At 48.4% G+C, this 71,494-nt stretch overlaps 1 protein-coding gene across 1 annotated transcript; it reads left to right on the plus strand.

Annotated features, from left to right (window-relative positions):
* The first annotated feature begins 16,641 nt into the window (after window positions 1-16,641).
* On the plus strand, window positions 16,642-53,136 carry SLC27A5 (solute carrier family 27 member 5). The gene is made up of 10 exons (XM_044989338.1): window positions 16,642-17,166; window positions 25,665-25,874; window positions 28,502-28,660; window positions 32,099-32,223; window positions 34,816-35,010; window positions 40,581-40,671; window positions 47,328-47,526; window positions 48,808-48,905; window positions 50,846-50,976; window positions 51,788-53,136. Exons 1-10 carry the CDS (start codon window positions 16,689-16,691, stop codon window positions 51,962-51,964), a joined length of 1,863 nt encoding a protein of 620 aa, XP_044845273.1. The 5' UTR covers window positions 16,642-16,688; the 3' UTR covers window positions 51,965-53,136.
* The last annotated feature ends 18,358 nt before the right edge of the window (window positions 53,137-71,494 follow it).

Raw genomic sequence — 71,494 nt, forward strand, 5'->3', positions numbered from 1 at the left:
ACAACATTCTCTCCTCTCCTGCAGAGACCTCACACCCCTCCTCAGAAGTGGAGCCAGCACAGTGGGATCCTGGTTCAGGCCTGGAGCTCCCAGAGGCTACGGTAACAAACTTAATATATTATATACAGCGCCTAGCACTATGAGGTGCTGGTCCATGCCTGGGGCTCCTAAGTGCTATCATATAATTAATACTAAATAATAGAGCTGCTCAAAAAATGTCTCATGACGCAGTTTTCGATTGGAAAATGCAGTTTAGTTGAAATGGAAACTGGGATTGTGTCGATTCGGGTGAAATTTTGTGTTGTTTCCTTTTTCCTTTCAAAAAGACTTTTTATTTCCCAGTCTATGCAGTTATAAAGCACATTAGCTTTGATGCTGTAGGATTATACTTACATATTAAGCTCTAAGTTACATATAAAATAAAACATTCCGAACCGGAACATCACAATTCAGTGTTACTAAACCAGAACGGTCTGACTCACCTAAAACAAATTTTGCTTTGAAAATTTTCATGTTGCTGGAAATTTCAAAATTCTCCCAAAATGTGGAACAAAAGCACATTTTGAAATCGCAGAATTTCCTGCGAAAGAGACATTTTCCTTCCTGTAGGGCTCTGCGAAACAGCAAACCAATTAAAAGTCCTTTGCACCACTAGCATGAAGCAGCTGCCATCTAGTGTCCATACAAGGCTATTGCAGGTGACACGTTGCATCTCACTGTTTGCAGTCAATGCAAACTATACTATGGCATGGGCAGCATGGAAAACCAGCTCTTGTTGCCCTTGAGGAAATGCACCCCTGATAGACTGTGGGGTGCCACCCTGCCCTGGGGCTAAGTGCAGTCAAAGCAGTAAATCAAGGCATGATTAACCAGTCACCCCTGGGAGAAATAGAGGGACGCTCTTATTACAGATTTCAGAGTAGCAGCCGTGTTAGTCTGTATCCGCAAAAAAACCAGGAGTACTTGTGGCACTTTAGAGACTAACAAATTTATTTCAGCATGAGCTTTCGTGAGCTACAGCTCACTTCTCCTCACACCTTCTATGGGTCATCTTAATGATCACTTCAAAAGTTTTTTTCTCCTGCGGATGATAGCTCATCTCAATTGATTAGACTCTTCCTGTTGGTATGCATACTTCCACCTTTTCATGTTCTCTGTATGTATAAATATCCCCTGTCTGTGTGTTCCATTCTATGCATCCAAAGAAGTGAGCTGTAGCTCACAAAAGCTCATGCTGAAATAAATTTGTTAGTCTCTAAAGTGCCACAAGTACTCCTGGTTTTTTTTGCTCTTATTACAGCTTGCTTTCCATCCAGAGCGCCAACTGTGAATCTCCTTCCATGCACGCCCCATGTGCTCTGCTGGAGGCTGTTCTTGAATGCCTGCTCAGCACAGGGTCTCCTGGCCTACTCTGCAGAACAATGGCTGTCTGAGAGACTCATAGGTCCTTGGCAGCTATTTAGCACTGCCAATTTTGGTTGGATGTATTTCTGGAGGTTTCATTACATGACATTATCTTCAATTCAAGATTAATTTTTAATTCTTGGAGACTCCAGGACAATCCTGGAGGGTTGGCAACCCCACAACTGCTCCATCCTAGGCGCCCTCGCGGCTTGAGACAGTCCCTTTCACATCCCCGGCCTCGCTACCGTCCATCCCTGGATTTAACAACTCTGTTCTTGCCAGCCTGGAGCGGCCTGATTTTCAGAGGGCGGGTGCTCAGGGCTTTGTGCGGATCAAGCCGGGTCTAGATGAGGGTTTGGGGGGAGGTGAGGGGTTATGCCAAGGAGTTAACATGGCACCTTTTCATCTTAGTTCATCTGATGACGCCCAAAGCACCTTAGGTGAGCACCCAAAATCACTTCTGAAAATCGTGGCTCACAGTGGGCTCATTCCTGAAGGGTGCGGAGATGGGCGGGGAGGTTGGCGGTGCGGACAGAAATAGGGAGGGAAGGCAGGGTTGTGACAAGGTGAGGATTTTGTGTTAAATGTTTATGATGCCTAGGCATGCCTTAGTGTTCCTCCAGACATTGCATTGCTACCCAGTGGGGGCAAAAGGGTTCACACTGCTCCTGGAACAGCATGTGAGACACAGGTGTGTGCACGTCACCTCGCTGTTTGGGTAGCATGAATAGTTTGTTAACGAACTGGTTGAAACTGGCCCTGATCAACACGGGCCTCGGACGGAGAACAGGAACACTCTGGACAATTGACTCTCAGTAGCAGGAAGCTCTGGCAGGTGGGGTTGTGAACTCAGCATGGTCCTGCCTAGGAGGTCCCCGGTAGTGGAGAGAGGTAGCAGTAACTCCCAGTCCTACCCTACTCTCCCCGAACCCCGCAGCGCAGCTCCCCCTCCTCAATCCTGCCCCACTCACCCCCCACCCAGGGGGGTGCGGACCAGGTGTGTGGGGGGCTGATCAAAAAAGTTTGGGGACCACTGCACTAAGGAGTCACAGAGAGAGAGGTTGGGTGGAGGTTAGCTCTGGCTTGACCAGAATGGACAGTGCTGTTAATCGGTATTTCTCTGTGCTAACCTCAGAACTGCCCGAGGCTGGGTTCCAGCGACGAACCCTGCTCTGGTTTGAAAACACGGCCGGGTGTCACTGCAAATACCTGCTGAGGCACAGGGGCCCCTGAAGGCGCGTCCAAGTCTCTGCCCAGGAGTCCATCTCAGTCGGACTGGCTGGTGTGAAGCAGGAAGGCTGGATCCTGGCGCTCAGGCTAGGAGGCAGTAAGGCCGAACGGCCCACCCTCAGGCTGAGTGAGACGCAGCGGGGGGCTGGCACGCTGGAGGGCTGAGCCGCTCTAAAAGCTGGGGCAAAGCACCGATCCTGTACATTTGTGACAGAGCTCTAGGCTAAGAGAAGGGGACATGTCCCCAGTGGAGCTGTGTGAACAACTGATCTGGCAGTTCGCCGGCCATTCTGGGAGAAAAACGTCATGTTGGGCTGACCAACAAAATGTTCAGCAACACAAAAAGCCAAGACTGGACGACAGGGGATGGATCACTGGATAATTTCCATGTTCTGTTCATTCCCTCTGAAGCACCCGGCATTGGCTGCTGTCGGAAGACAGGATACTGGGCTAGATGGACCCTTCGTCTGACCCAGGATGGCCATTGTGTTAATTGGAGCTCGCCCACAATTGAACAAAATGACTCCTTTTACTTTCGATTATAATACTAATTAACATGAAACTGCCCTTTCCCCAAATTATACTTCCGCCATCTTCTTATTGGCTCTTTATATTACATGTTATTTAGATTAACATCTGCACCAACGTCCTTCCCATGTTACCAATATAGATATTAACAAAACACTCACAATCATAGGTGCCAACTCCGTAGGTGCTCCGGAGCTCAAGCACCCATGGGAGAAAAAAAGTAGTGGGTGCTCAGCACCCAGGAGCCAGAACTTGAGTGTGGAATGTGATGAGTTCTGTGCTGCTAACAACTTCTGCCCTTGGGGTGGGGAGTTTGTTTATAAACAGAGGCAGGGTGATTAAGATAACAAAAGGCTTGTCACTAAATTAATTTAAAGATCGTTAGATGATCCTGAAAGCATTGCCAGGCATTCCAGTTAAAAGATAGGAAACAAAGAATAGGCATAAATGGTCCATTTTCAGAATGGAGAGGGGTAAACAGTGGTGTCCCCCAGGGGTCTGTTCTGGGACCAGTCCTATTCAACATATTCATAAATGATCTGGAAAAGGGGGTAAACAGTGAGGTGGCAAAATTTGCAGATGATACAAAATTACTCAAGATAGTTAAGTCTAAAGCAGACTGCAGAGAGTTACAAAGGGATCTCACCAAACTGGGTGACTGGGCAACAAAATGGCCGATGAAATTCAATGTTAAATGCAAAGCACTGCACATCGGAAAAAATAATCCCAACTATATATGCAAAATGATGGTTCCTAAATTAGCTGTCAGCCATCAGGAAAGAAATCTTGGAGTCATCTGCAGTATCCTGGAAGCACTGTGTGTTCCGGTTCCGGCAGAGCGGCTCCAGGCAGCGCGGTAAGGGGGCAGAGAGCAGGGAGGGGGTGTTGGAAGAGGGCAGGGGAGTTCAGGGGGTTGTAGGGAGGTGGATAGGGGTGGGGCGGTCAGAGGGCAGGGAACAGGGGGATTGAATGGGGGCAAGGGTCCCGGGGGGCAGTCAGGAAGGAGCAGGGGTTGGATGGGGCGGTGGGGGGCAGGCAGGGGCAGGGGTTCCAGGGGCAGTCAGGGGACAGAGAGAAGGGGTGGTTGAATGGGGCAGGGGTCCCGGGTGGCCATCAGGAATGAGGGGGGGGGGGTTTGGATGGGGCAGCAGGGGGCAGTCAGGGGACAGGGAAGGGGGATGGATGGGGCAGGTGACTCGGGGGGGGTGCATCAAGGAACGTGGGGGGTTGAATGGGGCAGGAGTCCCTGGGGGGCGGCCATGACCCCCTCGTGGGGTAAGGAGGAGGGAACCTGTTGTTAATATTTTGGCAGCTCATCACTGGATATGGGTGGTTGGACTCGGACCCAGGGAATGCAGTGTAGGCGCTCAATCACTAGGTTAACACACCCCGGTCTGCTAACTCGAGTTCTACTAGCCCTGGGCTCACACTCCTGCCCAGCATGCTGGCTTTTGTGGATCCTATTCTCAGGTGCCCGTCTCTCCCTTTCATTATATAGGGACAGTAGGTGCTGGCTGAAAGCTAGACATTGCAATGCCTGTGTTTGCATTCTGATTGGGGATGGGAACATTGTTCAAAATGTCAGAAGTTTTCACAGGCCAGGAAAATCAGTTCCTACCCTGACCTAGTACTGAATACCCTTGAAAAGCCGGCTACTTCATTTAGGCACCTTAATGGGAGCTGAACGCTTCGGAAAACCTGGTGTTTTGCGCTTCTGATTCTGACATGCTTCAAAGATGAAGACGCCAGGGCTTGTAAAGGAAATACAAACACCATCCCCTTCCAAAATTTTCATTTTGATATTCATCTCAGTCGATACCACGCGGCCCACAGGTGCTGACTTTTGGTTTTGCCGGTAGGTGCCTCATCTCCTCCCCACCCCCTCCCCCAATGCACCCCCCATACCTCTTCCTGCCCCCTTAGGGTGACCAGATGTCCTGATTTTATAGGGAAAGTCCTGATTTTTGGGTCTTTTTCTTATATAGGCTCCTATTACCCCCCACCCCCATCCCAATTTTTCACACTTGCTGTCTGGTCACCCTATGCCCCCTCCCTCAAGAGCCCCTGCCCTGAGTGCCTCCCACCTGCTCCTCTCTGCCCCCTCCCCTGAGGCCGCCCCCCCACTGCTCGCTCCTTTCTGCCCCCTCCTGCCTTAAGAGCAAGTGATGAGGGGAGGGGGCGGTGAGGACTGAGTGGCGGGGCTGCCAAACAGCTGTTGGGCGGGGCCGTGGAACAGCTGATCGGTGGGGCCTCCTAACAGCTGATCTGCAGCCAGCCCTGGGCCAGCCATGGAACTACTGTTGCCGGTAGGTGCTGAGCACCCCCTATTTTTTTCCCCTGAGCGCTTGAGCCCCGGAGCACTGACAGAGTCAGCGCCTATGACACTGCCACTAAGTTTTCAGCTTTCGTTCTGCTTCCGCGAAAGTTGTTGGCTGGAGGTTTGGAGTGGGTGCGTTTGGGGTCGTAGTGTACTGGAATTAAGGCAGGATCTCTCTAAGTAGTTTGAGCACCCTTCGGGGCCATTCCTCTCTTCTGGGGGGGCAGAAGCCACCCGACCCAACCAATCAGCAGAGGCTATATGTAGCCAGGCCTTGTATCTCTCTAATAAGATTCCAGGATGCTTGTTGTGTCTAATTGTGCTGCGGTCGCATGTCAGATTGCAGTGTAGACATTCCCTTAAAATGACAGCACTTTAAACAAAGAGATTTATCGTTGCGGAACACTGTTATGCTGGAGGATGTTCATGGCTGCCATCAAGCGGGTCTTTGATTTACAGGCAACCACAAACCTGGTTAAAGCCCAAGCTGTGCACCCTTCTTTCAGGCTAAAATGAAGAAGCAATTAAAGCCCCTGTGTGTAGTGATAGCTAGAACAATGGGAGGCTACCGCCCAAGGCACTAGACCACGGAGGTGAGACACTTGGTCTGAGGGGTTTCCCTGATTGCAAAAGCAGGAGCATGGGGACTAATTGGTTGTGTTTGTGTGTGAGAGAGGCAGAAAGCCAGCAGACAGCCAGCAGAAGCAGTCGTGAACATGGCCCTGAAAAGAAGCCTGGACAGAGATCTTCTGGCATACAGGACTGGCTGGGGAGGCAGATGTGGATTTCTGAGCAAGGAAGCTGCCTGTTCTTTGTTCCTACCGTATTTGGGAAAACAAGGCCCTTGCGTCTACCATCTATAAACAAACAAGGAATACCTGACCTGTTGTGACATTCTGGGGACTGCTCAGACCAGTAAGGGGGTCTGTCATTGCCTGCGCTGTAAGCTTTGGGACCCTTGTGCCATGGGGCTCTGCTGTGGATCTCCGACACTGGCAGCCAGCCCACAAGCCAAGGTCTCACCCTGGCTCTCACCAGCCCTGGTAATCTTTGCAGGGGGACAACAACATCCCCTCTACTGCTGAGTTCCCCAAATCTGTCCTCCTTGAGGTCTTACTTACCAGACACTTGGACTGTTCCCCTCCTGTTCGTCACTCCTGAAGGTGTGAAACCAGCCCCCCAGCCGCCTGCTTACTTTGGTGCACCCATAGAGAACTCCCAGATTCAGAGACAGGAAAGCAACGACATACAGGTGACATAGAACATAAACCGAAAGCCGCAGCCTCAGGCGTGACATTTTCCTATTAGATGAAATCCCGTTTCTCGTGACAGATACCTAGTGCCTGAAACGAGCTTCTCAGCTTACCCCGAAAAGATCCAGCATTCACGGGCGTCCTCCCATCTCAAGACTGTCTCCCAAGTTCTGGATCCAAACCCTCCATCCCAAGGCTGTTTTTAAAATGCTTAGGGGCTTAGGGTTTGTTTTATTATCTCAGCCCACGGTGATGCCTGGCTAATCAAAATGGGGAAACTCTCTCCTGACTGAAAAAGTCCAGTGGATGGCAACAAAAATGATTAGGGGGCTGGAGCACGTGACTTATGAAGAGAGGCTGAGGGAACTGGGGTTGTTTAGTCTGCAGAAGAGAAGAACGAGGCAGGATTTGATAGCTGCTTTCAACTACCTGAAAGGGGGTTCCAAAGAGGATGGATCTAGACTGTTCTCAGTGGTACCTGATGACAGAACAAGGAGTAATGATCTCAAGTTGCAGAGGGGGAGGTTTAGGTTGGATATTAGGAAAAACTTTTTCACTAGGAGGGTGGTGAAGCTCTGGAATGGGTTACCTAGGGAGGTGGTGGAATCTCCTTCCTTAGAGGTTTTTAAGGTCAGGCTTGACAAAGCCCTGGCTGGGATGATTTAGTTGGGTTTGGTCCTGCTTTGAGCAGGGGTTGGACTAGATACCTCCTGAGGTCCCTTCCAACCCTGAGATTCTATGATTCTATGACTTGGTGCACTTTGCAATTTCAGGTTGTCTTCCTTGGTTTTCCATTTGGTCTCATGGTCCAACATTGTCTTACCGTGGGGCTGGTGACGGAAAGAAACTTGAAACCATTTTTGCGTAAATGACAGGTTTGAGAAGTACCTGTGTCTGCTTGCCTCAGTGAGCAGTAAAGCTCACAGGTTCTGAGCCCAGTTTTCTATACACACGAAGACATACATTCATAACCCCAGCATAGCTCATAGGGGCCATCAAATACAGAACACGACAAGCTTTCACAAAGGACCTCACCCTGTTGTGTATTTGGTTGTTGTGGTAATAGCACCTTGTTGCTATGGCAACTGAGTTAGATTATTAGGGGATAGCCCAGCCAGTTTTGGCTGGTTTGGTTAGTTCAGTGGGTGTAAATAAATGGTTGCTTTTTAAGGCTTACAGCTCTCTGGTCTTCAGTGATTCCTTGTTAAACCTGTTGCCCCCAAGGATACAACAAGGTGGCAATGAGGGTGGGATCCCTGTGCTGCCCCAGCAACAGAAGGAAGTAGAAGTGAAGGTAAAGAAAAAAAAAAACAACTACCAAATTCTTTTAGCTGCTGCTTGTTGGCACTGACTGTGAAATTGAAACTAAAGCCATGGCTACACGTACAGGGCACTGGAACCTTTTGAGGAGAATATAGTGCAGCAGGCGGCATGTGTATACTGAGCGTTTTCAGCTTTTTGTTATTGCAAATGACATTATAGAAGAGAAGAAGGTGCCAATATTCTTAAGTGTTGTAGGGGCTAAGACCTACTCCCTGCTACGCAGTTTACTACACCCTGTTAAGCCTGAGACCAAATCTTACAGTGACATTGTGGAAATCCTGGGGTCCCATTTTTCTCCCAAACCACTGGTAATTGCTGAAAGATATCAGTTCCACAAAAGAGACCAGAAAGAAGATGAAACAGTTGTACAATTTGTAGCAACTTTGAGAAAACTTGCAGAACACTGTGAATTTAAGGAGATGTTAAATGATGCCCTGTGTGACAGGTTAGTGTGTGACCTGTACGGTGAAGCTATACGGAAGCACCTACTGACAGGCTCAGCTTACATTACAGAATGCTGTTGATATTGCTGTCTCCATGGAACTGGCATCTCTTGGTGCATTCCCTAGGGTGCATAAAGTGTCACAAGAACTTATCCACAAAACAGTGCAGAGTCAGGAATGTTACCGCTGTGGTAAGTCAGGTCACCAGGCATCAGAATGCTGGTGTAAGGACCTGGTGTATCGACACTGTGGCAAAAAGGGACACATTGCGTGTGCCTGTAATCAAAAGAAAAAGAGGCCTGTGGTCTGGCTGGCCAAAAGGGGAATCCTGTATACCCTAGAGCAGACCCGGGATGACCAAGGTGACACCTCATCGCAAGAAGAAGTGCTACTGCATGTTTTGTCTTTGTCAGTGGTTCACATGAATACTGAGTAACCCCGTTGTTGGATGGCAAACCTATACGCATGGAACTGGACACCGGTGCAGCCGTCTCACTGGTCTCTGAGACTGTGTATTAAGAAAAGCTACAGCATCTTCCGCTTAAGGCAACAAAAACTGTTCTGAAGACATATACGGGAGAACCTGTGCCCATGTTGGGCACTACTGATGTTAAGGTGGAGCTCAATGGACAGGCTGCTAAATTGCCACTGTTTGTGGTGAAAGGTAATTACCCAGCCTTGATGGGTAGGTCTTGGCTTGGGAAGATTCAGCTGAACTGGGCAGAAGTGCACCGGATGACTAAAGAAGAAACCAGTCTGACCCCTATATTAAGGAAACATGCTGCTGTTTTTGGAAAGGATCTGGGAAGTATGAAGGGAATCACTGTGACATTGAACATTAAACCTGACAGGCCACCAATATATCTGAAAGCCCGAACTGTGCCATATGCCATCAGGCCAAAAGTTGAAGCAGACCTGGAGTGTCTGATCACCAATGGAGTCCTAATACCAGTTACCATTAGCCCATGGGCCACTCCTATCGTTCCAATAGTGAAGAAAGATGGCTCCCTCCGGATCTGTGGTGATTTTAAAGTCACTGTCAACCCGGTGTTGTGTGCAGAGCAATACCCGCTTCCCCGCATCGATGACCTCTTCGCAGGCCTGGCTGGGGGACAAAAGTTCAGTAAGATTGATCTGAGTTAAGCATATTTACAGATGCACGTCAATGAAAAGTTCCAAGAGCTGTTGACTATTGTGACTCATAAGGGGCTTTATTGATACTGTCGCCTACCCTTCGGAATAACGTCCGTTCCCGCCCTGTTCCAGAGAGCTATGGACCAGATCTTGTGTGGCTTGCCAGGAGTTCAGTGCTATCTGGATGACATCCTGGTAACTGGAAGGAATGAAGAGGATCATTTAAAGAATTTAGAGGCTACCCTACAAAGACTGGAAGAGTATGGCCTATAAGTCTGCAAAGACAAGTGTGAATTCTTCCAGACCTCTCTTGAATATTTGGGACACATCATTGATGCTGTGGGTCTTCATAAGGCCCCTGCAAAAGTTAAGGCTATTGTGCAGGCTCCCCATCCTCGAAATGTTAGCCAGCTGCGCGCCTTTCTAGGACTATTGAACTATTATGGAAAGTTCATCTCACAGTTATCCACACTGCTAAAACCACTTCATGAACTTCTTGGGCAGAACAAGACCTGGAAGTGGACTGAAGCCTGTAATGTTGCATTTAACAAAGCTAAGGATGCATTGCTAAATTCTGAAGTTTTAACGCACTTTGATGTATCCTTGCCCCTACAGTTGGCCTGCGATGCCTACCCTTATGGAGTGGGAGCAGTCGTGTCACACATTATGCCTTTGGGAGAAAAGAGACCTATTGCTTTTGCTTCACGCACTCTAAGCAAAGCAGAAACTAACTATGCCCAAATCAAACGTGAGGCATTGGGAATTGTTTTTGGAATTCGGAAGTTTCATCCGTACCTGTTTGGGCGGAAGTTTACTCTTTTCACAGACCATCGACCTCTGACGTCAATTTTGGATCCTACACAGGCATTCCCCCATTAGCTGCCAGTCGTATGCAACATTGGACATTGTTACTTTCCGCACACACATATGAAATCAAATATCAGAAATCCACTCTGCACAGCACACAACTGGCAAGGGTTCCTTTGCCAATCAAACATCAAGATAGTGCCCAAAAGGAAATCTTCTACTTTGAACAGGTGGAGAATACACCCATCACTGCTACTCAGATAAAGAAGACAACTCGCGTTTACCCAGTATTGTCCCAAGTTATGGACCTGGTGATGCATGGAAAATCTCGACGAACCTCTCCAGTCTCAACTGACCTTGTTACCTACATGTCCAGGAGGATGGAGTTATCAATCCAATCTTGTTGTTTGTTGTGGGGGAGACGTGTCATTATTCCACCACCACTGAGATCACAGATGTTAGAACAGCTCCATTCCAGTCACTGTGGAGTAGTGCGCATGAAGGAAATTGCACGAAGCTATTTTTGGTGGCCTGGATTGGACAGTGCTATTGAAGAGAAGGCAAGAGCTTGTATGTCATGTCAGGGTGTCAGGAATGCACCCCAGTGGGCACCCCTACACCCATAGGAAAGGCCGGAAAACCCGTGGCAACGTATTTATGTTGACTTCACTGGCCCCCTTGAAGGAAGCATGTTCTTGGTGGTGGTAGATTCCCATTCTAAATGGCCAGAAGTCTCTATAATGCAGTCCACTACTGCAGAGAGGACTATCCAAAAACTACGAGGACTCTTTAGTCATTTTGGTCTGCCAGAAAAAACTTGTAAGCGACAACGGACCGCAGTTCGTCTCTGAGGAGTTTCAAAATTTTATGAAGGCAAATGGGATACACCATATTTCTTCAGCACCATATCATCCATCCACCAGTGGATTAGCTGAAAGATTTGTGCAGACAATGAAACAAGCTTTGAAATCGGCAAGGGGACAACACTCCATTCAAAAGTGTCTGGACACCTTCTTACTTTCCTACAGAAACACTCCTCATGCTACGACCAAGGCATCCCTGGCCTTTCTAATGATGGGACAACAGCTGCACACTTGCTTTGATCTGCTGAAACCTTCTGAACCCTGACAAATTGTGCAACGTCAGCAGCAATATCAAGTCATCAGATGGGCACCCAGAGCAAAAGACTGAACCTTTAGCTTGGGACAGCCAGTTTTGGCTCAGAATTATACTTCTGGAGCTAAATGGGTCCCTGCCACGATCATTTTTGAACCAGGACGTGTTTTCTATTCCATCCAGACTGCAGAGAATCTTACCTGGCAGCGACATGTAGATCAGCTGTTGCCAGGTCACGCCAATCCTCAGGACACATCTTCATTTGAGTTGTCTGACTTCACCACTTCTGGCAAGACACCGAATCAAGAATTACCTGTTCCTGATTGTTCTCCTCTATTACTGCCGGTGGCTGAGATACCCCCTTGCCCGGGACTAGCTGATACTCCTTACTCATGCACGCTACGAACCCTGAGCCCATTGTCAGGCCCTCGCCCAAGACACTTTCGGGTGCCACAACACCAGAAGTTCGCTGTAATCCACTTAGAGACAGAAGATATCCTCAATGGCTGGATCTTTAGCTAGGACGAACCCACGGTTATGGGGCAAAATAATCCCCGGGGTTTAGGCGGGAATGGAGGCAGTCTACCTTCCTTCTCTAGTTTAGTGTTTGTTTTATTTAGGGGATGTTCTTATTAAGGGGGGAGGAATATGTTGTGTATTTGGTTGTCGTGGTAATAGCACCTTGTTGTTGCTATGGCAACTGAGTTAGATTATTAGGGGATAGCCCAGCCAGTTTTGGCTGGTTTGGTTAGTTCAGTGTGTGGCAGTAAATGGTTGCTTTTTAAGGCTTACAGCTCTCTGGTTTCCAGTGAGTTCTTCCTAAACCTGCTGCTCCCAAGGATAGAACACACCCCATATAGTTTTATAGTACAACACAGCAGGCAACCATTGAAACTGCTCTTTGGTGGGGCTAAACCTGCTCTCCTCCCCTTGGCACATCTACACCTTGATTGTCACTTTCTCCTCTGAATGGCAAGACCCTGGCAAGGCCCAAATATTGGCTCTCTGCTCGGGCCTGCAGGGTGGCAATATAGTAACAGAGCTTGGCTGTGTTATTACTCCCTGAGCTCGGAAGTGATCCGTAATCTAACTATTATAATTACTACCAAAAACATGGTAGCACCCAGGGGAGACGTCGTACAAGCATATAGTCACACGCTGGGCCATGTGCCAAATAGCTCAGCATAAAACCTGAGCTAGGATCTGGCTGACTATGAGTGAGGGAGCCTAGTGGCCAGAGAACTGCACCAGAAGATCCAGTTTCTATTCCCAGGTCTGCCCTGTGAGTGATGTTGGTCACTCACCCCTCCCCCCCTGTGCTGCAGCTTTCCTATCTGTAAAATGGGAATAATGACACCGACCTCTGGTGTGAAGCACTTTGAGATCTACGGATGAAAATCTCCAGATAAGAGCTTGGCATTCCAGGTGCCCCGGCATGACCTCAATGCCCCTATGCAAAGCAAAAAAAAAACCAAACAAAAAACAATGAGGAGTCCAGTGCACCTTAAAGACTAACAGATTTATTTGGGCATAAGCTTTTGTGAAGCAAGATGTTAACATGACCCTGAGAACCCCTCAAAGCTGACTTGGGTCCTGGTTGTAGATCAGCAGCTTCTCACAGGCCTGACAAACTCACTGCATCTAACATCCCACTTTCACGGTCTTTATCCATGAAATGTGTCGTGTGAGGTGTCAGATGAAAGCCAGTGACACCCGGGTCATTCACATCCTTGTGCAAGGCATGTACTGACCCTCTACAAGGAGTTATGTGCATTCACTGAAAAATATATTGTAACAACACAGAGGTGACAAGCTGGTTTTCCGCCAGACAAAGCTTTTCTATTCATCTAGCCCTGTCCCCAGCGTAAATGAAGCACTGTGGGTCAATACAATAGAAGCCCCATCTGCATACGGAACCAACAGGAAGACATGAAATCAACAGAGAAGAGCCCTCCCATCTGTGCCAGCCTCGATGGCATGAAGACATGAATATTCTGCTGTGGGAGAACACAACTGGCTCTGTGTAGAGACACACCATGGGTGGCTTTGACAATGCCCACGCCTCATGAATTCATCAGGCCCCAAGGTCTATTTTACCCACCCTCCGCACCCCAATCTTGCCCCCTGGCCCATATTCCAACCTTCCAAATGGTGGAGCAGCCACAAACTGCCCCCCCTTATTAAAACGACAATAACCTGCTTCTCTCCCTCCCACAACAACACACACACGCCTTCAAAATTACCCCAGGGCCAGGGACAGGCAAGTTGGGTTCACCGAGAACAATCAGTTCCAGTGGCCCCATGGGGAGGAACTCAGAAAGCCCAGCTCTGGGGTGCTAGTGGTGAGGTGTACGTCAACAACACCCCCAGCTTAACAACCATGCCAGGATGCAGCCACTGGACACTTTCCAAGTGGCCTTCCTAGACCAAGGAAGTGATCTACAGTAGACACCTTCCCAGGCTGACCTAACCTATGGGGATGTACAGAGAAACCACAGTGATGGGCAGTATAGAAATCCTAGCTAGCTAGCTAGATGGATGGGTATCTGGGGATAGATAGATAGATAGATAGATAGATAGATAGATAGATAGATAGATAGATAGATAGATAGATAGATAGATAGATAAAGGGGTGTACGGGGACAGATGGATGGATAAAGAGGTGTGTATGGAAATAGACAAATGTATAGGTGTTTTGGGGGATGGATGGATGGATAGAGAGGGATGTGTATTTAGATGGATGGATGGATGGATGGATGGATAGAGGGGTTGGGAGGAGGGATGGAGGGGTTGGACGGATGGATGGAAGGGTGGAGAGGGGGTTGAGTGGAGGGATGGAGGGATGGATAAAGGGATGCATATTTGGATGGATGGATGAATAAAGGGATGGATGGATAGAGGGGTTGGGTGGAGGGATGGATGGATGGAGGGGTTACATGGATGGATGGAAGGATGGATAGGGGTTGGGTGGAGGGATGGATGGATGGATGGATAATGGCTTGTGTATTTGGATGGATGGATGGATCGATAGAGGAGCTGGGTAGAGGGATGGATGGATGGATAGAGGGGTTGGGTGGAGGGATGGATGTATGGAGGGGTTGGATGGATGGATGGAAGGATGGACAGAGGGGTTGGGTGGAGGGATGGATGGATGGACAGAAAGAAGGTTGCGTATTCATTGTATCTACTAAACGTGACCACCCTAGCTAGCTACACACACGCTGCTCCTCTGCCTGGTTTCCGGCAGCGTCTTCAGCACAGAACACCATAAGCACCAGAGGGCTCACAGACTATCTAAACAGTGGTTCTCAACCAGAGGTACATGTACCTCCGGGGGTACTCAGAGATCTTCCAGAGGGTACATCAACTCATCTAGATATTTGCCTAGTTTTACAACAGGCCACATAAAAAGCACCAGCAAAGTCAGTACAAGCTAAAATTTCATACGGACAATGACGTGTTTATGCTGCTCTGTATACTATCCACTGAAATGTATGTACAATATTTATATTCCAATTGATTTATTGCTAATGATATGGTAGAAATGAGAAAGTCGGCCACTTGTCAGTACTAGTGTGGCTGTGACACTTCTGTATTTTTATGTCTGATTTTGGAAGCAAATAGTTTTTAAGGGAGGTGGAACTTGGGGATATGCAAGACATATCAGCCTCCTGAAAGGGGTACTGTAGTGGGGAAAGATTGAGAGCCACTGACTACCCCTTAGGGTACATCTTCACTACCCGCCGTATCGGTGGGTAGCAATCGATTTCTCGGGGATCGATATATCGCGTCTCATGTCGACTCCGTAACTCCACCAATGCGAACGGCGGTAGCAGAGTCGACATGGGGAGCCGCGGATGTCGATCCCGCGCCATGAGGACGGTAAGTAATTCGATATCAGATACTTCGACTTATATCGATTTTCCCCCATAGTGTAGACCTGCCCTTTGACACAGGAGAGCTAGCTGGACACTAGGAGGAGCACGTTAGCCTTGCTCTGGGGGAGTTCAGGAAGATTCAGCCAGAATTCCCTCCCAGGGAGTCCACGTCACCCCCAACCTCCCTTTTGGGTGGTGTAGTAGCTGGATCACTGCACCATGCCCCGCCAGTGCAGAAAAGGCAAAAGTCTGCCCCAGAATGTGTGTGTCAAAGCAGAGGGAGTGTGTTGCATGTGAGAGAGAGAATCTGCAGGAAAATGTGTGTGAGACAGAGAGGGACAGAGAGAGAAAAGCAGAGAGATAATGTGGAGTGTGAGAGACAGAGTTCGCAAGATCGTGTGTGAGTGTCTGTGCAAAAGAGAACTTGCAGGCGATTGTGTGTGTGTGTGTGAGAGAGAATGTGCAGGACATTTTGTGTGTGTGTGAGTCACTGCAAGAGAGAATGTACAGGATATGTGTGTGTGTGCGTGCAAAGGAGAATTTCCGTGAGGTTGTGTGTGTGTGTCTGTGCAAAGGAGAATTTGCAGGGGGTTGTGTGTGTGTCTGTGCAAAGGAGAATTTGCAGGAGGTTGTGTGTGTGCACGCAAAGGAGAATTTGTGGGAGGTTGTGTGTGTGTGTCTGTGCAAAGGAGAATTTGCAGGAGGTTGTGCGTCTGTGTGTGTGAAAAGGAGAATTTGCAGGAGGTTGTGTGAGACACACACAGTTGCAGGAGGTTGTATATTTGGAGGCGGGGAGAGAGAAGGGGTGAAATTGAGCTTGAGACTTTCCAAGCTACCAATTCCTATATGAATTGGTGAGGACCGTGCTTCCTCATTCACTAGACGGCCTGGAAAAAACTCTCCCCTTCCTGCCTGGGTCAGAGTCACTTCTGCCTGCTTGGGGCGGCCCACCGAGAGAGCCAGATATCCCTTGCTGGCTGGAGTGCGACCCATGGCCTGACAGCAGCTCTGGAACGGCCCACCCCGCCCACGGCCTGACCTGGGTGCAAGGAGCAGTCAGCTGGAGGGACTTTGGCAGCTCTCCCACCCCCTCCGATGTGAATAACCCAAGGTCTTGACTCCCAGCCAGGCCATCCTCGAATCAGCCTCACGGGACAGCGGGGAGGGGAAAGCTGGTAACTCCCAGCACCTCCCCGGTTTTATGCACACGCACAGCGGAGCTGCTGGGAGGTTGCGGTGGAGCCCCAGCTGAGTCATGCTTGCTCTGTGCACAGCCCTAGCCGGGCTGCTGCTCCTGCTGCCCCTGCTGGGGAACCTGCTTTCCCCCTACTGGTGGCAGGACCTGGTCGTATCACTGTCCGTCACCCACAGGGTATACAGATGTCTGCGTCGGCTCCAGCGCTGCCCTCCCCTCACCCTGCTCGATACCTTCCTGGAGAAGGTGCAGAGCCACCCGGAGAAAGCCCTGCTGCTTTTCGGGGAGCAGGTCTACACCTACCGGGACATAGACCGGCGCAGCAGCCAGGCGGCTCGGGTCCTGCGGGACGGCGTGGGGCTGCGGGAAGGGGACTCGGTGGCCGTCTTCCTGCTGAACGTCCCCCCCTACCTCTGGGTTTGGATGGGGCTGGCGAAGATCGGCTGCACCATGGCGTGTCTGAACAGCAACATTCGCGCCAAGTCCCTGCTGCATTCGCTCGGCGCCTGCGGGGCCACGGTGCTGCTGACCACCCCAGGTGAGCGGGGAGGCTGCTGCCACCGAGGGTCACGTCTCCTGGTGAGCAGGGACCAGCTGCATCCCGGGACCCCACAGTGAGGGGGACCCTGCTCCATCGCAGCGCCAGGTGTTCCTGCAGCAAGGGGGCAGGGGACTGCCCATGCTGGTTGGGTCTCTGATCCACCCCAGGGGCAGGGGCATGGGACCGCCACCGGCTGAGGAGCAATTCACAACTTCACTGCCTTGGGGAAGGGGGGTGGTGGTGCTGGGTCTGGCCTCTCATCTCAGTTTGGTGTAGTGGTTAGAGTCAGAGGGCTAGGAACTGCAACATCTGGGTTCTATCCTGGCTCTGGGTGAGGTGTGGGTGCTAGTGGTTAGAGCAGGGGGGCTGGGAACCGCAACATCTGGGTTCTATCCTGGCTCTGGGTGAGGTGTGGGTGCTAGTGGTTAGAGCAGGGGGGCTGGGAGCCAGGACTCCTCAGTTCTCTCCCTGGCTCTGGGAGGGGGAGCAGTGCTGAAAGTAATTTAAGGGACTTACCAGGGCAGCTGGGGTCCTGAACAAGGAGTGTGGGGGGGTGGCTCAATGGGGCAGGATAGGGGCAGACTCCCCCAGCCAGCCTGCCCTTCAGCATGGCCCAGTAGTGATTTAAAGGGCCCAGGGCTCTGGGAGCCCTGGGGAAGCTGCCCCTTCTGGCGCCCCCGCATCAGTGGCCCTGCCAGTACAGTCAGCTGTGTACCAGATCTTACCGGTACGTCATACCATCCCAGCTTACATTCACCTCTGGGCCGGGGTGTAGTGATTACAGCAGGGGGGCTGGGAGCCAGGACTCCTGGATTGTTCGCACAGGGGTCAATGACTGCACGGTGAGTGAGGCCCAGGCGGCACACAGGGCTCTTGTCCTGCTCCTTACATCAAAGCCCTGCCGGTTGGAGGCACCCAGCTGTAGGTGTGCCTGGATCACAGCTGCATGGCGTGGGTACCAGCACTTGGGAGCCAACCAAAGCCAGAGCAGGCACTGTGGGAAACCTGGCATGGATTTGGGGGCAGCCCTCCTCTGCCTCCTGCTCTAAACTGCTAGACACCCAGAGCCAGGAAGAGAACTCAGGAGTCCTGGTTCCCAGCCCCCCTAGTCTAACCACTAGCGTCCACTCCCCACCCAGAGCCAGGGACAGAATCCAGGAGTCCTAGTTTCAAGCCTCCCCACTTCCCTCCTAGAGCCGGGGAAAGAACCCAGAAGTCCTGGCTCCCAGCCCCCCCCTGCTCTAACCACCAGACCCCACTCCCCTCCCAGAGCCGGGGAAAGAACGCAGGAGTCCTGGCTCCCAGCCCCCTCCACTCTAACCACCAGACCCTACTCCCCTCCCAGAGCTGGGGCTAGAACCCAGGAGTCCTGGCTTCCAGCCCCGCCTGCTCTAGATCAATGCCAGGTCCCCAGTTGCAGTCTCGCTCCATACGGTAATTTCCCCAGGCCTGTGACCATTCTCGGGGTACCTGAATCCCCTGTCTCCACTTGCCAGCGAAGGAGTTAAGCCATGTGTTTACTCAGTTTCTAGAGTATAGTACAGAGAAATTACGTACAGATGGAGTCAAGGCCAATGCTCAGGCAATCAGGGTTAAGAGGAAAAGGAAAAGGTTTGGCAGTTCAAACCACTTGCCGCGGCGCTTTTCATTGTGTGTGTGCACGTGTTTGCATGTGGCTGTTTGCACGTGTGTGTGCAGGCGGGGGTTTGTGCACATGTGTGTGTGTGACTGTTTGCACATGTGTGTGCAGGCGGCGGTCTGTGCATGTGGTTTGTGTGTGTGGCTGTTCCCTGCATCTGTGTTTGTGCAGGGGTGTGTGCACATTTGTCTAGGAGTATGTGCATGGACGCATGGATGTGTGTCTTTGTGTGTGTGCTGGTCTAGGTGTGCATGGTAATGTGTGTGTGCATGTGAGTGTGTGTTTGTGGGTATTTGTGTGCGTGTGTGCTGGTCTAGGTGTGGTGTGTTTAGTGTGTGTTTGTGTATGTGCGCGTGCATTTGTGTGTGCGTTTTTTTGGATTTATATGCATGTGTGCTGGTCTAGAGATGCATGTTAGTGTGTTTCTGTATGTGCATATGTGCATGCATTTGTGTGTGTGTTCTTTTTTAATGCCTGTGTGTGCCTGCTGGGTGATATTTGGCTAGTCCCGTCCCGTCTCTGTATCTACAGATGAAATGGGATTCACCAGGGATTCCTGTTATTATTCTGTGTGTGTGTATGGATGCATCTATGTGTTTTGTGTATGTGTGAGAAAGTAAGTGTGAGTTTGTGTGCATTGTTGGGTACATGTGTGTGTTTGAATGTGTATGTTCTTCTGTGTGTGTGTAGGCATTGGTGTGTGTGCATTTGTTCAGGGGTGTGTGCACCTGAATGTTTTTTGTGGGTCTCTGCAAGTGCACCTGCATGGTATGTATTTGTGTGTATGCTTGTGTGTGTCTATGGTTGTGTGTCTCTGTCTACGTGTGTGTTTTGTGCATGTATGTGTATACATTAGTTTGTGTGTCTGTATTTGTGTGTGTCTCGTGTGCATGTATTTGTGTGCACCTATGTATATACCTGTGTGTGTGTGTCTGTGTGTGCATGGGTTTGGCGGGGACTATCTGGCTCATGCTAAAGTCCCCTGGGGTATAATGCCTCTCTCAGAGTTCGAGGACGGAGGTTATGATGACAGCCACACCCCAGTGTACACATACATGCCCAGCTTTGGCACCTAATAGCGGCAATAAAACTCCACAGCTGTTAAGACTAATCCCAGGCTACCGGGAGGGCATTGACAGGGGAAACTGAGGCACAAAGTGGGTCAGTGACCTGCCCAAGGCTGCACAGCCATTAAACCCTGCCTCTCCTGGCTCCAGTTGCTTATCCTAATTGGGTCCTGTAGCCTTGAACACTTTTAATCATACTCTATGGCAACGTGGGGCCCTCACATGTGATGGATGTTTTATAAATTCACTGGTTCCAGCCAGTGTAATTATCTGGTCTTAGCTCTGTATAACACAGGTTCAAGAACACAGGCCTAGTGCTCCCCTGATCTAATCCCTGCGTGAACTAGAGCATATCTTTAAAAAAACATCCAATCCTGATTTAAAAACTGCCAGTGAGGAGCATTTCCCACCTCCTTGGTAAGTTGCTCCAGTGCTTAATCACCCTCACTAGTGAAGATGCAGAAGCCTGATTTCCAGTCTGATTTTGTCTAGTTTCAACTTTTCCCAAACATTTCTGGTTGTACTCCGTGCTGATTAGGCCTCAACTGGAGTATTGTGTCCTGTTCTGGGCACCATTTCAGGAAAGATGTGGATAAATAGGAGAAAGTCCAGAGAACAGCAACAAAAACAGTGATTAAAGGTCTAGAAAACATGACCTGTGAGGGAAGATGGAAAAAAATTGGGTTTGTTGAATCTGGAGAAGAGACGACTGAGAGGGGACGTGATAACAGTTTTCAATTACATAAAAGACAGTTAAAGGGAAGAGGGTGAAAAATTGTTCTCGTTAACCTCTGAGGATAGGAAAGGAAGCACTGGGCTTAAGGGAGGTTGGACATTAGGAAAAACTTCCCAAATGTCAGGGTGGTTAAGCACTGGAATAAATTGCCCAGGGAAGTTGTGGAATTCTCCATCAGTGGGGATTTTTAAGAGCAGGTTAGACAAACACCTGTCAGGGATGGTCTAGTTATTAGTCATGCCCTGAGTGCAGGGGACTGGACCAGATGACCCGCTGAGGTCCCTTCCAGTCCTACATTTCTATGACTCTGTGACTACGGGAATCTGTTTTGGTTTCGTCTTTATAAAGACGTTATAAAATGAAAAGGAAAGGAAGTTTTGAGTTGAAAAAGCCATTTCCAACCCAACAAACTGCAATGTTTTGTTTGGAAAAGGTTCAAACGAAATGTTTTGAGCGTTTGGTTGGAAGGACTTTTTGCTTCCAAATTATCTTTTGTTTTCACTTTGTTTTTTGAAAGCCTAAAAACGCTTCGGATTGAGACTAAACCTTTCATCCCCCATGAAACAATTTTTGCCTCTGCTTTCGTGTCATCTAAAACTTGGAAAACGTTTGTCTTTGGTCTGATCCCAAATGATTTTCTTTCTCCCTTCGACTTTTCAAAATTGCCAATGAACCGAAAAATCAGTTATTCGCCCAGCTCTAGTTAAGGTATTGGGCTGGGACCTGGAAAACTCCTGACTGGTTTCTAGCTCTTGCTCAGATTCTGGAGAGGGGCAAAATTTCATAAAGGACCCAGAGCCTCAAAGGCTGAAACCGACAGGAGTTAGGCGTCTGAAATACCTTTGGAGATCTGAGCTTTGGCATCTCAGCAAGGGTGTTTTTTTCTCATATGCATCCAGCAGGGCTCCCAGTTGTGAGACTCATGAGCAGATTTTCACGCTAGTCCCACAGTTGAAAATCTGGCCTCTTATTTTTGAGGCCTAAATTACAATTGTTATGGTAGCAGGTAGAGGGTCCCGTCAAGATCAGGGTACTGTTGGGTTATCTGACCTAGTGGACTGAACTCTGATCTGGGGTCTACACTGGCTTGCTGGTTGATCCTGGGCTTCCACACCCCGTGCCTCAGTTTCCCCAAATTTGGAATGGGGATAAAGATATCTTTATGAAGTGCTTTGAGACTTCTTGATGAACAGACCTAGATAGTATATTTTATTATGCTGGGCACTGCACAGGTACATAATTAGAGGCAGCTCCTGTCTCAAAAAGTTCCGAGTCTAGAGCGACAAAGGGTAGAAGGGGAAATAGCTCATCCACATTTGTCCAGCCGCATGCAGCAGGTCCAGGGCAAAGTTGGGGGATAGAACCCAGGTGTCCTGACCCCTCCTCCCCCAACCCGGTGTAGTGCGCTGTTCATAGATGGGAGCGGAGCTGTTTTGGAAATCCTGGTCTTGATCTTGCAGCGTGCCTCAGTTTCCCTGCTGCAAAACAGCAATGCCTTATGGGTGGGCTCCAAGTACCAAGCTAAACAGACGCACTCTCCACCCAGCATGCTGGGATCCTGCTCGCAGAACTAGGGAGGTGGCCACTGGGTGCTTGAAGTTCACCAGAATTCCAGCACATGGCCAACGCAGCACAAAATGGGGTTGCTGTCACACTCCAGGGCTACTGGCCTGATAGCTTTACATTCCTACTGAATTCGGTGAAAGCCTCATTGCAGTGAAACTGCTGCTGAACCTCCAGCCTGGTTTACAATCCCTTTGCCCAGAAGGAGCCATTAGATTGACCCTGACCTCTTACACAACCCGGGGCCAGAGAACAATCCAAGTTTACCTCTGGCCCGCCCTTGCTAAACAACCCCCCGCCCAGGCTTTCCTAACCTTGGTGGAATACAATTAATCATACCCCCAGGCAGGCTGCAAGTCTGGTCCCGTGCTTTTTTTTAATCCTTGGATCTCTGGCACCAGGAATGAGGGTTCAAATCTCACTGTGAGCTGTAGGTCACCGACAGCTATCTCTGCCCGATCTGAAGTCAGTGGGAGGCCTATAATAGACCCCTAGTGAATTAGCACCATATACAAGCCTAAGGACAAGCTCTGTGAAAGGTTTCTCTGTGTGTTTGCAAGATCAGCAGGGAGAAACCACCTGGAGTTAATCATCCTCAGGCTCAGATGAGAGGTGGTGCTGATAAGGATCAGGATAATGGGGCAGATATAAAGGAAGGATCATAAAGTGATAAGCGGATGCCCCCTTCTCTAGCTAACAGGGACATAGGACACTCCCCTGCCAGAATCTTCCAGGTGTAGTTAGAATCGACAGTAAAAGGCAGAGGGCAAATCTAATGCTGGCTTTGATCTGGGAATTGGCCGCATGCAATAGGGAAAAAGCTGCTTTTTCTTCCTCCCATGGTTGTTATCTCAGGAGCCCCCAGAGAGACTCCAGATGGGATCAAACCTGCGTTCATGGATTGCAAGGCCAGTCGGGACCATTGAGAGCCTCTAGTCCAACCCCCTGTCTAGCTCAGGCCAGAGAATGGCCCCACAGTAACCCCTAGAGCAGATGTTTCAGAAAAAACACCCCATCTCCATTTAAAAATTGTCAGAGATGGAGAATCCACAGGGACAGTCCCTGCCCCAAGCTGACCCTCTAAACAGACAAGAGGTGGGAGGGGAACATTGTTAGGTTCACAGCACACACACATTGAGAAGTTAGATAAAAGTATAACATTCTTTTGCGGGAAGGTTGCAATGTAACACAATTTTTATTTCTTAGAAGCCAGAATGATAACTCACAAGAACCAAAAAAACAGATGCACCCTGGGATGGATGCAAATGGAGCCCTTCTTCCCCCGATCACGAACTGATCCTGGATGCAGCGCCTGTAACCATTGGCTCAGTAATTTAGAGCCATAATTTTCAACCCCAAAGGTCTCAATTTAGTCCTTTACACCATCTATAGATGCCTACACAGGGCCAGGGCCTAGGAGTCCTGGATTCTATCACAGTTCTAACCCTGACTTGCTGTGTGGTTTGGGATAACTCATGTCCCTGCTCTGTGCCTCAGTTTCCCCATCAATAAAATGAGCCAGATCCCTGGCTGGTGTAAATCAGTGTCACTCCATTGGCGTGAATTGGCCCTGCTCCCTTGGAGTCAACATGCTTGATTTGGTGTATTTTTCTGGTACCCTTGTGTATGTGTCTGTGCCTATATTAAGTATAGATGTGTGTTGAACTTTGTACCTGCGTGTGTGTGACATGCCCCTGGACGGTGGAGCCCCTGCACCCACTTTAACTCTCCTGGCCAGGGTGTCTCCTACCCTTCTATGCCACTGAATGGCAAATCCCACCAGGCTCTGTTCACTCAGAGATCAGCATGCATACGCACACCCAGCAAAGTGACATGAAGCCGCTTCCAGCCACTCATGAACCGCACTACAGGGAGCAAATTTCCCCAGCCTTGCCCCCCAGAAATGTGTGTCTGACACTGCTCAAGACCTCTCTGATCAATGCAAACTCATTAATTTGCTCACCATGCCTTCAAAGGGTAGTATCTGAGCAACCCCCTCCTAGAAAAACGATTCAGACCCGACGTCAAAAGAAGTGAATTAACTAGAGAAAGAGGTATTTTAAGTGTTTAAGGGGCAGTGGCAGAGAAGATTAGAACTGGTTGCAAACGGAAATAAAATAGCAAAACCGCAATCTAAAGCCTAAACTTTACCAGGCTTCATTCTGAAAGCAAGAGGATTTCTCTCCCCCAGAACGTCACAGCAGTCCATGCTAAGTGCAACGCCTTCCAGGTAGGCCCGGCCCCCACCAAAGTCTCAATGGGGAGCTCTTTTTTTTCCAGGCGATCTTGCTGCCCTGTGTAGAGATGCGGGGGGAGAGGCAGGCCACGGTGATGTCGCTGTCTCTCATTTATACTTTTCTTCAGGCGCTGGAAAAATCCATGCAGTGTCATGGGGTTGGGCAACCCTCATGGTGGACATGGGCTGCTGACCATTTTCTTCATTATGAATTTGCAGTTTTTTGCTTGCACCTTTTGTCTACGTGAAGGGTGCCGGGGGGGGAGGGGCCCCAACACTTTTTACCGGCCGTGAGGGCGAGCGACGGGGTGGGGAGGGTTGGAGAGGAGCGAACAGGGGCGGGGTCTTGGGAGGAAGAGGCGGCATGGGGTGGGGCCTCAAGGGAAGGGGCGGGGCAAAGGCAGGGGCTCAGGGGTGGCAAGAGGGTGTGGCCTTGGGGAAGAATGGGTAGTGTGGGGGCTTGGGGAGAAGGAGTGCTGTGGGGTGGGGCCTTGGGGGGAGGGGTGGCATGAGGGTGGGGGCTTGGGGAGAAGGAGTGCTGTGGTGTGGGGCCTCGGGGGGAGGGGTGGTGTGGGGGGTGGAGGTTTGGGGAGAAGGAGTGCCATAGAGTGGGGCCTCAGGGAGAGGGGTGGTATGGGAGGCAGGGCTCAGGGGGAAGGGGCAGTGCAGAAGCAGGCTTTGGCAGAGGAGGGGTGGGGCGGGATCTTGGGGGGAGGGGTGGCATGGGGGGCGGAGCTCAGAGAGAAGGGGTGGCATGAGGGCGGAGCCAGTGTTCGGGCGCTGGTGGCCCCCCACTTTTAGGGAGCTTCCTCCACTCCTGATCGACATGAGCTTTGGCATGTATGGCCTCTGTGTTTGCCGTTTCTCTGTCCTCACCGAGGGGCTGGTTTGTGGGCATTTCTCACAGCTTCATGCCCAGCAATGACACACACGCATTTCAACAGGATAAAAAGGTTCATCCAATTCGGCCTTTTCCCATGACACCTCACAAGGCATGCTCTGTACAAACCATCCCCATGCCATCTTGCAGTGGTGAACACGTGGGTACAGGGGGGAACGTTGGGGACAGTGTGTCACAGGGCGCCTCTGCGTGCGTCTGCGCTGTCTGCCTGCTCCCACCTTTGTCTGTGTACCTGTGTGCGCCTGCGTTGGTGGGCACATCTGTGTCTGCGTCTCCATACGCCTCTGCGTGCGTGTGATGCAGCGATCCACATTCCTCAATGGGGAAAAATGCCTTTCTCACCCCCTCTTCAGACCTCAAAGCCGCCATTGAGGACGTTCTGCCCAGCCTGCAACAGAAAGGGATCCGGGTTTTCTACCTGAGTGCCGAGTCCCCCACCAGTGGCGTGGAGCCTCTCCAGGGCCAGATAGACGCCGCCTCCGAGGAGCCGATCCCCGTCGCGTTCCGAGCCAACGTCACCAGCAAAACCACTGCACTCTACATTTACACCTCGGGCACCACAGGTGAGGAGGGGACGTGTGATGGGAGTGCTGAGCAGCTGCACCTGGCTGTTAAGTAGGCTTGGAAAGATGATTGTCATAAAGAGGAGTGTGAAACATTTGTTCCTCTGAGGACAGGACCAGAAGTATGGGCTTAAATTGCAGCAAAGGAGGTTTAGGTTGGACGTTAGGAAAATCTTCCAAACTGTCAAGGTAGTTACACACGGGGATAAATGACCTAGGGAGGTTTTGGAATCGGAATAGCCATCGTTGGAAGTTTTTAAAAACCGGTTGGACAAACACCTCCCAGGGATGGTCTAGATAATACTTAGTCCTGCCTCAGTGCAGGGGACTGGACTACTGAGGTCCCTTCTAGTCACACATTTGTACGATTAGATGTTTATTGGTAAATGTCGACAAACGTTGTTTCATCATACAGGCCCAAACCGACAAAGCAATATTTCCATTGTTAATCATCAGATTGACAAAGTGTGAAAAAGGCTGCTTGAAAACGCAGTCGAGTGTGATTTAAGGATATTTCCTTTGTGCATGTTGACATGTCATGCTGACAGTTTGTCTTTTAATGGTTATAAAGCTTTAAAGTTTCTGAATCTTAGCATCTGTTGCCAATAAATAATTGTGGTCGGACCCGCCTTTTGTCTGACCGCCCATAGGTGCTGACTCTGTGGGTGCTCCTGGGCTCAAGCACCCATCTAAAAAAAATAGTCCCCCCAGGACGGGACTAATCTTTTGTGGGCCCTGGTGCCCGGACCGTGGCCATGTCCCCCGCTCCTCCTGCGCTCAGCCCCAAGGTCCTAGCTCTGCTCAGCCTCCTCCCCCCGAGGCCCTGCCCGCTGCTCACACAGGGGGAAGGGGGCAGAGAGGAGCACCCACAGGCAAACCCAAAAGTCAGCGCCTGTGCGACCGCCCCTAATTTCCTACAACTGTGAAAATTTAAATCAATAAAAATCAAATGAAGATGCTTAAAGCCTACAATTTTTGCACAACTGTGAAAATTTAAATCAATTAATTTAAAAAAAAATGCTTAAAAATAAACATCTGTCAACATTATTAAAAAAAAAACAGATTTTGCCATCTTGGAAGAGGGTGGCCGTCTCTGGATGTAAAATATTGATCGGCACTAGAGATGGTTGGGAAATGTGCAGCATCACACGACGTTATTTCTTAGAATGCAGACCGATAACACGCAAGACCCAAAAGCAGAGAGAGACGGAGGACGAGAGGCCCAGCTCACCTCACCTGGCTCTAGGCTGGCTTTTTGCAGGCTGATTGCGCAAGATCCAAATTGCACGCTTCCCTACAGAGGCCCCCTACACTGCAAGCATGAAACCCCGTAACACTTAAAGGGATAGTTTGCAATTTTAACACAATTTTCAATACGCCACAGAAACAGCTTTTTTTCAGTACACATTCCTTACTTTGCACAAAAAAGGGTTAACGTACCCCAACACTGCCACCTTTTATGTAAATGCTGTTACTGTGAGTTCAGTAGAAGGTGGCTCCATAACTTGTGCCAATGCTATGTATGGGAGTGGTAATGAAAAATTCACAGAGAGTGTAAAAGTCAACAGTTTAGGGCAAATTCTGGCTTCTAACATCACTCTTGTTAAAGCAGATCTGGTAAAAGAGGAAGATTGCTTACCAAATCAGAGTGTGAATGTTGTAGTCCTCTATGAATTTTTATTTGATTTGAACCAATTTTTTAAAATATTTGGTTCATAATTTTTTTTTTGATATTTTGAAAGTTTGGGCCAGGAATACTTTTCAAATTGCTGACAGTTTGCATGGGAGGAAAAAACGCGTTTCCCCTCAGCCCTAAACAGGAGTCTTCCGCATCTGTAAACTTCACATCCAACTTAAGGGATCAGGAGATGGGATTCCCAAAACTTTTATAGGAATAAGCACTGTCATCTTGGAAAATGGCAGCCATTTCCAGTTTTAAAGTATTGATCAGCACTAGAGAGGGTTGGAAAATGGAATTTTTTTTGCAAGAAAACAAAAATAAATTTTGTTTTTGTCTAAATTGTTCATGATTTTGGGCAAAAAAAGTCAAATTTTGATTTTGACCAATGAAAATTCAAATACCAAAATATTTTGGCCAAAGCACCAAATATTTTTATTCTGAAATACCAGCATGCTGCCTCATGGGAGTTGTAGTTCAGGTCCCCTCTTGTATAGGTGCTGACTCCATGGGTTCTCCGGGGCTAAAGCACGCACAGAAAAAAAAAATAGTGGGTGCTCAGCACCCACCAGCCACAGCTGTCTGGTGGCACCACCAATCAGCTGTTTTGCGGCTAGCAGGAGGCGCATGGGGAATGGTGGAGATCAGCAAATGGGTGGGGAGCCTTCGGGGAGAGGGCGGAGCAGGGGAAGGAAGAGGTGGAGTGAGGGTAGGGCCTCAGGAGAAGGGGTGGAGTGGGGGTGGAGCTCCCACAGGGAAAAATGAAAGTCGGCATCTATGCCCTCTTGGACAGGGGAAGTAGTGCACCATGGGAGTGCCTGGCTGTGGTGCATCATGGGAGATGTAGTTCAATCAAGGAGCCCGGGTCATAAAGGAGAAGGGGGTCATGAGGTAACTGCACTACAAAACCCATGAGGCATCACTAAACACAATCCCTTTGGCCTACAAGGACTCCCGAAAGCTGCCATCATCACCCACTTGAAGCTGTGCAGAATGGTGACCATGTTATACATATGTGGCGTCAAAGCCGAGGACGTGATCTACACCCCTCTGCCGCTGTACCATTCGGCTGCACTGCTCATCGGACTTGGAGGATGCTTGGAGGTTGGTATGTACAGAGTGTCGGCACGGGTCTAAAGACACAAAGCGTGCAGGGGTGCGTCACTGGGAGAGGTGGATGGATAGAGAGGTAGTTGGGTATGGAGGTAGACAGATAGATAGGTAGATAGAAATGCAAAAAAGTGCATTTTTCCCATGCCAGGTCATCTTTAAGCAAACATCATTCTTAATTCTTATTATTATCTAGATATGGATTATAAACTGGCCTTAATTTCGGGCTGGAAATTAGAAGATGGTTTCTAACCATCAGAGGGGTGAGGTTCTGGGACAGCTGCCCAGAGGGAGTTGTGGCTCACTGTTGGTTTCTGTTTTATGCTCCTGAAAGGTCATGCTTCAGGGTTTCAGCCAACCAGCAGCAGGGGTCAGGAAGGAATCCCCCCGCCTCGCACGCAGTGTATTCTATTTTTTGTTGCCGTTGTTTTGTTTTTATCTCATTCCTCTGAAGCAGCAGGGATGGCTGTGGCTGGAGAAGGGACACAGGACAGGACTGTGAGGTGGCACTGAATATTCTCTCTCTCAGGTGCTTGGCTGGATGGTTCTTGCTCACGTGCTCAGGGTTAAACTGATCGCATTAGGTGGGGTGGGGAAGGAGTTTTCCTCCAGCTCAGATTGTTAGGGACCTTAGGGGTTTTTTGCCTTCCTCTGCAGCATGTGGGTCATGTGCCAGGATTATCTGGGTGTATCTCACTTAACCATTTCACTGCCATTGTGGGGGCCTCGCATAGGGTCCCTTCTATTCTCTGCCTGTGGCACACACCATGTCTCCTGTGGGCCGTAATATACTGGTCCCATTTCAGTTGTTGGGTTTAGCAGGCAGGTGCTTGGTGGAGTGGGTGGCCCCAGGGGTGGCTCCAGGCACCAGCACTCCAAGCGCGTGCCTGGGGCGGCAAGCCGCGGGGGGCGCTCTGCCGGTTGCTGCTAGGGCGGCAGGCAGGTTTCCTTCAGCGGCTTGCCTGCAGAGGGTCCACTGGTCCCGCGGCTTCGGTGGACCTCCCGGTGGAGGGTCGCTGGTCCCGTGGCTTCAGCGGTCCTTCCGCAGGCACGCCTGTGGGAGGTCCGCTGAAGCCGCGGGACCAGCGGACCCTCCGTGCTTGGGGCAGCAAAATGTCTAGAGCCGCCCCTGGGTGGCCCTGTGACATACAGGAGCTCAGAAAGGTGATCGGATGGTCCTTTCTAGCCTGAAACTCTATGACCCTGAGCCCCGTCCGTGGCCCAGAACCCCGCTGGGCTAGACGCTGTACAGGCACAGAACAAAGAGACGGGCCCTTCCCTTCCCTCCTAAGTTATTGCTAATTCTGCCGAGCTGGGCTCTAAAACTCTTCTCTGAGTGTGAAGTTTAAACCACGTGGAATTTAGCTCCTGTGAAAACCTTTTGTTCAGGTTATTGTCACCCCTTTGCCAAGTACTCCTTCACACAACGCAACTGTCAACCTGTGGAACTCACGGCCGAGGGATGGCCAAAGGTATAAATGGATTCAGAAAAGAATTAGATAAGTTCACAGAGGAGAGGTCCATCAATGACTATTAGCCAGGATGGCTAAGACTGTCACGGCCAGATGCTGGGACTGGACAAGAAGTAGGGTGACCAGATGTCTCGATTTTATAGGGACAGTCCTGATTTTGGGGGCTTTTTCTTATATAGGCTCCTATTACCCCCCACTCCGTCCCGATTTGCTATCTGGTCACCCTAACAACAAGGGAAGGATCAGTCAATAGTCGCCCTGTTCTGTTTATTCCCTCTGAAGCACCTGGCACTGGCCACTGTTGGAAGACAGGATACTGGGCTTGATGGACCAATAGTTTGACCCAGGGTGGCCATTCTTATGTTCCTTACGTTTCTTAAGCTGCAGAGGATACCCAAAGCCTCACAGCTTGTCTTTCCACTGGAGGAGATACATTCTTAAGGCATGTTGTTTATTTTTATATTATATGTGCCAGGCCTTGCACAGAGATGGTGTTGTACTAATTTAGATGGAATATGTTGGCCAAAGGTGTTAACACAACCCCGTCGCTCTTCAACATTAAACAGTGCTAAACAAGATTCAGGGCATGGCCTCCAGAGAGTTCAGCCTGCTTAGTGCCACGGTAACACACTGTCATTTTTTTTAACCTTCTATTAAAGATACAGAAAGGAAGGAAAAACAGCTAACGTCTTTGAAATGTGAAGTATTGAGTAGGGCTTTCACGTGAACACGTCCTGTCCCCTTTCCCTTTATGTGGAGAGTTTTAAAGGAAAACACCTCTTGTTTGACAGTCGCGCCAACGGTACCAAAGACGATAACAATCCTTCTGGGGAAAAGAGATGACGTTAGCTGAGGTGGGCTGGAGCTGTTGTTGTTGCCGCTGGTGTTCGAATCTGATCCTGTTTTATCTCAGGTGGTGTTTGGGGTTCAGCAGGAGCCAGTACGGGTGGTGATATCGTCTGGGTTCCTCTCTCTGGCTCGGACATCTATGAGGATTAGGGCAGAGGCCAGATGTCCCAGGAGATGGTGGGGGTGGCAGCTGTGATGATTATTCTTTCTACATAGCCTCCATCTGTTCTTTTTCTATTCCTCCCCCCCATCTCTTTCTTTAAGGACCCACAAAGGGAGTCATGAGTGGAACTGCCCTTCCCCTCATTATTTTGACCACCAGTTAGGCTTAGTTTCTGACACACAATTTTGGTTCATTAATTGCCAGTTCCATGTCTTCTGGTTTTACCAGTCATGACTTTAAGACAGCCCTTGAGTTATCTCCATGGGCCTTTTTGTTTAGACTACCTCAGTTTTCCTTTTCCCACTGACATTTGTTATTGTAGGTTATTGTGACATTTTATAAACTTCTACATACTTTTTTTTACCATTTACAAATAGGGCAAATGTATAGTCCCAATTATTACAACAGTGGTCAGCATGCAGTGGAAATCCTTTCTTTCAGAAATCTCAGCCTGCCACCAATGATCGGTGCACTGGGAGCAACTAACTATGCCTCAGAAATCAGCTCTAGTCAGAAAGAAACTCACAGCTCCCCCTAAAAAGAAACTGCTTCACAAAACTAACCATAATTCAAACATGTCTCCAAAGACAGACCATTTGCTCGCACACCAAGAAAAAAGTCTATACACAACAGTGCCACCTGGTGACTCCTGCCATATTATTATTATTGTTTTATGATGGCAACTAAGTGTTGTAGCTCTGTTGTGTTAGGTGCTGTACAAACACAGAACAAAGAGATGGTCCCGGCCCTGAGGAGTATAAGACGAGATACGACAAGTGGATTTAACAAATAGTCGGGCAGAACATAAGGCAATGGCGGACGAATAAAATCAGTGGGATAAGCAATGTACCAGCTGCCTCTTCAGTGCCATGATTGGGTTAGGGTAGACTGGAAAGGCTGTTTTCAGTGGGGTTCACATGCCCCCCATCATTTCTCCTTCCCTCTCCCCTAGGAGCCACCTGTGTCTTGCGTCCCAAGTTCTCCGTCTCCCAATTCTGGGATGACTGCCGGCGATACCACGTCTCTGTGATCCAGTACGTAGGGGAGGTGATGCGCTATCTGTGCAACGCGCCCAAGGTAACCCAACGTCTTTCCCGGGGTCAGGGGGCTGTCCTTGGCTGCTAATCCCAGTGGGGGAGGTGGAGTGAAGCAGTATGGAGTCCGCTATGTTGTGTTGTTATTATTATTAATACAGGATACAGCACCAATTTAATCACAGAGTCCTTTATTAAATCCAGACGGCCAAGTGGTACTTACACAACTGCTCCAAATCAGCCTTAAATGCCTAGGCAGTCATCACCTCCATATAATAATGTGCAGTGATAAGTTTTGATTCGCAACTTATAACAGAATTAGCTTACTGGTGCCAACTGGTCAGACAGATACCAGCAACAAATATTTTAAGAGTTCATCCTTTTACGCCTTATCTACTGGAACCTGGGGTGCCCATGGCCCCATCCCTCCCACTGGTCACAAGGATAAGCGATGTGGGGGGCAGAGAGGAGGGAGCAGGGTGTGGGGTCTTGGGGGGAAGAGGCGGTGTGGAGCCAGAGCCATGGTTCGGGCGCCAGTGGGTCCCCCACTTGTAGGGAGCTTCCACCGCTCCTGACTGAAACCTACATGACTATTGTCATTGCTCCTTAAATTCTGTGCTTTGCTCAAACAGGTTAGAACCATCCCTGGTAACTGGGGCTTTTTAAGCTCAGTATTTCCAACACGATCTCTCCAGATCTTCCCAGAACTTCTCGATACAAATTGGCAAGCATGATATAGTCATTAGCCAAGCTAATTTAACCTTTTATATACCTAATCCAACCCTTCACCTGAGGTTGAAATTTAGAGATGAGTTCAAGGCCTATGTTGGCCACCATCTTGACCATCTACAGAGAATGAACCATCATTAGGCCTGGTTCAAAATGTTCTCTCTAAACTGTTTTTTGATTAAAAAAAATGTTTTTTTGACTAAGAAAAATTTTTTCACAGGAAGTGTCTACTTTCTGTGGAAAATTGGGATTTTTTTGTCAAAAAAAGCACCCAAAAATTGAAAAATTTTAGGCAAAAACTGAAAGAGTTTGATTCTGACATGCTGCCATGGTGCCACATGAGAGTTATAGTTTAGTTGCTTCTTGTTCCAATTTTCCTCTATAAATCAGGCTCCCCAGTGGACTACATCTCCCATGATGCACTACAACCAGGAACTCCCATGATGCACCTACTGCTTCTCCTCTCCAAGAGGGGTATCATGGTGCATCATCGGAGATGTAGTCTAACCAAGGAGCCCAGCCTGTAGAGGAGAATGGGAGTATCAGGCACCTGGCTATGTTTATCATAATGCATCACAACCAGGGACTCCCATGATGCACCTACAGTCTTTTCTCTCCAAGAGGGATCATCATGGTGCATTATGGTGTTCTAGTCCAACTAGAAGCACCTGGACATCCAGTTCTATGAACACCACAGCAGCATTTCAGAACTGACGTATTTGGGCTTGTGTTGAAATTTTTCAATTGTTAAATTTTTTCCATTTTTCCAACAGGAAACAAACAAACAAACATTTTTCAACCAACTCCACTGGGAATTTGCAGAGCTAAAAATCAGAATCCCCCAGAGCTTGAGCAAAAGGGGCCAGACTCTGGAGGCTGTAATAGGCCCACTGTAGATCAGGAATAGACGGACATGTGCCAGACACTGACCGATTAATGTCCCATGTATATCCCACCTGAATGATCAAAATAGTGGCTTAAGGAGTATCTATGCCTTATGGTGGCAGTTCTCTATATCACCCACTGGTGAGTGTGTGTTACAAGTCCCGCTTCCCCATGCCAACCTACAATGGCTATGAGTCTGTTACAGTCTTAAGCAGTAGCAGCTCCTGGTTTCAGTGCCGAGGTGGCTGGTTTAGTCTCTGGTGTGTCACATGTAGCTGTCACATGTGCACGGGGAGTTTTCCTGTCCTATGTTCCTATCCAAGGTCCCTTGTCCTATGCAGCATCCTGGAACTCTGGCGTGTGTTGGCCTCAAAGTAGGGTTTCTGTGGCACCGTTGCTTCTTTAGCCACAGTCTGGTCTCTTACAGGGGTGTTTCTGCGAGGATGATAAATCAATGAGGCGAGTCAGGAATATTCTCAGTGTGGTCTTGTTTATTCACCAACATCCAGCCCCCAAACAAACATACCAAGTCCTGTTTCCCTGAGTCTTATGGGAACAAACAGCAGCAGGCAGCTTCCTGGCTGCAAGATCCCCGTGTCTGCCCCTCCAGCGAACTCTGTCCCCAAGAAGTTCCATCCCTGCTTCATCCCAGAGTCACACTCGCTCTCTTCCTCCTGGCTTTTTGCTCCCACAGCCCACCCCCCACGTTTGCAACCAGGCAACCTCCCCCTCATGGCCCCACCTCCTAGCTCTGCCCTGCCACGTGGCCTGCTGCCTTGGGTGGTTGCCCGACAGCTGTTATTCCCACACAAAGGGGCTGGGTTGCTCCTTCTTTTGATCTTGAAAGCAAATGCTCAGTGCCCACTCCCTGGATGGCTGCCACTGACTCCTTACAGCACAACATGGGGGCATGTAGGGTGCAAGGGCACCTTGGTAGATCCCTGAACTAGCGTAAGACCCAGGGTGAGACCTGGCCTCCTTTCCGTGCCGCTCCTGGAGCTCCGCCCTGTTTGCCTTGCAGAGGGAGAATGAACGAGAGCATCAAGTGCGACTGGCTGTGGGTAACGGCTTGAGGGTGGAGGTCTGGAAGGAATTCCTACAGCGCTTCGGGCCCATCCGCATCTGCGAGTTCTACGGGGCCACAGAGGGGAACACTGGGTTCGTTAACTACACGGGGAAGATTGGAGCCGTGGGAAGGGTCAGCTTCATCCAGAAGGTGAGGAATGCTACTCTGCCTCTCCCCTACCATGGTGGTCATTTCCCTAGTGCCCATTACCGGTTTCTTCCCCAGCTGGGACAGGTGTGGTGGCTGAGCACAGATGATGAAGGTCTCTTTAGCCATTTGGCCTCTCTTACTGTGGTTCATCAACAACACTGAGATGAAAAAGATTCCTGCATCCATTTCCCCTGGGATGTGAGGTTATGTTGATATTTCTCCCCCACAGGCAGGGCCGCCCAGAGGATTCAGGGGACCTGGGGTCCTCGGCGGTGGGGGTCCCCCACTTCGGCGGTAATTCGGTGGTGGGGGGTCCCTCCACTCTGGGACCCGCCACCAAAGTGCCCTGAAGACCCGCGGCAGGGGGTCCCCGCCGCCGAATTACCGCCGAAGACCCAGCTCTTCAGTGGCGGGTCCTGGGGTGGAAGGACCCCCGCCATGGGTCTTTGGGGCACTTCGGCGGCGGATCCCGGAGCGGAAGGACCCCCTCCGCCGCCTAATTACTGCCAACGACGACCCGGAGTGGAAGATGCTCCGGGGCCCCTGGAGCGAAAAACTCTCATGGGGGCCCCTGTGGGGCCCGGGGCCTGGGGCAAATTGCTCCACTTGCCCCCCGCCCCCCCCTCCGGGCGGCCCTGCCCACAGGCTGTGAAAAGTGTTGTGCATCAGAAAGAGTACAGTTAGGTTAGGCCCGGGGAGGCTTGGGGATTGAAAGTGAAAGGCCTTAAGGACCCCAATCTATTTAGCTTATCAGAAAGAAGACTGAGTGGTGACAAAGTATCTTCATGGATAGGAGACACCAGACTCTTTAACCTAGCGGAAAAAGGCAAGACTGGAAGAGCTGGAAGAGCTTTTAGCCAAACATGAGTTGTATTGTTCAGGACAGGGACAATCAGGAGAAATCTCTGGCCTTTGTTATACAGTAGGTCGAATTACAGGCTTGGCTACATTTGAAACACTGGTGCTTCAGAGTGGACACTACCTGCACCAGCGGAGGGGTTCTCCTGCATGCGTAGTTAATCCACCTCTCTGCGAGAGGCGGGTGCTAGCTTGACGGACGTCTAGATGGGGAATTCGGTCGGCTTAACTACATCACTCAGGGGCGTGGATTCTTCACACCCCTGAGCAACATAGCTGGTTTGATCTAATTTTCTGGGGTAGTCCAGTCCTAGATGATCTTGTGGGTATGCAAATCTATGAAGCTATGAACTTGCAGAAAACTTTCCCAGGGAGACTCTGGCTTCAGGGCATCATGCAGAAAACATGCAATATGTATAAATCAACACGTCATGCCAAAAATATTACACCAGAGAGACGCCCGTCTCTGCCCCCCTGAGGAATAGGAACGAGTTCCTCCCAGCTCATCAGAAAAAGCCAGGAGGGAATGAGTCAAGGGCATTGCAGTGTCAGTGTGCCCAGAAGTTCAGCAAATTCTGTGACTGTTTCAGCCGAGGAGGGGAGCAGATTCCAAAGTGCAGGGCAGCCAGCCATGCCCCGGGCAGACACATCTGGGAAATGTCAGCACAGGATTTCCTTATCTTAGAGTAGGGTGACCAGATGTTTTTTTAAAGGGACAGTCTCGTTTTTTGGGACTTTTTCTTATATAGATGCCAAATACCCCCCATCCCCTGTCCCGTTTTTTCACAGTTGCTAGCTGGTCACCCTACCTTAGAGGATCTCCAAGTACAGCAAGGAGAGAAACGGACTCTGACCTAGCGAGGCCCCACGCCTTTTGCAGTGAATGACGCTGGCTCAGAAGCTGGAGCACTGATCAAATGAGCTCCATGTGTGAAATGTTGCTAAAGGCTCAGACAGCTGCATCTTGCCTTGGCAGACTGTCTGCTGTAAAGGAGGAAAAGGTTGATTTTGTGGCCAAGGCCACTGGACTCAGCAGATGTAAAGGCAGTTATAGGATCCCTGGCTGAGTTTGGCCACGTCACCGTATTATTTGTGTTACGGGCGAGGAGCCCCCGAACTCCATTGTGCTGTTGTAACGATGCTGCCTTTGATGGGACACCACTGAGAGTACCAATTCAGCACAAATGGCTGAGATCAGGGCAGTTACAGCCCAAGGCTGGGGTTCCTTTGCACACCACGGCAAATCAAACCAGCCAAACAGAGAAGACTTCGGTTTTACCCCACTGGCTAACCAGAACTCATATAAACAATTCCCTTAGACGCTCCAGTTTCCAGCATCACCACCAGTGCCACTCATTATGGGGATGAATGGTTATGAAAACCAACACCCCAGTAAAAGAAAAAGGTTCTCTCAATCCCAAAGGACCAAGCCCCAGACCCAGGTCAATATACAAGTCAGATCTTACCCACAAATCACGCTGTTGCCGATCCTTTAGAATCTAAAATCTAAAGGTTTATTCATAAAAGGAAAAAGATAGAGATGAGAGCTAGAATTGGTTAAATTGAATCTGAAGGACATAAATCCACACCATGTAGAGGCCAAGCATAGGAATTTATTACACACAGCGCTGGCGGAGTGTCACCTGGCTTATTAGGCTCAGAGACACTGTCAATCAGTTGATTACAATAGAATATATAGATTTTCCATGGGCGGGGGGAAAGTGACGGGGTAGGCAGTTCCACACCCCGGGATAGGTTTTGCAGCAAGACAAGATAAGCACATTAGCCGATGGTTAACAGGTTACATAATGTCTCCACCCATGGTCTCAAGTTAGCAAGTTAACATTTAATTAATACTTTGATAAAATGCTATTAGTATAAAATATCTATGTTGAATTCTGATTTGGGGTCCATAGGAATGGAGCAACTCCTTTGATTGTCCACCAGGTACATTTCTAGGGGTTAAAGCAAAGAAACAGTGAAAGTATATGGCAATAAAGATTGTCCCCTTTATGTTTTAAGGCAGGGCATTGGTCCCTGGGAAGGGAGGTGGAAGGATGCCATATCTTATACTGACGTGCCAGCTTTTCATAAACTTAAGAATGGATCTGTGGGAAAAACGTTCCCTACAGAAGAGACTGACACAATAGGAACAGGGATCCTTTGTTCAATTTGCAACTCTGAATAAGACACAGTTATTTAGTTCTTAGCTTTAACACCTGGCAATTTGCCTATTTTAGCAAAAACAAGATTATCTGTTTACCCCAGCTTTCTTTTAGCTAATTACTATTTGCTAGGCCTCTGGCCTCCAGACCAAACTCTGGACTTTGGGTCTGAGAAAGAGCTGGCACAATCCATATACCAGGTTGTTATATAAAATACACATGGATTTTAACCCTTCAGAATCAATCACATACAGTCATGGCAAAGTTCTTGGTTCAGGCTTGTAGCAGTGATAGAATAAACTGCAGATTCAAATCAAGCCTCTGGAGCACATCCCCACCTGGGATGGGTCATTTAGTCCTTTGTTCAGAGCTTCCATTTGTTATAGCAAAGTCCCTCCAGAAACAGGGTTGACGACAAGATGGAGGAGATGCTGCCTTTTATATTCTTTCTCTTGTGTGTGGAAACCCCTTGGTTCTCCTCTGCAAGATCACAGCAAGATGGAGTTTGGAGTCACATGGGCAAGTCACATGTCCATGCATGACTCAGTTCTTTAGAGGCCGATGCCATTGTCCGCATGTTAGTTTGAATGTTCCCAGAAAAGCTCAGATGTGGACTGGCGTCTCCAAAGTCCATTGCCAGCTAAGTGTTTCTTGACTGGGCACTTACTGAGAATAGTCCCTTCTCAAGAAGCTGACCAAATGCTTCACTGAGGCTATTTAGAGTCAAAACACATTGAGATACACGTACATAGACAATATTCATAACTGCAATACAAAAATGACACACCCATACAGACAGCATAATTATAATCAGCAAATCATAACCTTTCCATAGACACCTCACACAACAACCTTTGTACAATATTTGCTGCAAATATATAACAGTGGTGGCAACAATGATCTATACGGTCACAGGTTATGTCAGTAATGTCACACCCTCAATGCTGTACATTATTTATTAGGTATATTATGGTAGCACTAGGACCCCCAGTAATGGACCAGGGCCTCCTTGTGCTAGACACTATACTTTATCTATTAGGTGTATTATGGTAGAGCCTAAGAGCCCCAGTCATGGATCCTGGCCCTATTGTGCAAGGCGCTGTACAAATTTAGATAAAAAAGATGCCAAATTATCCTTATTTTCACCTCATCATTTGTCTGACTTGTCTGATTGGACGGTGAGCTCTTTGGGGCAGAGATTGTCTCTCACTAGGTGTCCAGCACAGCCTTGGTTGGTTCCTCTAACAACACTATGCAGCGCAGGTTGCATCTGCAGCCCTGCCTGATGGTGATTCAGCCTTGGAGCTTTGCAACCTGGCCCTAGAGAAGGAAGGGACCATGTTCTAGCTCAGCACTGGGGCATGAAAATGTCATTGCTGGGACAACGAGCATTCAATAAGATCTCCTTGTGGCACTGAAGAATTGAGAAGGATCATCTGCTTAGAGAGGGTTTCAAGCACATCTTTATGCCGGTGATTTCTGTAAAGGGCCACCTCTGCCCCTTTGCTTCTCCCCAAGTGCCAAGGAGTTCAAGGATTTCGGCATAGCTCCATGCTCTGGCATGAGGCGCTGCATGATAGTGAACAGCGCTGCTCAATGCTGAGATGCATAATTCCAGGAGTATCCTGGCTTCACACCAGCGTTGGAATAGGGCAGGCAACATCCAGGCTTTGAGACCGCAGAGCGGGGGGAGGCAGATGGATAAGCAGGCAGGCCGATCCTGGCGAAACGGACAGCAGTGTGGGATAGCGGTGGGTGGACCCTCAAGCTCTTGCCGACGAGCCAGTGCCTTTGTCCATCCTAAATACGCAATGATCTCAATCCACTTACCAAGCGGATTGTGTTTTTCCAACATGGTCCAACTGTTTTTCAATGCCGCGGGCCAGAGGTTAATTTTGGGGCTACCTCCGTGGCCCTCGTGCAGAAATATAATTCCAAATTTTAGGATCAGGTCAGTTTTGAAGGATTTAGCCACTAATAGGGTTCAGAAGTAATAAAATGAAATTAAACAAGAGAATAGCTCACTTCTTCATGGAAACCCTGGGGAAAAGGTTTTTCTCACATTAGAATCCCAAGATAGACAACAATAGTTGTACTGGTAAATCGGAGACAGCAAGGCATTGTGATTGTCCGTTACTTTCCACGACTCAAGCAGTCTTCCACGCTGTATTCCCACATCAACTTTCCTGAACTGCAGCCATTGCAGTTACTTGTCCCCTTGCACTTGGATGAGGGTTGCACCTTATTTTAATGGACCATGCTCCAAATCCCCAGTGCGCACCCCACCGAAAACCACAACACAGAAGCTCAAAAGCTGGCGACAGAAGCTCAAAAGCAGCGACCCTCCTGCCCCACGGAGGAGTTCATAGCTGCAGCCACACAGCTGCGGGGCTGCATGGAGGTGAAAATCACTCGAGGACTAGACGGAATCACTGGCGGGGGTGGTGGGGGAGAGGGAAGGTGGCAGATCCTGATAGTGGGCACATGAGGGACGCTGGCGTCATTTTTCCAGCTGATTTCCGTCTTTGTCACCCCTTTGCTTTCCAGATGTTCGCGTCCTTCGAGTTGATCCGGTACAACGTGGAGCGGGATGAACCCGTGCGAGATGAGAGAGGGTGCTGCATCCGAGTCCCCCCCGGTAAGAATAACAGGCTGGCCATGGGGCGGCGCTGATGGGGGGAGCGGGCCCCTTGGGGAGGAGGCATAGTACAGCAATTGCAGTCTTAGCCTGGAACTTCAGAGACATGAATTCAATTCCCAGCCTCAGGCGAGTTGCCTAGGCCCAGATCCACTGAGCATAAGGGAAGCTTGGTGCTTAAATACCATTGAGGATCTGTGCCTTGGTTGCTCTTCTGTGAAATCCAGCTGATAGCCCAGCCCTACCTTGCCAGGGGAATTGTCAGAATCAGAGCATTAGAAGCCTGTGAGACACTCCCGTACTCACAGCAGCCATATAAGTCCCCTAACTAGACAGTGGAATTGTTGATAGCAGGGATGAATGAAAGCCACAGAGCTGGAGAATCTGCAAAACTCATGCCCCGTTGTTTTCAGAGAGTGGATGGCAAAATTAGTCTAACGTCACCAACCATGTCCTCTGTTGTTTTAACTTATTGCACACACACATTGAACACACAAGGTTTTCACAGATTTCCTGGTGCGTTCAGATTTAATACAACATGACGTCAAATAGCTAATTTGGTTGAAGTGTCATTTAAGAGAGTCAATCAAATACTTGATACTGCACTATACAGAATACAGAAAGGAAACGTACATACCAATCTGAGACTGGAGAAATTAGACATCATGTTTCATTTCACTTTGCTTCTAACTCCCCCAAGTCATGCCTTATATACTGGTTTTGGAGAAAGAAAATCCTGGAAGATTAGGGTTAGAAGGGACCTCAGAAGGTCATTTAATCCCACTCCCTGCTCAAAGCAGGACCAATCCCCAGACAGATTTTTACCTCAGTTCCCTAAATGGCCCACCTCAAGGATTGAACTCACAGCGCTGGATTTAGCAGGCCAATGCTCAAACCACTGAGCTATCCCTCCCCCTAATCTGTCTTTCTCATGCTCTGAGCTGATTTTGAAAATTATCAATTTACCTAATCAATAAGCCAATGACAGCTTTAACTGTTGTATCTGTACTGAGACCATCTGTAGACATAATTAGCTCTTAATGACTCAGACATCAGTCATTAGGTTACTCAATGCTGTGACATTGATTATAGCACATGGCTGCAGTGCCAAATGGGCCCTGTGTGTTTTATCAATTCCATGTTGTCATTTATAACCATCCTTCATCAATTACGCCATCTTGTCCACTACAACACACATCGAAAGTAGCAGGCATGTGGACTAGGTCAGCAAGGTCAGGGGAAAAGCAGATGAGATGGTTAAATACTGTCCTACTTTAAATTACAGACATCCATGAGTCTAAGACAAAACAGTCTTTGGCATTAGAGTTGGTAATATTTAAAAACCGGACACTCCAGTAGGAGTGCTGGAATCTCCCCTGCCCTGCCTCTTCCCCGCCCGAGGTCCCGCCCCGTCCTACCTATTCCCCCCAAAGCCCCACCCCTGCCCCATCTCTTCCCCTGAGGCCCCACCCCGTCCACTCCTCTTCCTTCCTCCCCCCTGTCGCTCATTGCTTTTCCCCTCCCACTCCCTACCGCCGCCTGGGTCAGGAGGGATTTGCCTGTGGAGCCGAGGCTGGGAGCTGCAGCCGTCTGATGAAGATAGGAGGTGGCTCTGGCTGAGTAGGGGCTGGCACGGATGATGACCCAGTGCCTCCCCACTTCCCCGACTTGCAGTAACCGGACTTTGGGTGTCCGGTCTGTAGATCTGACTGGACACTGTCAGGTCCCCTTTTTGACCAGACTTTCCCAACTAAAACTGGGCACCTGGCCACCCTAGAGTTTAGTCTAGTCTGACCTCGTGCATATCCCAGGCCAGAGATCATTCATTAATGAAGTCGTTCCTTCATTAAGCCCAGAACTTCTGATTGAGTTACGGGGTGACATTATAGATGATCATCCAGGGTATGTCTGCACAGCAACTAGTCACCTGCTGCTGGCCCGTGGCAGCTGACTCTGGCTTGTGGGGCTCGGGCTATGGGGAGGTTTCATTTCTGTGAGGAAGGAGGGTCCCAGAGCCCAGGCTCCTGGCCGAGTCCGGAAGTCTACAAACCAACGAAACAGCCTGCAGCCCGAGTCAGCTGTAACAGGCCGGCCGTGGGTGTCTAGTTGCCATGTAGACATACCCACAATCTTGATTAAGAGACTCCAAAGGTAGAACCAGGCGGCAGGGGTATTCGCAGTACGTGTAGACACACCCGGCCTAGCTTTGATCCAGTGATGCAGAATCTGCTTTACACCCCATGGCAAGTTGCTCCTCTTGTGTCTGTCATTCTTTACACAACAGCGCAATAGGAAGACGGGATCTTGGCACGGTTGAGTTCCCACACTATGTTGTTGTCAAGGTGTGCACAACCACGCTCAGCCTAGCTACTCCCACACTGCTATAGAACACAGCAAGTGCTGTCCTGGACCCACAGGACCAAGGCTACGTCCCAGCTTTTAAACAGTCCTGTGGCGGAACCCCTCAGTTCTCCAGGGTAGCCCCTTCCATCAGGAGCAGGGAAGAGGGGAAAAGTCTCTCAGCTGGAGTCTACGCATCTCAGCAAGTATTTGCAGTGACGCCAGGCAGCGTTTCCAAAACAGTTGGGTTTGCTGGCGAACAGGAACTCAGCCTCGGGAAGTCCTTGGCTCAGCACAGGGAGATAACGGTTAAGACATTGTCCTTCTGGCCAAGCCAGTGCAAATCACCGGGCAAACTTCTATGGGCTCCATTCCAGGCTCTGTGCTCACCGCTCAGCCTCTCCCAAAAGCTGACTCCTCCTCCCCGGCCTGCCACTGTTCCTTTGTTCCCGAGCTGGGGCTTCTGCTCAGTTTCCCTGCTGAGGTGTGCGAGGGTGGGAACTCACCTCCCTCCGGGCAATTGGTTTCCTTAGCGGTCCCGGGCAGTGAGGGGGGTCACACACACCTTACATCTCCTGCATTGCCCCAAAAGCGCCCTTTTGCCCCTCCAGAGAGCAGTGCAAAACAGAGGGGAAACTGAGGCACACATGGGCGTCACAAAAACATGACTGAAAATTGCCACTTTATCATGAGTGCCCCTAGAGGGCTCAGCCCTATAGTCGCTACGCTGCCAGTGGCTAATTACTCCTGCTTCAGACTTTATGCCTGGTTCCAGCCTGAATTTGTCTGGGTTCAGTTGCCGGACATTGGATTTCATTCTGCCTGTGTCTGCTCAGTCAAATTTCCCAGCTAATGAGCAGGATAGAAGATCTAGCAAAGGTCCTTTGGTCCCCATTACTTGTAGTATCTGACCACCTCATGGGCTTTTAATGCATTTATCCAAACGCACCCCTGTGAGGTAGGGAAGTCTTATTAGGGTGACCATATTTTCCTAAGGGAAAACAGGACACCGTGTGGGGCTAGCCCGAGCCCTCCCGCTCCCCAGTGTGGGGCTGGTCTGAGCCACTCGTCCGAGCTCTCCCCCACAGGGCTGACCCGAGCCCCGCTCCAAAGGCTGGAGAGAGTGGGGCTGGCTCAAGCCGCTCGCTCCCTCACGCATTCCTCCACACCCCATTTTTGCCCCAAAAGTCAGGACGGTCGGGACCCGGCTTTAAAAAGAGACTGTCCCGGCCAAATGGGACATATGGTCACCCTAAGTATTATCCCCATTGCAGAGATGGGGGATTAAGATACAGAGAGCAAGTGTAAAATTTAGGAGTCTAAATCCCATTCTCAATAGCGACCTAGGAACTTTGGAGCCTAATTCTCATTGAAATTCAATGGGGCCAATACTATAACGGGGTTCAAAAGGGAGCTAGATAGATTCATGGAGGACAGGTCCATCAATGGCTATTAGCCAGGATGGGCAGGGGTGATGTCCCTAGCCTCTGTTTGCCAGAAGCTGGGATTGGGTGACAGGGGATGGATCACTTGATGATTCCCTGTTCTGTTCATTCCCTCTGGGGCACCTGCCTTTGGCCCCTGTGGGAAGACAGGATACTGGGCTTGATGGACCTTTGGTCTGATCTAGTATGGCCGTTCTTATGGTGGCCTGTTTACACTTGGAAATTAATGTGGATTAAGATAGGGTGTGCATTTAAAGTGCAATGGATATTCCTGAATAGCACCACGTGGGGACACTGATTTCGGCGTGAGAGTGGCATGTTCCTGCAGAACTTAACCCATTTTCAAACCCACCACTTGTGACCTTTCTGAGGTCACCCAGACCGGTGAGGGGTTCTGTCTCCACCTGCCATGTAACTTTGGGAGCCTTAGTGCCATGCTGCTGACTCCAGGTACCGTCCCACAAGCAAAAGGTCTCACCCTGGCTTCCACCAGCCAAAATACTCCTTTCAAGGTGACAGCAACAGCCCTTCTCGGCCTGCATCTCCCCAAATCCTTCCAGCCCAAGTCCTTAACTTCCAGCTGCTCCGTGCGCCACTCCCAGAGGAGTGAAACCAGCCCCCAGCTACAAGTTCACTTTGGCACACATGCCACGGTGCACACCAGAGCCATGCTCAGGGTGGAAATAAGGAGAGACTGAGGGAACTGGGATTGTTTAGTCTGCAGAAGAGAAGAATGAGGGGGGATTTGATAGCTGCTTTCAACTACCTGAAAGGGGGTTCCAAAGAGGATGGATCTAGACTGTTCTCAGTGGTAGAAGATGACAGAACAAGGAGTAATGGTCTCAAGTTGCAGAGGGGGAGGTTTAGGTTGGACATTAAGAAAAACTTTTTCACTAGCAGGCTGGTGAAGAACTGGAATGGGTTACCTAGGGAAGTGGTGGAATTTCCTTCCTTAGAGGTTTTTAAGGTGAGGCTTGACAAAGCCCTGGCTGGGATGATTTAGTTGGGGTTGGTCCTGCTTTGAGCAGGGGGTTGGACTAGATACCTCCTGAGGTCCCTTCCAACCCTGATATTCTATGATTCTAGGAAAAGGTTTATTTGATAGAAAAAATCCCAGACTCCGAGAAGAAACAGCAAAGGGGACACCAACACCAACACACACACACACATTATTTTACCCCAGAATTTGACCTTCCTGCATGCAGGGGCGGCTCCAGGCACCAGCCCGCCAAGTGCGTGCTTGGGGCGGCAAGCCGCGGGGGGCGCTCTGCCGGTTGCTGCAAGGGCAGTATTCAGGCTGCCTTCGGCGGCATGCCTGCGGAGGGTCCGCTGGTCCCGCGGCTTCAGCAGACCTCCCACAGGCTGCCGCCGAATTTGCAGGCCCGGGGACCTCCCGCAGGCAAGCCGCCAAAGGCAGCCTGCCTGCCATGCTTGGGGCGGCAAAATGCCTAGAGCCGCCCCTGCCTGCATGTACCCCAGAACTTGACTGTGCTGCAGTTGTCCATTCTATATGTGCAGCCACTGCTGGCTGAAAACCAGACCAATAGCTAGGAAAAATCTTAGACCTTCGTGAGACAAGGTCGGACAGCTGCAGACTTGCAGTTTGCTAAGCAGAATGGGAGGGTGGGAGGGAAAGTTCTGGAAGAGAATGAGTGGTTTTAGGTGCCCCTGACATCTTGTTGTTATGGCTAGAAATGCTGGAACTGTTTGGAGACGAGGAGGAGAAATTAGGAGAATTGCTGACTCAGCAGAGGTTATTCTGCTGGCCCACTAGGAGTCTGTTATGTATCGGGTTGCTGTGTTAGTCTGGATCTGTAAAAGCAGCAAAGAGTCTTGTGGCACCTTATAGACTAACAGACATTTTGGAGCATGAGCTTTTGTGGGTGAATACCCACTTCGTCAGATGCATGTAGTGGAAATTTCCAGGGGCAGGTATATATAAGCAAGCAAGAAGCAGGCTAGAGATAACTTCTTTGCTACTATAGGTTACGTGCTTTGTTAGAGTTAGCTATAAATGATTTGGTAAAAATAAATACCTCAGATCAGTCCGAGGGAGCTTTTCTCCAGGCAAGGAACTGACATTTAAACTCTCCATCAGCTGGAGGGAAAGAGGGCTCCTTGGAAGCCCAGCTGGTGGTTACTCAAAAGCATCTCAGACTGTGGGTAACTATATCTGGGATGTCCTAAACCTATTACATATGTGTGTGTGTGCTTAATAGCTAATAATAGTAGTTTTAGATAAGAGAACGCTTCCTTGTATCAATCATTTATCAGACAGAAATTGCTGTGTCCCCACTGATTTGTGCCTGACACCTCCTGGAGTGAGACAGTTAAGTTACTCCTGGGAGACCCTGGGTAACAGTTACACAAAAAATAAACATCAGGATGCACCTTCAGGCTTTATGCCTCTAAATTAGCTAAATTCTCTTTTCTAGCGGACGTTACCTATTGCCTCTGAATGGGTTCCCAGCGTACCCCCGTCATCATTGAGGGGATCCAGTGTTTCACGGACAGTTTCCCGCTTAGGCTGCCCCCCAGTTTCTAGATAAAAAAAACCTCAGGCACAAGCTTTTCCCCCTTTTGTTTCTTTTTCCTGGCATGATGACTCACGTTTATTCAGAGTCGGTGAAACTCCCTCCTTTCTTAGGCCGGGCCTACACTAAAAAATTAGGTTGACCCAGCTACATTGGTCAGGGGTGTGAAAGAGCCACTCCCCCTGAGCGACATAACTAAGACAGCTGCGGAGACCCTTCCATCACCTCCTCTCATGGAGGTGGATTGCCTACGCCAATTGGAGGACCCTGAAAACTAGCTGGGATGAGCTGGGCTACGTAGGGGGATATCCATCGGGATTCTCATTCTCCCTTCCAGGTGAGGTGGGGCTGCTGGTGGGGAAGATCACAAGAAGCTCCCCGTTCAATGGCTATGCGGGTGACCGCCAAAAGTCAGAGAAGAAGATCCTGAGGGACGTGGTGAAGAAGGGAGACCGCTACTTCAACAGCGGAGACCTCCTCATGCTAGACCACGAGGGCTTCATATATTTCCAGGACCGGGTGGGAGACACGTTCCGGTAGGTTCCGTGGCAAGCCATTACCCTCATTTGACCCAGCTGCTGTCCCCTCCCAGGTAGGATGAACTGGGGAGCCTGATGCTGGTAGCACCTATAAAACCCTACGAGAGGCTGGGTCCCTATTGTGTGAGGTGCTGTACACACAGGTATAACAGTAACTAGTTCTCACAGAGCAATTTTCAATGGCGATAGGGCTTGTTGCCTCCATTTTATAAATGGGGAAACTGAGGCACAGAGAGGGGACGTGACAGGCCCAAGGTCACCCAGCAAGAGACCTGGGAACAAAACCCAAGTCTTCTCAGATTCAGTCGTGTGCTGCATCCGCTAGGCCACACTGCCTCCCCTCTGCTACAAAAAGATGGTCCAGGAGCCAAAGAATTTACTGTCTGGGTCTGGCTGGGTTTTCCAAGGAGCCTAACTCAGATTGCTCTTGTGTGCCTAACCCCCACAGGCAAGTACAAGCAGGGGTGAATGCATCAGCCATAGAAGATAAAATAAAGCCCATGGGAAAAACTGTCAAAAGCACTAAAGTAACTCAGGAGGGACTTATGTCTGCACCCCTGACATAAGATCAACTGGTTTGGGCTTGCAGGGCTAATGCTACCAAGTAGCAGTGTAGACATTCAGGCTCAGGCTGGATCCCAGGCTCCGAGACCCTCGCCTCTCACCCCATTCCAGCCGAGCACAAATATCTACACGGCTAAGTTTAGCCCCATGAAACCGAATCAGTTGACCTGGTCTTTGAAACTTGCTGCTGTTGGTCTCTTTGTGCTTGTGTAGACGTACCGTAAGTGTTGTTTGGAAAAGCAACCTAGGGCTTGTCTACACTACACTACACATGCTTTACTGGTGTAGCTAGGACAGCAGAGCCCCCTGGTGGAGATACAGTGTATGCCAACAGATAGCATTAAACTGTAGTAAGGCCTGGCAGAATTCGATTATTTTTTTATTATTATTTCAACGGATGATAGCGATGTTTCTTTTAAAGCCTTTTTTTTTTAGATGTTTATCCATTTAAATTTTCACAGCTGCACAAAATCCTGCAAGGGGGAGGGTCGGACAATTATTTAGTGTCCGTAGATATTGAGGTTCGAAAAGTTCAAAGCTTTATAAACCACTAAAAAACAAATGATCAACATCACATGCGAAAATCTACAAAGTAAAGATCCTTAAATCAACAAGCCTAGAGGAAGCTAGTCTAGATGATCCCTTCTGGCCTTGAAATCTAGTAATCAATGTGGATGGATGGAAAAAATAGATTCCTCTGTTCTCTCTCTTCAGCTGGAAAGGAGAGAACGTTGCCACGACGGAGGTGGAGACGACGCTGGCGGCAGTGCAGTTCATTCAGGAAGTCAACGTCTACGGGGTGCCGGTCCCAGGTGCGTACCCAGCAGCAGGATATCTCATGTCACCTTGCCGCTGTGGCTCACCCCAGGAGTGTCCTTCCTGAGGCAGCTTTTAAAAGCCATGGCATAGCGTGTCTGTGTCGGGGTCTGAGTCTTCCTTTGCTTGGGGAGGGACCCTGGAATTGAAGAAAGCCATGCAAAGCATGGACGAATAGTTCTCTCCACTGCAGAAATCCCTGCGTTATTCAGGAAATGAGGCTTGATGCTCAGAGTGACCTGAAAAATCTACAGATCCTTCCATGAACAGTCTATGTCGGGTAGGCAACCTATGGCACGGGTGCCGAAGGCAGCACACAAGCTGATTTTCAGTGGCACTCACACTGCCCAGGTCCTGACCACCAGTCCAGGGGGCTCTGCATTTTAATTTAATTTTAAATGAATCTTCTTAAACATTTAAAAAAACGTATTTACTTTACATACAACAATAGTTTAGTTGTATATTATAGACTTATAGAAAGAGACCTTCTAAAAAGGTTAAAATGTATTACTGGCACGCAGAACCTTAAATTAGAATGAATAAATGAAAACTCGGCACCCCACTTCTGAAAGGTAGCCAACCCCTGGTCTATGCCCAGGCCTCAGCATATGGGCATTAGAGCTGTGCAAATAGTGGAGATTTTAGTTCTCAGGCAGTTCTGAAAAATAGAATAAAAAATTGTTTCTGGTCGAACCCAATGATCTGAGGTCTGGATAATCAGCCGTATAGAGAGAGACTAAAACAACTCTGTCTGCTGAGTTTATCCAAGAGATGAGGTGCCATGAGCACAGCCTACGACTTCCTACATTATATGGCTCTTTCATCTAGCACCAAAAGGCTCCTCTGATGGCTGGACGCTAGACAAACACAGGCTAGCAATAAGATGCAAATGTTTAAGAGTGAAGGCAATTTGCCAGTGGAGCAACTGGTCTAGAGGCATGGTTGATTCGCCATCACTTGAAGTCTAAGTGTCTCTTTCTAAAGGATCAACTTTAGGTTGAACAGAAGTTGTGATCTAGTGGTTAGGATTTGGTGTGCTCATTGCTGTGACCTGGGTTTGATTCCTAGTCAGGGAAACAAGCCTTTTGGAGGGGAGGGCTAGCTCAGTGGTTTGAGCATTGGCTTGTGAAGCCCAAAATTATGAGTTCAATCCTTGAGGGGGCCATTTAGGGACAGGTAAAAATCTGTCTGGGGATTGGTCCTACTTTGAGCAGAGGGTTGAACTAAATCACTCCTGAGATCCCTTCCAACCCTGATATTCTATGGTGGGTAAAATTCTCTGGCTCAGGAGATCAGACTAGATAGTTATAATGCTCATTTTGAGCTTAAAATCTATCACCCAGCATCACCTGGGCATTGTGTTAGCACCTCATAGGGTATGTCTACACTGCCCAGCCAACCTGGGCTCCCACTCTGGTTTTTGCTCAAAAGTGTCTCCAGTTCACACAGAAAAAAATCTCTGGCCTGAGTCCAGAAGTACTTTTAGTCTGAGCTCACTGATCCAGCTGCAGGGTCGGGTTAGAACCCAGGCTCTGCTTTAACTCAGGCTGGAACCTGCCTGCTTTCCAATGAGGCTAAATCACTTGAATATGGATAGTCCTCCAATGCCCTTCCCAGAGTTCCCCCCAAAGGACAGACAAGCTTTCCTGCCACTGATGCAATCGACTGGGAAAGAAGCGTAGCGCGTCTAAGCACAAAGAACCGTGGGCTGTGCCCCCAGACACAGACATGAGCGAGTGCAGAGACCGTAACTCAGGTAGGGCTTTGCAGTGGAGAGGCTCTCACCCAGGCTAGGCTAACCCAGGTGCTCAGACCCAGGATAACTGGGCAGTGTAGACAGAGCCAAAGTTAACCTGTGCCAGCTAATGCCTGCTTCACATAACACCTTAAAACACCTAGTGTAGACAAAGCCCGACGCTTTGTGTGTGTGTTTCAGGACACGAAGGCAAGATTGGAATGGCAGCCATACGACTGAAGGAGGAGATGGTTTTTGATGGTGAAAAACTCTACACACACGCCAAGGATTTCTTGCCAAACTACGCCATTCCTCGCTTTGTCCGCCTGCAGGTAAGAGATCCTTTTGGCTGGCCCTTTAAGCCTGGGGTGAGGGTGGGGAGGCTGGAGGACCCTGACTTGGTTGGTAAATTGTAGTGCCAAAGGCTTAATCACACTGTGGTTCGTTATGGAATATACTCAAGAGGCCAAATAACCAATGTCAGTCAGGTTTATTGCTCTAAGCCAACAGTACCACAGTACAAGGAAAAGGTTTGATGTGATACCAGTCTCCGGAAAACCATCTCATGCAGCATTGTTAGAACCTGAACATAAGAACGGCCACACTGGGTCAGACCAATGGTGCATCAAACCCAGTATCTGGTACTTCTGACAGTGGCCAGTGTCAGGTGCTTCAGAGGGAATGAACCGAACAGGACACTTTATCAAGTGATCCATCCCTTCTTACATTCACCTTACACAGAAAATGTGTTCCCAAGTTACCCCCGTAAAGCCGTTTTTGTATACCCTATCTGTTTACAAGTAAAATGTACTGCTGTGTATGTCATCTGAGACTAGATTTAACCAATCAGCTCTCTACCTAGGTAACCTGGTCCAACACTGGCAGAACTTCCTCTGTTGCATCTCCACTCGGGAGCTCTGCTGGCATAGCTAAACCAACCAGTGCTCTGAGTAATGCTGTTCCCCTCCTCCAGTGGGGGATGACCAGGGACAAAGCTAATATTCTAGAGCTAAAAGCATCAGCTTCTGCCTCTTTGAGCTAAAGGAGCGACTCCATTAGCAGGCAGCTGCAGTAGACTCTTATCCTGTTATGTGCCATAGTGTGAGCCAGCTCCTGCAGCACTTTGTGTGTTTTGTTACACAGGACGCTCTAGAGGTCACGGGGACGTTCAAGCAGTGCAAAGGGCAGCTGGTGAAGGAGGGGTTCAATCCAGCTCTCATCAAGGACCCCCTGTTCTTCCTGGACGAATCAGAGAAGCGTTTTGTGCCCATGAGCCCTCAGATTTACAGCTCCATCCTGGACATGAAACTGAAACTCTAAGGGTCCCGTTGCTGCCTTGTGTAACTAATGTACTAACAGTCCTAGCAATGAAGCCAGGATGCCCCCAATTTGGGTTTCTCAGGATCCATCCAAGGAGGGGTAATTGCCTCCTGTTCTGTTCTAATCTGGTGATAATCTCGTGATTTTGTAACAATGGCTTTGTGCATATTCTGCTTTCCAAGAATCTTGCAGAAAATATAGGGTTTTTTTGGTGGGGCGCAGGGGATGGTTCTTTAAATGTGAATTCCACCCTTGAAACATCTCACCCTCTGTTGTAGCTCATATTGAACTCTGTGATGTGGAAAAGATTTGTGATTATGGAAGTGAGAATTTTTTTTTTTTGGCTGATAGTAACTCCCCCCCACCCCATGCATTTTTTGGGGCACTGAAACTATTTGCAAATTCTGGTCAAGCTCATTGAAAGATAGGGCAGGAAGGAACCTCAAGAGGTCATCAAGTCCAGCCCTCCACCCTGAGGTAGGACCAAGTAACCCTAGATCATCCCTGACAGTTGTTTTCCAACCTGTTCTGAAAAACCTCCAGTGACAGGAATTCTACAACCTGTTCCACAGCTTAACTACCCTTACAGTTAGAAAGTTTTTCCTAATAACTAACCTAAACCTCCCTTGCTGCAGATTAAGCCCATTAGTTCTTGTCCTACCTTCAGTGGACAGGCAGAACAACTGATCACCATCCTCTTTCTAACAGTCCTTAGCATATTTGAAGACAGTTATCAGATTCCCCCCTTCAGGCTTCTTTTTTCAAGACTACACATGCCCAGTTTTTCAACCTTTCCTCCTAGGTCAGGTGTTCTAAACGTTTAAACATTTTTGTTCCTCTCCTCGGGACTCTCTCTGATTTGTCCACCAATTCAGTGAATAGTTTTGGCCAAAAAAATTCCCCGAAAACCAAAATTTCTGAATGGTCAGAACAGTTCATTTTGAGCTGTGCCGCTCGGAGGACCTTTCCCAGACCTGAAGAAGTGCTCCGTGTGGCTCGGAAGCGCGTCTCTCTCACCAGCAGAAGATGACCTCACCCATCTGGTCTCTTCATTTGGAATCGATAGTTAATGTCATTTTGAATTCATTGGAAATGTTCTGTTTGACCTGAATGGAGTTTTTGGAGGTTCGTTTCGATGAGCCAAAAAATATCAGTTTCGGTTTTGAACCAAACCCAGTTTTGTTTTGTTTATTTTTAATTTTCCAGTTTGGTTACCTGCTAGCTTAACCACCTCACAGGAATGATGCATCTGGCTGCCAATTTAGCCACCTGATTGACCCCGCTGGGCTTCCCTCCAAGCCCTTTGCCCTCGGCTTCCCAAGAATTCAGTTCAACCCCAGATTTCGTTTGCAGTGGGATGGTTACCCGCTCCTGCCCTGCGGGGCTTGGAACAGCCCAGGAGAGGGCTGGGGCTGTGGGAAGAAGCCTGGACTGATTGGGGAAAGTAGGCTCAGCTGTGGCCATGCCCCAATCAGACCCAGCTGGCCCCTATAAGAGGCTGAGAGCCAGGGCCCAGTCAGTCTCCCTCTGCTTGTAGAGGGAGAAGGGCCTGGCTGCAGGGACCTCAGTAAGACACCTAGATTGGGAGCAGGGCTGGGGAAGGGCCAGAGGAGCTGGGAGCTCCGGCCTGGAAAGCCCCAGGCTGCAGGCCTGACTATAGGCCGAATGGGTGCAGGGTTCCAAGGGGGCAGCCCATGGGTAGGCAGAGGCAGCAGGTCTGAACCCCTTTGCCTGTGATGAGTGGCTGATACTGCAGTCTGCCCCAGTGAACGGGGGCTAGATGGAGACTGGGCAGTAGCCAAGACTGAGGCCGAGTGGGGATCGTGTGTGTGGGTTCCCCTGGGAGGGGGAGACCCAGAACTGTGGGGGTACTGCCAGGGGGCAGCAGTTAAAGGAGTTAACCAGGGTCCTGGGAGGGACATGGGGGCCAGCAGTGGCGGCGGGACACCGGCCTGAAGAGGGCGCTCCAGAGGCTGGATGCTAATTCCCGAGGACACCCAGCAGGGGGTGCTGCCTGGTGTGTCTGCGCACGCTTACATCGTTACTCACATACCTTTATGCGACATACAGCAAAGCAGTTCTGAGTTGATCAGACTCACGCTCAGTGGGCGGATGCAGGTCCCAAGTGATGCAGAAGCCCTCTTCCTTTATATGCATTTGCTCATACATTGCATTGGGTACGTCACATCAGAGGTTCCCAACCTTTTTATTTCTGAGCGCCCCCCCCCAACATGTTTAAAAACTCTGCAGCCCACCTGTGCCACAATAACTGGTTTTTCTGCATCTAAAAGCCAGGCCCGGCATTAGGGGCTAGCAAGCAGGGTGATTACCTGGGGGCCCCATGTCCCAGGGGCCCCCATGAAGCTACATTGCTCAGGCTTCAGCTTCAGCCCCGGCTCAGAGACTTGGAACTACTGTGTTACATCACAGGTCATTCCTTTGCTGGGACCAGTCCCCGTACAGCGTGCTCAGTCTACACACGCCTTACGCTTTACCTCATCTTACGTTCTGGGTGTATACAGTCCATTGCGAGCTTGTCCATTGTAAACTGTCCCCCTTCTCTTAGCTGATACACGTCCTATCTCCAGCGCGCTGAGCCATTTACCTCCCCAGTCATGCTTTCTGCGAAATGTGGCCTCACTCTTATCTAGTTTCTCACCTCAAGCCAGGCCTACGGGCTCGACTGCCGGATAGGCTGAGGGGCTCAGTGGACCTGCTCTTAAGCCCAGCCGCAGGGCCCCTTCTGTGCAAAGCTTTCGCCTGCTTTCGCTTTTTTAAAAGGGTGCTCAAGCCTGGTTAAGGGGAAAAGGTCTTACGTGTTTTCTTTTCTGCCTCAGGTAAGTAAATGGAGGACTTCCTTTCGAAGAGCCGGATCTTCGGGCCATTTCTCTGAGTCTGAGTCCCTTCTCAGGGCTTGTTAAGATGAATTAAGTACAGGGGAAGTTGACGTGCATAAATTAAAGCACAATAATTCCCTGGGTGGGCACTCTCATTCCAAAGTGGATTTTGGGCTTGTCTACACTCCAGAGTCTTGTCCGGTATGGCCATGCCAGCAGAGACCCCTAGTGGAAACAAGAGAGGGTGCAGAGAATTTCCACAGTATTGAGTTAAGGCAGAGGTGGGCAAACTACGGCCCGGAGGTTTTAATCTGGCCCTCGAGCTTCCACCAGGGAGTGGGGTCTGGGGCTTGCCCCATTCTGCACGGCTCCCAGAAGCAGCGGCATGTCCCCCCTCTGGCTCCTACACATAGGAGCAGCCAGGGGGCTTTGCACACTGCCCCTGCCCCCAGCGCCGCCCCTGCAGCTCCCATTGGCCGGGAACCACAGCCAATGGGAGCTGCAGGGGTGGCGCCTGTGAATGGGTCAGTGCGCAGAGCTGCCTGACTGCGCCTCCGCATAGGAGGCAGAGGGGGGACATGCCAATGCTTCTGGGAGCTGCTTGAGGTAAGCGCCACCCAGAGTCTGCACCACTGACCCCCTCCCATGCCCCAACCCCCTGCCCCGCCCTGATCCCCTTCCTGTGCTCCAAACCCCTCAGTCCCAGCCCAGAGCACCCTCCTGCACCCTGACCTCCTCCCGTGCCCCAACCCCCTGCCTCAGCCCTGATCCCCCTCCTGCCTCCCGAACCCATCAGTCCCAGCCCAGAGCATCCTCCTGCATCCCAAGCCCCTCATCCCCAGCCCCACCCCAGAGCATGCAACCCGAGCCGGAGTCCTCCTCCCGCACACCCCAACCTGCAGCCCCAGCCCAGAGCCCCCTCCTGCACCCGGCACTCCTAATTTCTTGCCCCACCCCAGATCCCACACCCCCAGCCGGAGCCCGCACTCCCTACCACAGCCCAATCCAATTTTGTGAGCATTCATGGTCCGCCATACAATTTCCATACCCAGATGGGTAACCAAGAGCTGTATAATCTATTGCATAAAGGCAGAGAAAGAACCAATGGACGGAAGCTAGGGTGACCAGACAGCAAATGTGAAAAATTGGGACATTGGGTGGGGGGGAGGGGTAATAGGAGCCTATAGAAGAAAAAGACCCCAAAATTGGGACTGCCCCTATAAAATCGGGACATCTGGTCACACTAATGGAAGCTGAAAATCCAGATGAGAAATTAGGCACACGTTTTTAACACTGAGGGTGATTAACCGTTGGAACCATCTCCTGAGGGAAGTGGATTTGCCATTGCTTGATGTCTTCAAATCAGTACTGGATGCCTTTTGGGAAGACAGTTTAAACACAAGTTACTGGGCTCGATACAGGGTAACTGGGTGACATTCACTGGTCTGTGCTGTACAAGAGGTCAGACTGGATGGTCTAAAGGCCTTTTCTGGACGTAAAAATCTATAACTCTGGGAAGAGAGTTACAATACTGAATTGAAACACGTACAGAATGACCTGGTTCTCTGCACTCGATTGGCTCAGAAGATGGTTATACTTTTCCTCATGGAAAATTTCAATTTTTCATCAATCACATTTTTTGGAGGGGCGGGGTGGCCAAAAGCTTTTGGTTTGTTTTTTTTCCCAACAAAACAAAATTTTTCATTTAGTCAAAAATGCCAGCAAAAAGTTCCAATGCACTCTGCACTAACCTCTCCAACCTAGAGAGAGTCTCTGCAACGTAAACCTCAGGTTTCTTTCCATCAGTACTGATGGTTCCCCAGCATCTGCTCTGGTAGTCGTGTGTGTTTGAAAAATGAAAGCATGTTAATTCCCATTAGCTGCATTTTACAGACGGGTAAACTGAGGCACAGAGCAGCGCCTTGACTTGCACTCGGAGGCAGAGCTGTGTCCCAGGATGCTGTTCTAGCCACTAGGCTGCACTGCCTCCCCTCTGCCTATACATCCAGTATCGCCAACTCTGAATGGTCAAAAATAACATGTGAGATGGGCAAAAATTTCACAAGACTGGCTAAAATCATCATGAGATTTAAAAATAAATAAAATTTTCTTCACCTTCCTGGTTTCTGAGTTTGAGGTGCTCACTCAGGTCATGGTTTCAAGTTTTTCTCTGCAGCCACCAGGATGAGGAACTTCCTCTTCCTCCCCTCAGCCTACACAGGCCCCGCTGTCTCTCTACAGGTTGGCAATCAGCACATTCTGACACTCAAGTCCTCCTCCGAGTATCCCCCTGGAGCGGCTGAACAGCTGATCGTAGTGGGTGGGAGATGCTGGGAAGGAGGGGGAGGAGCTGAGCACCCACTTTTTTTTTTCTATGGGTGCTCCAGTGCTGGAGCACCCACGGAGTCAATGCCTATGCCTGTGGTTTCTCCCTCTTGTAAGTGTCACCGTCTTTTGACTAGCATCAGGCTCACTACGCAAACAGCCCGCCACTGTGAAGTGGACAACACACAAGGAGCAGTAAGTGCTCCCATTGGGGCGATAGGTCAGTGATGGTGTTAAGGTGTCACCCCCAATCTGAACTTTAGGGTACAGATGTGGGGACCTGCATGAGATAACCCTTAAGCTTATTTACCAGCTTAGATTTAGTAGCTGCCACCACCAAATAGTTTAAACAAATGTTTATGGGAAAATTTGGAAACTTTGTCTTCTCCCCCCAATATTTCCCCAGTTTTTATCCCCCCTTTTCTGGCAGGATTGAGACTGATTCACCTCCCACCAATTCCTGGTCAGCCCAGATCCAAAAAACCCTTGGAACTTAAAACAAGGAAAAAGTAATCAGGTTCTTTAAAAGACTTTTAATTAAAGGAAAAGGGTGAAAGGAATACCTCTGTGAGTTTAGCATGCAAGCTACTCTCACAGACAACAGATTTAAAACACAGAGGATGTCCCTCTGGGCAAAAACCTTAGTTACACAAAGACACCCAGTTTGATTCTCCCTTTTATGCAAAACGAAGTCACAAAAGAAAATAAACATAATCTGATACATTCCTTCTCTAAACACTTACTACTTTTAAGAAATATTAGATGGCTGATTCCTGGATCCTTCACTCCGGCACATATTTTTCTGAACAGACAAAGACTGATTTCCCTCCTCCCACTTTGAAAACATCTTGTCCCCCCATTGGTTCCTCTGGTCAGGTGTCAGCTAGGCTGGGTGAACTTCTTAACCCTTTACAGGTAAAAGAGGAATTAACCCTTAACTGTATGTTTATAACAGATGGTCCATTTGGATGGTTTGAATTTGGCATCTTACATATAGGAAGAGTTCTCAGAGACCAAATATTCCCCAGGAGAGTGGAGGAACTCGAGAGGTGGAATCCCATAAGGAGCAAACCCCAGAAAGATTGTCCAAACACTTTACCACTTTCTTATTTAGGTATTCAGAAAGCTCCACCTTTGTTTGGCTATTGTTGCTGGGAATGCCTCAGGAAATGGTGGCAGCCAGCCACCCTCTGCCTGAGGAATCTCTATGGAAAATTAGTCTGAGCCAACAAAATAAAAAAAACCAACCATCTGGAGTTCTGCCTTGAAACCCAGCAATGTGCTTGTTCTCTCAAGAAACCAGATCCAAACCAGGCAGCACTATCCCACAGAACAACCAGACAGTGCAGTGGTTTAGATATGATTGGTTGGAATTTCCCCAGTGGAGGTTGCCAATCATTAAACGTTGAATTGCGGTTCTAGTTCTTTATCCTGTCTTAGGATAAGTCTACCTGCAGTTCAGAATGATCATTGAATGTAAACAGTCAATGGAAAAGGGAATACAGAGAGACAATGCTAGAGAGAGAGGAAACATATGATGTTTTATGTTGTGTGGTGAAAACGCTGTATATTTTCACTTGACCAATACCTCAACAGGAGAGTAACACCCAACGGACAGGATCCTGTATGGACTTTGTTTCCTGTGCAGAAACAATGCCCAGACAGAGCAGCACTTTCTTATTCAGCTCTCCAGAGAGTGCCAGCTGTGTTTGGATAGTGTTCCTGGGAATTTATGTGTGTGTGTGGGAGGGGGAGAATTGTGGCTGCCAGTTAACCACGTCCAGGTTAATGTTCTTGTAGAAAAAGAGCCTTTGCAAACCTAAATGAGAGATTTCTCCATGGACACCCAGCAATGTGCTCGTGTTTCACAGGAAACCAGATCCAAGCCGGGCAGCACTATCATACAGAAGGACCAGAGGGCTGTGGTTAAGACAGGATGGGTTAGAATTTCCTGTTTGGAGGTGGTTCTGCATTCAAAGCTGGAAGCCAGGTGCAGTTCTTTGCCATATCTTACAGTGAGACAGCCTGCCGTTCACAAGGACAATTGCATTTAAACTATCAGTGACTGGAGAAGAGGAAACTGAGTGAGACAGCTTGAAAACATGAATAAGCCTTGTGGGTTTGTGCTGTGTGGATAAAATGTTGTAGTTTTTCACTAGATCTGTGCCTCAACAGGGGAGCACTTACCTTTCTCAATATTCCAGCAAGTGCTCCCATTGGGGTGGTAGGTCAGTGATGGTCCATTTGCTTGGTTTGAATTTGACTTCTTGCGTATAGGAAGAGTTCTTAGAGATCAAAGATTCTCCTGGAGAGTGGAGAAACTCGAGAGGTGGAATCCCATAAGGAGCCAACTCCAGAAAGATTGTTCAAACACATTACCACTTTCTTATTTAGGTATTCAGAGAGCTCCAGCTGTGTTTGGCTATTGTTTCTGGGAATGCCTTGGGAAATGGTGGCAGCCAGCCAGCCCCTGCCTGAGAAATCTTTCTCTAGGGAAAAAGAGCATTAGTCTGTGAAAAAAACAACAAACAACAAACCAGAGTTCTCAGTTGAAACCCAGCAATGTGCTTCTTCTCTCAAGAAACCAGATCCAAACCAGGCAGCACTATCCTACAGAACGACCAGAGAGTGCAGTGGTTTGGATATGATCAGTTGGAATTTCCCCAGTGGAGGTTGCTAATCATTCAACGCTGGAGGTCAGGTGCAGTTCTTTGTCATATCTTAGGGTATGGCTACACTTGCGAGTTGCAGTGCTGGTGGAGGCTTTCCAGCGCTGCAATTAGTAAGTGTCCAAACCTGCAGGGCACATCCAGCGCTGCAACTCCCTGGCTGCAGCACTGGCTGTACACCTGGCTCAGCATGGGGAATAAAGATTGCAGCGCTGGTGCTGCAGTGCTGGTCATCAAGTGTGGCCACACACCAGCGCTGTTGTTGGCCTCCAGGGTATTAGCAGATATCCCAGAATGCTTTTATAAATTACTCTCTTTGTTTTGTTATGCAGCCTCTCTTTGTTTTGTTGTGAACTCAGAGCTCCGTAGCTCCGTTGATCCCGGAGCTGTTTAGCTACAAACACAGCTCCTGTTTGCTGTGATCAATCTGTGAACAATCAAATGAGATAATGAGGCAGGCAGGGAGTGAGTGTTTGCTTGACAGAAACGGGGCAGAGGGGAGAGAGGGAGTCCGTTGACTGCAGGCTGTTTGCAGTTTAAGAGTTAAGGGTAAGGGATCGGGAACATGTTCTGATTTTTCAAGTCAGGAAGCTAACACACAGTGTTGGCTCCAAAAATCCACTCTCTCTCTCTCGCCTGCTCCCTGTCACACTACACCCCACCCCACCCCCCTCTTTTGAAAAGCACGTTGCTGCCACTTGAACGCTGGGATAGCTGCCCATAATGCATCACTCCCAACAGCGCTGCAAATGCTGCAAATGTGGCCATACACCAGCGCTGGCCCTGCACAGCTGGACGACCAGCGCTGCAACTACCAGCGCTGCAGATTTGTAAGTGTAGCCATACCCTTAGAATGAGACAGCCTGCAGTTCACAAGGATAATTACTTTTAAATGACCAGTCACTGGAGAAGAGGAAACAGAGAGCAATACAGAGCCTGAAAACATGAATAAGCCTTGTGGGTTTGTGCTGTGTGGAGAAAATGCTTGACTGATGCCTCAACAGGGGAGCACTTACCTTTCTCAAGTATCAGAGGTGTTAGTCTGGATCTGTAAAAGCAGCAAAGAATCCTGTGGCACCTTATAGACTAACAGACGTTTTGCAGCATGAGCTTTCGTGGGTGAATACCCACTTCTTCGGATGCACATCCGAAGAAGTGAGTATTCACCCACGAAAGCTCATGCTGCAAAACGTCTGTTAGTCTATAAGGTGCCACAGGATTCTTTGCTGCTTTTACCTTTCTCAGTATTCCAGCAAGTGCTCCCGTTGGGGCGGTAGGTCAATCATGGTCCATTTCGATGGTTTGAATTTGACTTCTCACGTATAGGAAAAGTTCTGAGAGACCAAAGATTCTCCTGGAGAGTGGAGTAATGTGAGAGGTGGAATCCCATAAGGAACCAACTCCAGAAAGATTGTCCAAACACTTTACCACTTTCTTATTTAGGTATTCAGAAAGTGTAGCTGTGTTTGACTATTTCTCCTGGGAATGTCTCTGGAAATGGTGGCAGCCAGCCAGCCCCTGCCTGAGAAATCTTCCTCTAGGGAAAAAGAGCATTAGTCTTTGCAAAAAGAACAAAAACCAACAAACCAGAGTTCTCCCTTGAAACTTAGCAATTTGCTTGTTCTCTCAAGAAACCAGATCCAAGCCAGGCAGTGTTATCCCACAGAATGAGCAGACTTAAGACAGGGTGTTAGAATGTCCTATTTGGAGGTTTCTTCGCATTCAGTGCTGGAGGCCAGGTGCAGTCTTTGTCATATCTTAGAGTGAGACAGTGCACAATGATAATTTCATGTAAATCAATCAGTGATTGGAGAAGAGAAAACTGAGAGTAAGAAAGAGCTTGAAAACATACAAATAATTGTTGTAGATTTGGGTTGTGTGTAGACAGTGATGGATTTTTTTCACTAGACCTATGCCTCAACAGGGGAGCACTTACCTTTCTCAATTTTCCTGCAAGTGCTCCTGTTGGGGTGGTAGGTCAGTGACGGTCAATTTCGGTGGCTTGGATTTGCCTTCTCACCAACAGGAAAAGTTCTCAAAGTTCAGCAGGTTTGACATAGACAATCCAGGCCTGCCTATAGTGCGGTGCTGAGTGATGGCAGCTGGCTTCAGAAGTGTGGCAAAATGTGCCCCCTCCCCTCCGCTCCCCTCCCCCCGCCCAGTTAGGCATCAGCTCTGGTTTGAGGAATTAAAGTGGTGCCTTGAAACCCAGCAATGTGCTTGTTATCTCAAGAGACCAGATCCAGACCAGGCTGTACTATCCTACAGGAAAAACCACAGAGTGCAGTGTTTTAGATGCGATCGGTTGGAAATTCCCCAGTGGAGGTTGTTAATCATTCAACGCTGGAGTACAGGTGCAGTTCTTTACCCTGTCTTAGGTTAAGACTACTTGCAGTTCACAAGGACCATTTAATGTAAACAGTCAATGGACAGGGAAAACAGAGAAAACACTCAAGAGTGAGAGGAAATATATGAACAAGAGTCACTGTTCTGTGCTGTGCAAAGTTTTTTCACTTCACCTATGCCTCAACAGGGGAGCACTTACTTTTGTCAGTATTCCAGCAAGTGCTCCTGTTGGGGTGCAAGGTCAACGAAACTCCATTGTGAGTCTGTGAGTTGCTCTGCTGATCATGGGGAAATGTTCTCAGAAATCAGAGATTCTCTTGGATGTTTGAAGCATCTGAGAGATGCCCAAACAGAGCAGGACTTTCTTGGAGAGTGCCAGCTTTCTTTGGAATTGGATACTGTTCCTGGGAATGTCTCGGGAAATAGTGGCAGCCAGCCTTTGCCTGGGAAAAATTCCTCTAGGGAAAAATAGCATTAGTCTGTGCAAAAAGACCCCCAATAAACAACAAATTGGAGTGCTGCACTGAAACCCAGCAATGTGCTTGTTTTCTCAAGAAACCAGACCCAAACCAGGCTGCACTGTCCTGCAGAAGGACCAGAGAGTGTAGTGGTTTAGATATAATTGGTTGGAATTTCAACAGTGGCGTTTGCTAATCCTTCAGCACTGGAATACAGGTGCTCTTCTTTATCCTGTCTTAGGGTAAGACTACCTGCAGTTCACAATGATCACTGAATGTCACAATAGAATCAATGGAAAAGGGAAAACAGCGAGAAAACACTTCAGAAAAGAGTCACTGTTTTGTGCTGTCTGGAAAAAACGCTTAACCTATGCCTCAACAGGGGAGCACTTACCCTTGTCAATACTTCTGCAAGTGGTACTGTTGGGAAGCAAAGTCAGTGAAGCTGCATTATGATTCTGTGGGTTCTGCTTCTGATCATTAGGAAATGTTTTCAGAAATCAGGGACTCTTGGAAGTTTGAAGCATCTGACAGAGACGATCCTTTGTGGACTCCACTGAAGAAACAATGCCCAGACAGAGCAGCACTTTCTTATTCAGTTCTTCAGAGAGTGCCAGCTCTGTTTGGAGATTGGTCCTGGGAATTTGGGGCAGAAATGGTGGCTTCCAGGAAGCCAGACTACAAGTCAATGTTCTTGAAGATAAAGTAAGCATTAACCAATACAAACCAAAGGTGAGGTTCACCATGGACACCCAGAAATTTACTTCTTTCAAGGATCCAGACTGAAACCAGGCAGCACTATCCTACGGAACAACCAGCAATTGTAGAGATTTAGATATGATTGGTTGGAATTTCCCCAGTGGAGGTTGCTAATCATTCAATGCTCTAGTCTTCATTCTGTTTTTGACTAAGACTACCTGCAGTTGACAATGATCACTGAATTTAAACAGTGGATTGAAAAGGGAAAATAGATAGAAAACACTAGAGAAAGGAAACATATGAATGAGCATCAGAGAGTTTCAGCTGTGTTTTGGAAATTGTTCCTGGGAATTTTGGGGAGAAATATGTATCTATTTGGAAAAGTATTAGCCTTTGCAAAACAAAAGGAGTTATCCAGGGACACCCAGCAATGTACTTGTGTTTCAAAAGAAACCAGATCCAAACCAGGCAGCCTGTATTTGAACAATCAGTGATTAGAGAAGATGAAACCGAGAGGGAGAGAGAACTTGAAAACATATGAATAAGACTTGTGGGTTTGTGCTGTGGAGACAATGCAGCAGTTTTTCATGTGACCGATCCCTCCAAAGGGAAGCACTTACCTTTCCCAATATTCCAGCAAGTGCTCCCTTTGGGGCGGTAGGTCAGTGATGGTCCATTTGGATTTAACTTCTTACCAACAGGAAAAGGTCTCAGAGACCAGAGATTCTCCTGGAGGTTGGAGGAAGTGAGTGGTGGAATCTTTGAAGGAGTCAACTCCAGAAACAACATCCAAACACACTGGCACTTTCTTATTTAGTTATTCAGGAAAATCCAGCTATGTTTGGCTATTGGTTCAAGGAATGTCTGGGGAAATGGTGACAGCCAGCCAGCCTCTGCCTGGGAATCTTTCTCTGGAGAAAAAAAGCATTAGTCTGTGCATAAAATCAGAAACCAATAAATCGGAGTTCTGCCTTGAAACCCAGCAATGTGCTTGTTCTCAAGAAACCAGACCCAAACCAGGCAGCACTATCCTACAGAAAAACCAGAGAGTGCAGTGGTTTAGATATTATTGGTGGGAATTTCCCCAGTGCACGTTGCTGATCATTCTAGTTCAGGTGCAGTTCTTCAACTTGTCTTTGGATAAGACTAACTGCAATTCACAATGGTCACTGAATTTAAACATACAGTCAATGGAAAAGGGAACAGTGAGAGAAAAAAACATTCAAGAGAGGAAACATGAGTTTCTGTTTTATGCTGTGCAGAGAAAATGCTGTATTTTTTTGCACTTAACCTACGCCTCAATAGGAGAGCACTTACCCTTGTCAATAATATTTCAGCAAGTGCTCCCATTGGGGTGCAAAGTCAGCGAAGCTCCATTGTGATTCTGTGGGTTCTGCTTCTGATCATTGGAAAATGTTTTCAGAAATCAGAGACTCTCTTGGAAGTTTGAAGCATCCGACAGAGAGGATCCTTTGTGGACTCCACTGAAGAAACAATGCCCAGACAGAGCAGCATTTTCTTATTCAGTTCTTCAGAGAGTGCCAGCTCTGTTTGGAGATTGGTCCTGGGAATTTTGGGCAGAAATGGTGGCTTCGAGAAAGCCAGGCTACAAGTCAATGTTCTTGTAGATAAAGTAAGCATTAACCAATACAAACCAAAGGTGAGGTTCACCATGGACACCCAGAAATTTACTTCTGTCAAGAATCCAGATTGTAACCAGGTGGCACTATCCTACAGAACAAGAGCAATTGAAGAGGTTTAGATATGATTGATTGGAATTTCCCCAGTGGAGGTTGCTAATCATTCTACGCTGGAGTACAGGTACAGTTCTTTATCCTGTTTTTGACTAAGACTACCTGCAGTTCACAGTGATCACTGAATTTAAACAGTGCATTGAAAAGGGAAAATAGAGAGAAAACACTAGAGAAAGGAAACATATGAATGAGCATCAGAGAGTGTCAGCTGTGTTTGGAAATTGTTCCTGGGAATTTTGGGGAGAAATGTGTATCTGTTTGTTTGGAAAAGTATTAGCCTTTGCAAAACAAAAGGAGTTATCCATGGACACTCAGCAATGTGCTTGTGTTTCAAAAGAAACCAGATCCTAACCAGGCAGCCTGTATTTGAACGATCAGTGATTAGAGAAGATGAAACCGAGAGTGAGACAGAGCTGAAAACATATGAATAAGCCTTGTGGGTTTGTGCTGTGGAGACAATGCAGCAGTTTTTCATGTGACCGATCCCTCCAAAGGGAAGCACTTACCTTTCCCAATATTCCAGCAAGTGCTCCCTTTGGGGTGGTAGGTCAGTGATGGTCCATTTGGATGGTTTGGATTTAACTTCTCACCAACAGGAAAAGTTCTCAGGGACCAGAGATTCTCCTGGAGGTTGGAGGAAGGCGAGTGGTGGAATCTCTGAAGGAGTCCACTCCAGAAACAACATCCAAACACACTGGCACTTTCTTATTTAGTTATTCAGAAAGTTCCTGCTGTGTTTGGCTATTTTTCCAGGGAATGTCTGGGGAAATGGTGACAGCCAGCCAGCCTCTGCCTGGGAAATCATCCTCTGGAGGAAAAAGAGCATTAGTCTGTGCATAAAAACAGAAACCAACAAAGAGGAGTTCTGCCTGGAAACCCAGCAATGTGCTTGTTTTCTCAAGAAACCAGATCTAAACCAGGCAGCACTATCCCACAAAAAACCCAGACAGTGCAGTGGTTTAGATATGATTGGTGGGAATTTCCCAGTGCAGGTTGCTGATCATTCTACGCTGAAGTTCAGGTGCAGTTCTTCAGCTTGTCTTTGGATAAGACTAACTTACAATGGTCACTGAATTTAAAGATAAAGTCTATGGAAAAGGGAACACAGAGAGAGAAAACATTCAAGAGAGAGGAAACATGAGAGTTTCTGTTTTATGCTGTGGAGAGAAAATGCTGTATTTTTTTCCCACTTAACCTACGCTTCAATAGGAGAGCACTTACCCTTGTCAATAATATTCCAGCAAGTGCTCCCATTGGGGTGCAAAGTCAGTGAAGCTCCATTGTGATTCTGTGGGTTCTGATTCTGATCATTGGGAAATGTTTTCAGAAATCAGGGACTCTTGGAAGTTTGAAACATCTGACAGAGAGGATCCTTTGTGGACTCCACTGAAGAAACAATGCCCAGACAGAGCAGCACTTTCTGCTTTACCTGTTCAGAGAGTGCCAGCAGTGTTTGGAGATTGTTCTTGGGAATTTGGAGGGGAAATGGTGGCTGTAGTTTTTCACCTGACCGATGCCTCAACAGGGGAGCACTTACCTTTCTCAATATTCCAGCAAGTGCTCCTGTTGAGGTGGCAGGTCAGTGATGAACCATTTTGATGCTTTGTATTTGACTTCTCAGGAGAAGGAAAAGTTCTCTGAAACCAGAGCACTTCCTGGGGTCTGGAGAAGGAGGAAGAGTGAGGGAGAGAATGAAAATGATTTTCAAATGAAACGCAAGAAAATATTCTACACACAGACACAAGTATAGAACTAATGTACTTTCAGTCTGGCTTAATCATACTTCTTTGGGAAAAGATGTCCTCCTGTACTGGCTTTTCTATCAAATGTAGAAAAGCTTTTTGCCAGGGTAATTTTCAGTAGAAGCCACTAAATCTTACCAGGAAAACCAAGCAATGTGCTTTGAAGTTCTATCAACGAGATCCAAACTAAGCAGCACCTTCCATTTAAAAACTATTGCTAAACACATGGAGCAAAACGGTCAGAGACACAGACAGGGAAAGAGTGAAAGGTGGACAGGCAGAAGGCTGGATGGAGAGAAAGCAAAAGACAAAGAAAGATGAGTAAGATGTAAGGGAGAGAGATGCTGAGAAAAAAGATGGGGAACAAACAAATAGAAATTACCAGACACAAACAGATCCCTCTAGTCTAATTTCCTGCTTACAGTGGCCAACATCAGATAACTAGATATCTCCTTTTCTCAGGAGAAGCATCAGTGTTTTTACCCAAACTATGCTGCTAAGGTTCAAATAATCAAGTATCAGGTCTGCAAAGCAGAGCAGGACTTACCCCTCAGTGTGTGAGTCTCATTCTCCCCAGGTCCAGGCTGGCTGAGATGTCTCCATGCAAAGCATCATTTTGTCAGGGGCTCTGGCACAGCTGGGCCTCAGAGGCAGCACGGTCTCTCCCAGGGCTTGTGGTGTCCTGGCCCTGCAGCCTTTCCAGCCTCTCTTATATGCTGGGGCCAGTGTCCCTCCCAAGTCCCTCCCCGCCCTTTAATCATCAGAAGGAGTCGCCATGTGGTCTTCATGGACTTGCAGGGAACAATAGCCAGGCACATCAAAGGAGCATCAGGCTGAGCTGGTGATTAAATCAGCTGATGTTGCAAACGTCCAAGAAAACCCCCACTTTGCATGGACACAAGCCTCACCACAGGGAACCTTATGGGATGGGGTTGGCAAATGGTTTCCAAAGGTAGCAGAAAGAGAAGCCACGTGGATAGGAATTTGGGGTCCAGTTCTGGCACACACTTCTGGACTTTATGACATAAACAGACCCCAACAGGGCTATTCCAGCTCATTGGGTTTTTAGCCTCCCACTCCTCCAGCGTGACCATGATGTTGTAGACTCATATCCATGCTAGAACTTATTATAGGTTAGCTGCTGAACTGGGGAAGGGGGTTGAGAGTCCAAAAATTTGATGGTGTAAGGCCGTACACATCGCTGTGTGGTATTTTAGTGTCTATTCGTGCAAGCGTGTCCTTGATTCCATGTGTGAGTGTATATATTTTTGCACTAGAGCATCATGTGTACCTGAGCACATTTTTTGGTGACTCTATCTGCCTGCTGGTCTGGGGTGGTTTTCTTGTTCCCTCTGTTTGGGCATGTGTGTTTATGTGCAATTGTGTTCATGTCTGTGTGTGAGCGTGTCACATTCTGTGCATCTATAGGCCATGTTGCACCAATTTATGATGGTGCAAGAGCAACTGAGTTACATTTGATTTAAGCCTATATGACATTAGCCTCATCCGCTGGGATATTGCTGATACAGGGCTAGCAGCTTGGCTGCAAAGTCAGCAGAGAGAGAAGCCATGTGGTTAGGAATTTGGGGTCCTGTTCTGCACTCTGTGTATAGACTGCTGTACGTTTACACATCTACCAGCTTTCAACACAGGGCCGCTCTTCTCTGTGTCTGCAATAACATTCTCCTCCACAAAACAGCAGCAATAAAAGCACTGACCCCTCTAATACCCCAAATACTTCACTGGGGTGTCAACTCCCCACCAGCTCCCCCATTCCATCACTGCTGGTTTTGACTGAACCCCACACTCGAAAAGGATGCATTTTACAGATTGAGGACTTGTCTGCACTAGGAAATTTTGCTGGTATAGCTACATAGGCAAATACTCCTAATGTAGGCACAGCTTGTACTGGCATCATAATTATTAAAATCATAGGGTTGGAAGGGACCTCAGGAGATCATCTAGTCCAACCCCTTGCTCAAAAGAGGAACCAATCCCCAGACAGATTTTTGCCCCAGTTCCCTAAATACCCCCCTCAAGGTTTGAGCTCACAACCCTGGGTTTAGCAGGCCAACACTCAAACTACTGAGCTACCCCTCCCCCCAAGCTAGCCCACTTTAGGCTAGTTACTGAAGTGACTAATTCACATCCCCCTCACAGGGGTCCCAACCTGGGTTGCCACTGTGATGCTGATGTCAAGCTACAAGCCTCTGACAGGCACTGCACTTCCACAGACTTCCACATGTATAAGCTCATTACCTAGGTGGCCACTCCAACAAAAGAGTAGTGGACCTGCAACAGCCCTTGTTAACCTGAGCTGAGATTTCCCGGGCACGTCAACCAAAACACACTGTTTTAGGTAAAATATAAAACAGATTGATTAACTCCAGAAAGATTTTAAGTGATACAAGTGGGAGGCAGAATGGTCAGAGATAGTCACCTTAAGAAAATGAAAACTAAACATGCATTTTAAAGCCTAAACTTTTAGTCTAAGGAAGTAATAATATATGGAGATTATACCTATCACATAGAACTGGAAGGGACCCTGAAGGGTTATGACGTCCAGCCCCCTGCCTTCACTAGCAGGATTGAGTACTGATTTGGAGCCAGATTCCCTAAGTGGCCCCATCAAGGATTAACCTCACAACCCTGGCTTTAGCAGGCTACTCAAATCACTGAGCTACCCTTCCCCAATATCTTGCCTTGGCAGATGGGTGAAGCAGATTACAGTTCCTCAATACATAGGCTGGGCCTGCCTTCCAGGCTAGGACCACCCTTCCCTGGCTCAAAGTCTTTTTCCTTCAGATGTTCTTCCAGGTGTTGAGATGAGGGGGAAGGAAGGAGAGGAGAGGCCAAGCGATGATGCCACTGTCTCTGTTTTATACTTTCTTCCAGATCACTGGAAAGATCCTTCCTGTGACATGGGTTAGTCTGTCCCCAAGGCTTACGTGCCTCCACCAAGATGTATCTGGGATAGTGGATTGTGTGTGTGTTGATGAGCCATTAATGCCTGTCTGGATATTGATGGCTACTGGTTTGTTGTAGCTGAAACTGGCTGTGGGCGTTCCCAACCTCACCACATATTTCAGTAACATGTATAGTAATACTTCATAACTTTACATACAGTGTTAGCACATACAATCCATCAGGTTATTATTGTTCAACAGATCAAGGCTTCAAATAATACCTCACAAGGCATGCGTTGTATAAATCATCATCATCATATCATAGTGGTGAATATGGGAGTGCCAGGGTGTTACTCTGAAGTACAGAGGGTCACACCTGTATTAGTCAGACAGGGCTTGTTAGGGTCTGTGAGCGTGTGTTTGTGGAGTTTGTGTGAATGATTATATAAATTTGCTTGTGTGTGTTTGTGCACTGTTGTTGGGGTATAGTTCCTGGGAATCTCTGGGTTTGCAACAGCAGACTGATATCATCTTCTGATCTGCAACTGTACAAAATTTGTGTGCTGACCAGTCCTGGTCAGTATCTCTCCCTTTAGGTCTTTATTCAGCAAAGGAAGTAGCCACATGCACTTCATTGCCTGGCATAGCCAGCCAGGTCAAAGAGGCATGAAACTCAACTTCTGCTTAAACTTCAATGAGGTGCTAACTCCCTCAAGCTTCCCCCACCTCAGACAACTCATTCAATCACTGGAGATTAGACTCCAATCCATGTTAGAACTAGATGCAAATTCAATTTAGATCCTGAGATGGGGAAGAGTCCAAAATGTGATGGCATAAGGAAAAGCCCATCTCAATAGCACACTGTAGAGCCAGTCTTTCCTGTATATGTAGATTTTATATTGATGTGTGAAGACAAAAGCCAAATGCCAAAGAAACTTGCAGTTTTCATTGACCTAGTTTTCTACAAAATTTATAATAAAAGATGTTACTTAAAAAGAAATACAGACAAATAGAAAAATGACAGATCCTGTATTTATAGACATGTTTATTCATGACAGAAACATAACTTTAATATTATCTAGATTGTGGATTTCAAATTAGAGTTCAGCAATGAAATCATGCATGTATAAGTGTGTTAAAAATAAGAATGTTTTCTAATCTTTGCAGAAAGCTAAGTGGGGATCTGATTCTTCTCTGTAAATACATCAAAAGGATAAACACCTGGTTGGGAGAAGAGCTCTTTTCAAACACTCCAAAGGGACCGAGGCCATGTCTACACCACAAAATTAAGTTGACCTAACTTACATCAGCATACATTCGCCACAGTAATTACATCATTTGTGTAGGTCCACGCTTTGCTTCTTATGTCAGCGATGTGCGTCCTCACCAGAGGCTCTTAGAATCATAGAATGTTAGGGTTGGAAGAGACCTCAGGAGGTCATCTAGTCCAATCGCCTGCGTGAAGCAGGACCAACACCAACTAAATCATTCCAGCCAGGACTTTGTCAAGCCGGGCCTTAAAAACCTCGAAGGAAGGAAATTCCACCACCTCTCTAGGTAACCCATTCCAGTGCTTCACCACCCTCCTAGTGAAAAAGTTTTTCCTAATCTCCAACCTAAACCTCCCCCACTGCAACTTGAGACCATTACTCCTTGTTCTGTCATCAGGTACCACTGAGAACAGTCTAAATCCATCCTCTTTGGAACCCCCTTTCAGGTAGCTGAAAGCAGCTATCAAATCCCCCCTCATTCTTCTCTTCTGCAGACTAAATAACCCCAGTTCCCTCAGCCTCT

The sequence above is a fragment of the Mauremys mutica genome, chromosome 15 (genome assembly GCF_020497125.1).
Source record: "Mauremys mutica isolate MM-2020 ecotype Southern chromosome 15, ASM2049712v1, whole genome shotgun sequence".
Classification (NCBI taxonomy): Eukaryota; Metazoa; Chordata; order Testudines; family Geoemydidae; genus Mauremys; species Mauremys mutica.

What these genes read in the sequence shown, in the direction of transcription:
- SLC27A5 (XM_044989338.1), top strand. Translation starts at nt 16,689, where the DNA reads ATGCTTGCTCTGTGCACAGCCCTAGCCGGGCTGCTGCTCCTGCTGCCC. An exon ending in CTGCATCCGAGTCCCCCCCG is followed by an intron (nt 40,672 to 47,327) that starts GTAAGAATAACA and finishes TCTCCCTTCCAG; the next exon opens with GTGAGGTGGGGCTGCTGGTG. An exon ending in CTACGGGGTGCCGGTCCCAG is followed by an intron (nt 48,906 to 50,845) that starts GTGCGTACCCAG and finishes TGTGTGTTTCAG; the next exon opens with GACACGAAGGCAAGATTGGA.